This window comes from Papaver somniferum, chromosome 1 (genome assembly GCF_003573695.1).
Source record: "Papaver somniferum cultivar HN1 chromosome 1, ASM357369v1, whole genome shotgun sequence".
In the NCBI taxonomy this organism is placed as follows: Eukaryota; Viridiplantae; Streptophyta; class Magnoliopsida; order Ranunculales; family Papaveraceae; genus Papaver; species Papaver somniferum.
In genome coordinates, this window is record NC_039358.1 from 153,450,335 (window position 1) to 153,522,423 (window position 72,089).

At 36.1% G+C, this 72,089-nt stretch overlaps 3 protein-coding genes across 5 annotated transcripts; all 3 read left to right on the forward strand.

Annotated features, from left to right (window-relative positions):
- The first annotated feature begins 24,081 nt into the window (after positions 1 to 24,081).
- On the forward strand, positions 24,082 to 32,873 carry LOC113304967 (AUGMIN subunit 4-like). Of its 3 annotated transcripts, none has more exons than XM_026554092.1 (14): positions 24,082 to 24,241; positions 28,667 to 29,009; positions 29,163 to 29,210; positions 29,367 to 29,492; positions 29,597 to 29,932; positions 30,019 to 30,118; positions 30,227 to 30,272; positions 30,818 to 30,911; positions 31,059 to 31,130; positions 31,226 to 31,284; positions 31,932 to 32,000; positions 32,097 to 32,148; positions 32,309 to 32,386; positions 32,460 to 32,873. In XM_026554092.1, exons 2-14 carry the CDS (start codon positions 28,881 to 28,883, stop codon positions 32,529 to 32,531), a joined length of 1,281 nt encoding a protein of 426 aa, XP_026409877.1. In that variant the 5' UTR covers positions 24,082 to 24,241; positions 28,667 to 28,880; the 3' UTR covers positions 32,532 to 32,873. The 3 variants fall into 3 exon arrangements, with proteins under 3 accessions (XP_026409877.1, XP_026409871.1, XP_026409883.1); XM_026554086.1 differs by lacking the exon at positions 24,082 to 24,241 and adding an exon at positions 27,022 to 28,427; XM_026554098.1 differs by lacking the exon at positions 24,082 to 24,241 and having other exon boundaries at positions 28,479 to 29,009.
- Positions 32,874 to 33,375: 502 nt separating this feature from the next.
- LOC113304981 (protein translation factor SUI1 homolog) lies at positions 33,376 to 34,592 on the forward strand. Its single transcript, XM_026554104.1, has 3 exons — positions 33,376 to 33,468; positions 33,681 to 33,745; positions 34,125 to 34,592. The coding sequence occupies exons 2-3, from the start codon at positions 33,709 to 33,711 to the stop codon at positions 34,424 to 34,426; spliced, it is 339 nt and encodes a 112-aa protein (XP_026409889.1). The 5' UTR covers positions 33,376 to 33,468; positions 33,681 to 33,708; the 3' UTR covers positions 34,427 to 34,592.
- A 29,565-nt stretch (positions 34,593 to 64,157) lies between these two features.
- On the forward strand, positions 64,158 to 69,650 carry LOC113304991 (tRNA wybutosine-synthesizing protein 2/3/4-like). Its single transcript, XM_026554110.1, has 9 exons — positions 64,158 to 65,024; positions 65,650 to 66,049; positions 66,285 to 67,460; positions 67,636 to 67,765; positions 68,145 to 68,380; positions 68,484 to 68,619; positions 68,753 to 68,829; positions 68,908 to 69,014; positions 69,191 to 69,650. Exons 1-9 carry the CDS (start codon positions 64,175 to 64,177, stop codon positions 69,295 to 69,297), a joined length of 3,219 nt encoding a protein of 1,072 aa, XP_026409895.1. The 5' UTR covers positions 64,158 to 64,174; the 3' UTR covers positions 69,298 to 69,650.
- The last annotated feature ends 2,439 nt before the right edge of the window (positions 69,651 to 72,089 follow it).

A 72,089-nucleotide genomic window follows, 5' to 3' on the forward strand; every position in this document is an offset into this window, starting at 1 on the left:
CCGAATATAGAGTGGCTCAAAAATCCAAACCTGCCAAAATCCTTAGGTTTTGGAATTTTGGAACGACCATAAGCCTTGGAATTTCGAAATGCTAAACTACTATATTCGGTAGTCATTTAAATTTTACGTCTTCTGAATATAGAGTGGCTCAAAAATCAGATGTTTTAAAAAACTGAAAATCTTCAAATTTTGAACTTGTAACAATCGGATGAAAAACTAGTTAACCAAACCTCCGAATATAGAGTGGCTCAAAAATCAGATTTTTGAAAAAACTGAAAATCTTCAAATTTTGAACTTGAAACAATCGGTCGAAAAACTTGTTGACCAAACCTCCGAATATAGAGTGGCTCAAAAATCAGATTTTTGGAAAAACTGAAAATCTTCAAATTTTGAACTTGTAACAATCGGACGAAAAAATAGTTACCTAAACCTCCGAATATAGAGTGGATCAAACATCCAAACCTGCCAAAATCCTTAGGTTTTGGCATTTTGGAACGACCATAAGCTTTGGAATTTCGAAATGCTTGACTACTATATTCGGTAGTCATTCAAATTTTATGTTTTCCGAATATAGAGTGGCCCAAAAACTAATTTTTGAACTTGTAATAATCGGAAGATATATTAGTTGACATGACCTACGATTGTTACCAGGGACTGACAAAACTTTATACTTTTCTACATTCGGAAGATATATATATATTAACAAATCTCCCGATTGTGCATCAAAATTCAACAGTTTCATGATGTTATATTTGAGTCCCTTGCAAATCATTGTTAAACTCATACACCATTCATAATCCATAAAACTAACCATTCACAAACCATAACGTGATTTAAGAACTTAAATCCGATCCAAACCTTAAAAACGACATAATCCAACACAAAGCTTAAAAACGACACAATCCAACACAAACTATAAATACTATGAAACAGAAATTTGTCATCTATTCTCCCTTGTCTTCTTGACTTTATGACCGTGATTACCTCCAAGTCATGCACGACCACGAGTTTGAGCACCTTCAGTTGGAGCACCTTCAACCCTCGATGAAGCTCGAGTTCTTTTACCCGTCTTTGATACTGCCATCTTGGGCGGATGCTTCTTCGTGCCTTTCTCCCCAAACTGAGCTGCGTAATCTTCATTATCCATATTATCAACTAGGTCTCTAGCCTCTTTTATCCTCTCAGCTGGCACGGGATCTCTGCTCTTCATGTATGCAGTTAACATGTTGGAAACTTTCTTAAACCTATTCACCTGTTTTTATACATAATGATATAACATCAAACGAATATTACTTAAGATTTATAGCCATAATATAAAACGAAAAATGTTATAAGAATACACACCAGTCTATCATAATCATTTGGTTTGTCTTTGATGATACAATTATAACTGGACCCCGCCGAAGTAGTCTTTGATTTAACTTCACGGATAACCAAAGGATGGGATACCTTCCTATACCAACTCATATAGCTTGGAGAATTTTCATCACCTCGGGTGACAGGTTTACCAGTGTTGATAATGTAACTTGTCCTCTTATCCCAGTTCTCAAGAACACTAGGTGGGCCTGAGTGAACTATTGTGAGATTGACACCACTAAAAGAGCAGTTTTTCAACTCCAATTTGTAGAAATCCCCGAACTGATCCATTGGTTGATGTTGTACATACTCGTTTTGTCGCATCATCCTAGAGGAGTTGTACATCACATATCATGTGGGGTGCCACAATGGTCCAAAATAAAGGGACAAGTCCGACCGAACATTAATATACCCACTAGCTCGGTCTTCCTTGTATGGATCAAACCATACATCTGAGGCCTTCATTTGGTCCAAAATATCCCTCATGCAAATCAACTGCTACTCTTTTAACCTAGAACAGTTGTCTTCGAAGATATACTTTGTTCCTCTAATAGTACCTTTGCGCCACTCCGGGTTCTCTCCGGCCAACTTCAGAATAGAAAAGTGGTCATAGATCCATGCTTATATAGATAAGCAACCAAGTATTAGGAAATGGATTCTAAACAATCGGAAGTAATAGTACATAAATTGAAACCAAATATACATATTCGTAAGTTGGAGATTACCGAATACTTTTTTTTTTGCTCACTCATATAAATTTTATTAATCAAAAATGCTCAACAAATACAACAAAAGCCCATTAGGCTTAATGGGCCTTTATAGCTAGGCTGATTACATTACTTCACTACAGAAAAACTAAATTGGACTAATATTGAATATTCTTTAGCAAAATCTATAATAAGGCTGATATTCAACTTTCATACTGTGTAAGAATGGTGGTCTTCCTGTGAAGAGTAAGCTTTCTCCTTTTTTAGCCATAAAATCTGCAGAGAAGTTTACTTCTCTGTAGCTGTGAATAAAACTCCAGGACAACAAACATTCAATAATTTTATACCATCTTGTGATTGCAAACCATGGAATATGCCCTGATGTAAATGCTGTAACAACTTCTTTTGAGTATATTCTGAATATAACCTCCAATTTACCATTCGTGATAGCCCCTTCTCCAGCACACAGTGATGCCATAACTTCTGGAAAGTAGTTTGTAGCCACTCCCAAGCCTCCTGCCATAACAACTATACATTCATCATTTGAAGTTCTCCCAACAAAACCATACCCCGACATTCGCGGGTTACCTTTTGATGCACCATCACAACAAAGTAAAATCTGATTGTTCACTGGAAGAGAAAAATAGATTTCTTGGATTCTTGCAGAAACAGTTCTTCTACAGCTCATATTAAAAAGTTTCAGAATCTGCAAGTCATATGCTGAGTTCCACATTTTTCCCTTCATTCTTACTTCATCTCTGTAGTAAGTTTAAGAATTCTAGTCTTGATAGTCTGTTCATTGAATCTTTCATTTTCAAATACATAAATATTCCTCAAAAACCAGAGTTCTCTCAATGTAATGAGTGCAGCAGTCATCCATATTTCTTTACTGCAGAGCTCTTATACTTTGCAAAAGTAAAAATCTCCTCAAATGATCTTGGATTTTTAAAACAGAACATGTCACCTAGCCATTTCCACACAATGTCACTGTGATTACAGTTCCACAGTATATGTTCTAAAATTTCTTCATCATTTCTACAAAAGGGGAATCTAGAAGAAAGGCTGGAGTTTCTTTTTTTCATTTTTTCATCAGTGGAGCATATATTTCTCTTCAATTTCCACACATTACTAAAGATGGATGGATGGATTGAGTGATTCCATACCTTTTTTGTCCACTGAAGTTTTGGATATTTCCTTTTGATAGCCTCCACTGCTGAAGAAACTGTGAAATCACCAGTTATAGTAGGGCTCCAAATTCTTCTATCTTCATTATTATCAGCAACAGGGAGTTCATTTGTATCAAACATCTCCAGCATTTCTGTTGGAATAACCCATTCACCCTCTAGTAAAATGTCAGAGACTTTCATATCTGGAAATTAAATCAAAAAATAATTTTCAGGGAAGATTTCTAGTAAAGATTTCTCTTTTATACATTTTTCTTTCCAAATTGAATTTTTTTCTCCATTCCCCACTATGCATATTGAATGATTGTGCACATATGCTGCTACCCATTGCATACCTGGCCATATCGAGGATTTTTTATAGTAATGAATCCAATCTCCATTCTTGTCTTGATACTTAGCTTGAAAATATATGGACAACTCATCTTCACCATTTAAGATTTTCCAATATAACTTCATCAAAAGGGCTTTATTTAGAATTTCCAATCTTCTTAAACAAAGACCACCTTCCTCCATTAGAGATTAAACTAAATCCCATTTTAATGTAACCACTTTTCTTGTAGCAGGATCCCCTGACCAAAGAAAGTTTCTGATAATTCTTTCACATGCCTTGGTTATTGTTTTAGGCCACTTATATACTAATATTGAGTATATGGGATAACTACATAAGACAAATTTTACTAAAATCAATCTTTCTTGGAATGAAAGCAGTCTACCTTTCCATCCAGCTAAACTTTATTGCATCATTTCAACTATGCCCCATAAATGAGAGGATTTTACTCTTCCTGGTTCAAGCATTACTCCCAAATATTTGTCAGGGAATTGTTAGAGAGGCATATTACACACTTCTGCAATTTCATGCTTTCTTGCTTCACTTATACCACCAATAAAACATTTTCTTTTTTCTAAGCTAATCATTTGACTAGAAGCAGCTTGATAGTCTTGTAATAACTTCAAAAGTTTTCTCACATTCCTATTGTCAGCATTACAAATAATAAAAATATCAACTGCAAAAAATATATGAGAAGGATGGACATTGTTTCTTGTAATCATTGGAAGAATTTGATTATTCTGCACCATTCTAGTTAAAATTATGCTCAAGAAATCTTCAGCTATAACAAAAAGGAGTGGAGACAGTGGATCACCTTGTCTCAGCCCTCTACTAACTTGAAAATACCGCACTGGCCCTCCATTTAACAAAACAGGTATCTTTGCTGACTTTAAAAGAGTATGAAGCCATTTAGTAACATTACTTGAGAAACCAAATTTTAGCATTACTTGAAACAAGAATTCCCAGCTTAGAGAATCATAGGCTTGAGTGATATCTAGTTTCAATCCCATGTTACCACCTCTTCTCTTGTAATCCATGTCATTTACTAATTCAGAGGCCATAACAATCTTTTCTTGAATATTTCTCCCCTTTATGAAAGCACCCTGTTGAGGAGAAACCACTTTCTTGATAATTTCAGTTAACCTTTTTGTAATGATTTTTGTAGTAACTTTAAAACTGAAATTCATCAATCCAATTGGTCTAAATTGGTTTGCTCTTTTAGCATTTTTAACTTTTGGAAGAACTAATAAGAAATTAGCATTTAAGCCATTAGGAATGAATCCTATGCTCCACCAAAACTGGATTGCTCTAATAAAGTCATTACCAATGATCTCCCATACTTCTCTATAAAACCATCCAGCAAAGCCATCTGGTCCAGGTGCACTATCTGGATTTAGATCAAAAACAACTTCTCTGATTTTTTATGTTGTTGGAGTAGCTTCAAGGAGAGAATTATCATCTTCATTTACCACAACAGGAATATCATTAAAAATATTATTTGCAAAAGTTACTTCTTGATATGAAAATTTGTCTTCAAAATGCTTGATTAAAATTTCTGCAATTTTCTCTTGGTTAGAAGTAATGCCACCTTCCATTTTTTCTAATTCCACTATTGCATTTTGAGATTTCCTTATTTTGGGGTTAACATGAAAAAATCTTGTATTAGCTGCTCCCTCTTTTAACCATTGCACTCTTGATTTTTGTTAAATTATTTCCTTCTGTTGATCTAATAGTACCTCTTCTCTTCCTCTTGATGTAACAAGATTATTGAGAAGGTGTAAATCCAAAGGATTTCGGTCAGATAAAATGGTTGCTTCCAAAACATCTTCCTATGCTTGTTTTAATTTTTTTTTGTAACATCGTCGAAGAAATTCCAGTTCCATAATTGAATATATTTTTTGAGTCTTTTTAGTTTACTCATATATATAAAACCTGGATTTCCCATAATATCTGAGTTCCAAGAATCATTTCTTACTTGTTTAAAGGAAGGATGAGATTTCCATACCTTTGATGCTCTGAAAGGTACATTCTTTGGCTTTGGTATATCAGCACCAGCACCATACAAAATCTCATGATCAAAAATGCCCCTTGCACCAACTTTGTAACCCCAACTTGGAAATACTTCCAACCATTTGTCATTAAATACAACACTGTCAAGGTTGCAAACAATTCTTTTCCTTCCAGCCCTGTTATTGCACCAAGAGAATTCTAATCCAGTTTTTGGTGATTGAATCAGACCACATTTATTTAAGAAATTATTGAACTCTAACATAGAGATTCTTAATGGTTTTAACCCACCTATCTTTTCATCTTGGCGAGTAACCACATTAAAATCTCCTAGTACCAACCATGGTTTATTTAAAGAATTTATTTCTTCCATATCATTCCACAGTTAAAGATGCAGCATGAACTCCAGTTATTAATAGAGCTGCACATGGACCGGTTCGGACCGGTTTTTTGGTGGAACCGGTACCTGTACACGGAGTTGACCGGTTCCTCAATTTGTGTACCTGTACCTGTACTGGTAAGACCGGTCCGGTTCCAGACCGGTACCGGGTTTTTTACCCAAATTTTGAAACACAAAGGCTAACAACAAACTAACTTAACATATAAAGTTCAACATTACAACTTAAGTTCAAAATAACGAAGGTACCTGTACCTGTATCTGTACCTGTACCAAGACCAGGACCAATACCAGTACCTGTACCTGGAGTTGAAGATGAGACTAAACCTAAAAGGGACGGCTAGGATGTAATATCTTAAAAGATATCAATGACTCTAATTTACCGGGTTTTTCGGTTCGGTACAGACCGGGAATAGCCCAGAACCGGTACCTGTACCGGTCTATACCGGGTATCAACATTCAGAACCGGTACATGTACCGGTAACCCCGGGTCCGGGTCGGTTCGAGTCCGGGTCTTTCGGGTCCGGGTCGGTACAGGTAAATCGGACCGGGTCTTGTGCAGCCTTAGTTATTAAAGTATCTCCCACTGCAATTGTTATTTCTTGTCTTGTGCATGAAATTATAGATGGAGGTTTTATTGAAGCACTCCAAAGAATCCAAATATTACCTTTATTTTCTTCAGTAAAATTATGCATAATTTCATAATGCATACCAGATAACTTCAGTTTTTTTATGAAATCAGAAGAAACTCTTATTTTTGGCTCTGCAAGAATTAAAATTGAAGGACTAAAAGAATGAACTAAACTTTGAAGCTTATCTTTGGCCTTTACTCTTCTAAGGCCTCTGATATTCCGGTATATGATCTTCATTTAGAAGGTTGAGAGTGAGAAGAGTTACCTATGAGATTACCGAATACAACATATTCGGAAGTTAATATATGAACTTCCTATCGAATATGCATCATTTAGAGTTCAATGAACTCTAATTTGTTGGCCTATATAATCGGAAAAACTAAGTTACGATTCTAAATAATCGGAAAGAAAAGTAAGTACTGTGTTCTCGAATAAAATACATTCGGAAGTAAAAAAGGGGTGATTCCTACCGAATATGCATCATTTGGAGTTCAATAAACTCTTATTTTTTAGCCTATATAATCTGTAGTAAGTTCTCAACACTAAGTTTTGTTTGTTAATAATCGGAAGCAAAAGGAAGTATTGTGTATCCGAATAAACTATATTCAGAAGTTAAAAATATGTAGTTCCTACCGAATATGCATCATTTGGAGTTAAGAATATGCATCATATGTGTTATCTACCGAACAACTATAGATGGACTTATAGAGTTAAAAAAAACCTGCAATAGAGCCACTTTCCCGCCAACTTGGCTAGTTCCTCGCCTCGACGCCTTTCTCAACTCTTCCATCAATAATTCTAGGCATGGCGTGCCCCAACAGTAGTCACCTGTTTCGTATATATCTTTGGACCAGGAGTCTTTGTATCCAAATAACAATTTTCCTCCACCCGCCGGTAGTTCAAGGATTTTTCCTGGTGGAATATCCTGCAAGATATCAGGGACAAGATGTGATGCTTTCTTAGCAATATCCTTCTTTCCACCTTCTCATCCTTTGTTGGATTTTTTGGTACCACTTGGTTTTCCTTCTTCTTGGGTACCACTTGGTTGTGCTTCTTCTTGTACTGTTGGCACTGGATCAATTGGTTCAGTTTCATGTTGGGATGTAACTTGTGGAGCACTTTGTTCTATGCCACGTTGTTCACTGCCTTGTGGAGCAGTTTGTTCTACACCTTGTTGAGTGGCTTGTTGAGGAATTGGTTGCACACCTTGTTGACTGCCTTGTGGAGCAATTGTCTCTACACTTTGTTGAGTACTTGAATTTCCCTTGGCACTCCTTTGTCTCCTAGCACTAGCTGACAATTTCTTACTCCCTTCTCGACGAGGCCCTAAGTCGCATGTTTTTGGGGCTTGCTTAGCTCGACTTTGTATAAACAACAAAAAAAGGAACAATGTTTACAAACTATACAATCGGAAAAAAAAAGTACACAAACAAAACCCGAATGTATACATTGGGAAGTAAAAGGAAACGTTTTGTTTCCGAATACACCACAATCGGAAGATAATCAAATACATGTGCTACCGAATATTCATCAATTGGAGTTCAGAAACTCTGAATTTTTCATCTTATATAATCGGAAGTCATTATTGATGATTTATATCGAATGAAATATGGCTCTAAACTATTGCAGTTTCAACATTTTACAATCAGACGTATATAACATTATATTCTCTTCCGAATATATGCTGGCCCCAAAATGGAATTTCGCCTAAATCACAATTTTGAGAATATATGTATTCGGTAGTAAGTGTACTTCCGATTACCGTGTCTCTACATCAAGATATTCAGAAGTCAAAAAATTCATTAAGCTACCGATTATACTCATTTTGTACACATGAAGATATGACCAGCAATATTCGGAAGTTAACCTGTAAATCTATCTCCCGCATACTGTCGATGCTCTTGAGAAATGAAGAACATGACTATATTCGGGAGTTATAAAGCATGCATATCTCCCGAATCTGGGAAAAAACAGAAAACCCCTAGAAAAAAATTCTCGATTCGTCGAATTAAAGCGACATAAACCCAAAAGATTATAGAATCTTACCTAATTGGGGCCATTTGAAGTTTCCGAAGTGCGTGACTATCAGATCGCCACCACCAACTACATCCGCGGCTTCGCGTTTTTCGTGTTCTTCCTCATTTTCAACAACAATTTCTTTATTTCTTGTTGCAATTCCAATACCTGGATCGACACCGCGAATAACGTTTTTTGTTCGAGCTCTTTTGGGTTTGTCATTTGTAGACATCGCTGAAGAGAAGAATCGACGATGTTTTGATTTGGCGATTCACGACGACGACGATGAATCGAAGAATGAGGGAAAAGAAAATTTTCCTCCACAATCGAGAGTCAAGAGGAAGAGCAGAAGAAGAAGAGTTGAAATGGGTTGGAATGATTTTGATTTGGTTTTTATTTTGTTTTTACTGGAAGGGCATTTAGGTAACTTCAATGTCCTATAAGGTATCCCTTAACTAGTGCCCTTGGCTGGGTATAAATTTTTGTCCCCTAATTCCTTTTGAGTGGCCCCTAAAAATGCTAGGAAAAAAAGGACACAAAAATCGGGGAGTTTGCAGCAGGTAATGTTACTGCGAGTACCTATTTAAAAGAAAGCTGCTGAAACTTGCGTCTGTAACTATCCAGAGAAAGAATTTCCGGACTTGGTGATTTGAAAATTTACTTACACGCATAAGTATAACTGAACACAAGAATATAAATAAATAAAAATCAATGCAGTCTCATTCACATGAGATCTTATGATAAGATGACCAAATGCTGGTGGATGACCCCCTTTTTTTTTGTTTCTTTTTGTTTTTTTTTGGGGAAAAGAAGATGGTTTGAAGAACCGCACTAGCCTGATCCGTGGAAAGATGGTTTTGGTATTGATTTTATACATTTTTCTATCTCTAGCTGTATGATATATGTTATTCTTAAAGCTGGAAGCACTAACAATGAAGCTCTAGTTGTATGATATATGTTATTTTTATAGCGTGTTTGAATGCACATTCAAAAGTTATTTTCGACTTCTGAAAGTCAAAAAGTCAGAAATCAGTTTGACAATAATATTTCAGAACGATTTCTAGAAGCAGAAAAGTCAGCTTTTTGTGAAGCAAAATAGTTTTGCTTTTGTTTTTGACTTCTACTTCTGGAGAAGCAAAAGTCAGAAGCAGATTTGTATCTAAACGCGCTATTATAGGCTGTTTGGATAGCACATCAGAAGTAGCTTTTCAACTTCTAGAAGTCGAAAAGTTAGAAGCTAGTTTGCCTGTCATATTTCAAAACGACTTCTAGAAATCAAAAAGTTAACTTTTTATGAGGCAAAATTGTTTTGCTTCTGACTTTTGCTTCCTACTTCGACTTCTGGAGAAGCAGAAGTCAAAAGCAGATTTGTATCCAAAGGAGTTAGGCTTCCCTTAAATGGTCCATGCTTTTATTAATCATATAACCCATTTAAAAGAAGTGCTTTATCTAGCCAAACATACCTTTAAAATCATTATGCATAGCCCATAAAATTATACATAATCAAGAGTATAAAACACAGTTTGGCTAAGTTTGCATGTGTTAATGGTGGTCCAGATTTGTCCTCACAAAGATGAATCAATGATTGTAGTTCTCCACGCCACACCCTACTATTGGCACGTTTGAGGAAGATTCTAATTTTATGAATGAAAGTCCAAGAATACACCCCAATTGTTCTCTCTCACTATCTCAAATTCAAAATGTCTCGCCGCTGTGAAAAAAACAACAGATAATCGATTAGTTAGTTTTTTTCCTTCCGTTGTTAGACATGGAACACGCATGTTTCTTTTCCGGACTTATTTTGTTCATCAGGTTAATCTTGGGATGTTCTCCATCATTTTGATATTTTATTTCGTACCAATGGAAGATGAATCACCAATTTTTGGGAACAAAAGATGTTCTCCATGATTTTGATATTTGATTTCGTTCCTAGAGGAGATGAATCACCAATTTTATTTTTGGGAGCAACAATCAGATTACAGGTATGACTTTGTGAGTCCCTGAACAATCAAATTTTCGTTCAAATTTTTGTTCGTTATCTGTATCCAAATTTTTTTTTTTTTTTTTTTTAACTTGCTTTTCTGATTCCCTCAAGATAATAATTTTAATTCCTTATGTGGGTGAACTTTTGGTTGTTTTTTTTTCCCAATAGACAAATCTACGGCTGTGGTGAATCCTATAACACTAAACTCATTGAACTGTCATTAATTCATCTGTCCATATTTCATTTAACTCATATTGATCTTCCTGATTCTCTCTCGCTTCCTCAGTTTTAGAACCCAGTTAGTAAACTGATTTGAAGGCTGGTTTTAGATACCAAACCCATAGTTTTAAGGTTAGAAGGTGAAGATGAAGAAGAGTGTTCTGATGGGTAAGTTTGATTTTGTTATACAAACTCATTTATTTAAAGTTATCTTCAATTTTTGATTTTACTTAGGGTTTCTGGAACCGATGGTTATTTTTGAATTTTTTGATTTTACATGTGAATGGTAATTCCTTTTTTTTTTAATCCTAACGTTTTTAGTTGTCGTCACCCTCTTCCCATTAAGTTCGATAAAACCATATTTATCATAGATTTGGCTTCAGATCGACTCAGGAATCATCGCAGGAAGGAATTGATTATGTCAATGGATTGTTGAAATATCGTTTGGCTATTTAGAAAGATATGTGTTGTAGAGACGTGTTTCCTGGAGAACCCAAATTGTCAGGCCTTGAAGATTTCTATGGTAATTACTAATTAATTTACAGATTTATTGATTTATGGAGTGTGGGATACATTGTATATTATGCTAAAATGTGGGCTATATTTATTGAGTTTGTAATTCTGATTTTCAGGTCTGTGGAATTTGTTGTGCTACAATGTGGGCTATATTTGTTTATGGATTCGATTTTTTTTGTTTAATCAGGTCTCATTTGCTTCAAACTCATTTTATTGAAGTTCCAATGGATGTTCTATTGCTCTTTCATTCAGCTTTCATGTGTAATAATTATTGTCTTGATGTTTACTTTTTCCATGTTTCATGTTGTAGTTCAGGATTAAACTCTCATTCAATGAGAGGAATTTGGTCTACTGTTAACTGGAATTCCCATTCGTTGTATTCCATTTCCAATCGAATTCCTAGCACGATAGAGCACATAGCAAACGGCGGATAAGAGGTAGCATATTACATGATCTTAATACAGTTGATGGTCCTAGACCGTGTGAGATTGATGGTATTGGTGGTGATGATGTTATAGCTTGGATAACGAAGATGGTTATGATTCGTCTTTTTATCCTAGCGAGTCTTCTAGGAAACGGCTGATATATTGAGTATTGATGGAAATTTGGATTCAAAGTGAGTATATGACTTCTTTATTTTATTTCTTTTCCATCTTAGATTCACTAATGACTAATATTAGTTGTTTGCAAATATACGTATTACCAGTTGAAACCACAAGGGCACGGTTTTTACAGTTATAAGGATAACTTAATTACCGAGTCAGAGCATGCAATTAAATTACTAGAATGTTATCATGGCTACAGCGTGCAATGTTAGGAAGATAAAAAATTTAAGAGGAAATCAAGAGAAGCTCAAGGTGATTCAAGGTTTGTATTGCCACTGAGTTCACAACAACGCCAAATATTTGAATAAACTGGACATCAAAAACGTTTTTTACATAGCTTATTCAGTATTCTGTTAAAGATCATATTTTGGTTACCCTAAACCTGCAATTCACCTAAGCTATTCCAGATCATTGGCTTATGCTTTATTTCTAAGCAGTGTTGTAAATAACTCTTTGACACAGATGGTTTCGAAAGGCTTATGAATGCAAAACATATAGTGATTATTTTCTTTGAACACAGATTTATTAGCTTACGACATCTTCGAATTTTGGTTTTATCTTACTGTTTATGTTTTCAGTATAAGGGTTTCTTTTAATTTCCCATCTCATTTGTTGTTGGATTTCAGGTATTCTATTGTTTTTCATTTTCAATCAACGCTCTCTCTAAGATTGTAAAGCTCATGTCAAATGATTCAGCATCTTTGGAGCTGCAAATTTCTATCTGCTGCCCTATTCTTGTCTCTAATTTCTAGCTCAAATTCTTGCAACAGAAGGATCCACTGGATTAGTCTTGGTTTGGCTTCTTTCTTCTTTAGTAGGTATATAAGTGTTGCGTGATCCGAATATACAATCACTTGTGTACCCACCAAATAAGATATGAATTTTTATAGTGCGAACACTATAGCCATCAACTCTTTTTCGGTAGTAGAGTAGTTGATTTGTGCCTCCCTAAAGGGTTCGAGAAGCGTAGTAAATCACATGTGATAACTTGCCTACTTTTTGACCCAATAAGGCACCTACTGCATAGTCACTTGCATCACACATCAACTCGAATGGCAAGTTCCAATCCGGTGACTTAATAATCGGTGCAGTAGTCAACAATTCCTTCAATATGTCAAAGGCATCCTTACACTCCTGATCAAAGTTAAAAGGAACCTCTTTTTGAAATAATTTGCACAGCGGCATTGAGATTTTGGAGAAATCTTTGATAAAACTTCTGTAAAAACCTGCATGACCAAGAAACAAGTGAATCTCCCTCACCGAAGTGGGGTATTGTAAGTTTCTAATCAAGTCTATCTTTGCTTTATACACCTCTAATCCCTGAGAGGATACAATATGGCCTAGCACTATACCATGGTTTACCATAAAGTGACATTTCTCCCAATTAAGAACAAGATTAGTGTCTACGCATCTTTTTAAAACAAGTTCAAGATTTGCTAAGAAAATATCAAAATAATCACCATAAAAACTAAAATCATCCATAAATACCTCAATGATGCGTTCCACATAGTCAGAAAATATACTAACCATACACCTCTGAAAAGTGGGAGGCGCATTGCAAAGACCAAACGACATTTGTCTGTAGGCAAATATACCGAAAGGACAAGTGAAAGTGGTTTTCTCCCGGTCCTCTGGTGCGATCACAATCTGATTGTAGCCTGAATAACCTTCCAGAAAGCAATAATGTGAATGTCTAGCCAATCTCTCTAACATATGATCAATGAAAGGCAAAGGAAAATGATCCTTGCGGGTAGCAGAATTAAGCTTTTTGTAGTCAATGCACACTCTCCATCCTGTTTGAACTTGTGTAGGAACAAGTTCATCATCCTGATTTCTGACAACAGTAACACCTGATTTCTTCGGCACCACTTGCACTGGACTAACGCATTTGCTGTCTGAAATTGGGTAAATCACCCCCACACTTAGCAGTTTGAGTATTTTTCTTTCACAACCTCCATCATGGGAGGATTAAGCCTACGCTGAGCATCACGTATTGGCTTGGCATTATCTTCCATTAGGATCTGATGCATACACATTGATGGACTAATACCTTTAATATCAGCATTAGTCCAACCGATGGTTGTTTTGTACTCTCTCAGAACCCTAATTATCCTTTCTTCCTGCAATGCTGTGAGGTTCTTTGCAATAATGACTGGTAACTCTTCCTTATCACCCAAGTAATCATATTTTAAGTAATCCGGAAGAGGTTTCAGTTTAAGTTTAGGTGCCTGCACAAAAGAAGGCAAAGGAATTTCATCAGTAACGGGTAAAGATATATAAGAAATATTTCCCGAATGGGCATTTTGCAGTGCTGTTAAAGCACCACAGGTTTCTAAAACCTCATCAGATACATTAACGTCCAGGTCCGAAACACCGTAAACATTTGCATCGATATTGTGTAATAACACAACATCAAGTTCATCTTCTCTACTCAATTCAAGCAATTGATGGGATAACGAATCAATAACATCAATAGAAAATACAACATGGATATCACTAGGGTAACACATAGCTTCAAAAATATTAAAGCTTATGATCTCTTTATCAAACTCCATAGTGAGTGTCCCACTATCGACATCAATTTTCGTTTTTGCAGTTTTCATAAATGGTCTCCCTAAAAGTAAAGATGTAGATGAACAAGATTCTCCATTCTGCATATCCACAACAAAGAAATTAACTGGAAATATTAATTCATTCACTTGGACTAACATGTCGTCTACAAGTCCCTTAGGATAAGTATTAGACTTGTTTGCCAATTGAATGACTATCCATGTTTCCTGTAAAGGTCCTAGATTCAAATAATCATAAATATCAGTTGACATAACACTTATGGATGCACCTAAATCAAGTAAAGCACGCTCAAACCTCTTAGTACCAATAGTAATTGGACCTTGAAACCCCTAGGGTCTTTGCACTTTGCAGGCATCTTCTTTAGTACATAGCAGAAGCACTTTCGCCTACCTGAGCAACCTCATTAGCAATCAACCTATCCTTTTTTGTACACAAATACTTTAGAAATTTAGCCCACCTAGGTATAGTTATGATGTCCTCAATAAATGGAATTTTGATTTGCAACTTGCTGAAGATCTTCATTATTTCTTTATCTTGAGCTTGCTTTTTAGACTTAGCAAAACGACTGGGAAAAGGAGGTGGTGTAACATGTGTAGAAACCGAAACCTTAGGTTGGTCAGTTGAAGATGTCTTTTACTTAGGTTCGGCTTGCACCTCTTCTTCTCTGTCTAAACTCGAATTTGTAATCGGTTTTGGGACCGATTCTAGTTGCGAATTCTTGTCCAAATCATCACTTACCCGATTCCGCTGATTAGGCTCTAACTACTTTCCACTTCTCAACATCACTGCATTAACTTGATCTTTATGATTAACAAAAAATTGAGATGGAAGTTTAGTAGATACCTGAGACTTCATATTATTCATATCGGTTGCCAACTGCCCTATTTGAGTCTGCAAATCTTTAATAGCAGAATCGGTTTTTTGCTGATTTTGTTGAAACAAGGATGTGATTCCTTGCATCATATCATTAAATTTCTCATCAGTATTAAGGCTTTGACTCTGTGGTTGAGCTTGAGATTGTGGTTGTTGAAAACCACTTGGCCTCGCATAAGGGTTAGGAACTGCAGCTTGCTTATTTGCATAACTGAAATTTGGATAATCTTTCCAACCAATGTTATAAGCATTGGATTAGGGATCATACCTTGGCCTTTGATTAGGGCACACAACATTCACCTGTTCAGCCTCTTCCTCATTAGAAGGAATAATAATAGCCGCCATTCGTTGTACTACCCTCTCTAAATTGTTCAACCGCTGCTGTGATTGTGAAGACCCTCCTATCTCACTAACTTTTCTGATATTTGAGTCGTTTATGGTATAAAATTGTTGTGCATTTGAAGCCATACTCTCAATCAGACTGGTTGCATGTGAGAACGTCTTTTCACTAAGTGCACCACCTGATGCTGCATCAATCAAACACCTCTGTTTTGGAAGTAACCCTTTATAGAAGTATTGAATGTTGAGTGCTGGAGTGATGTTGTGGTGCGGGCAGCTTTCCAACAACCTTTTGTACCTTTCCCAATATTCATAAAGAATTTCTCCTGTAATCTGCATAATACCATTGATCTCCTTTCGGATTGATGCAGCTTTGGAAGCAGGAAGATACTTCTCTAAGAATAGTTTCTTCATGTCAGACCAAGTTGTAATACTTCCAGAATGAAAGTAATACAACCATGCATCATCTTGGTCTATGAATGAGCATGGGAAAGCTTGCAACATAGTCATTTCCTTGTCTTCGGTACCCGCCGTAGACTGGTCACTACATTCTGAAATACCGAAAGATGTCGCTTCGAATCTTCGCCTGGAAGTCCTTTGAACTTCGGTAAATGGTAAAGAAAATTCGACTTTAGTTCCACTGTGTCAGTGAGGGTAATACACAATGGTTGTGAATCTAAGCATGGAAATGTCAATTCTCTCAACTTCTTCTCCGGAGACGGAGTAGGTGGAGAATTTTCGTTCACCATTTCTTCTAACTGCGGATCTTGTTGCGACTGCTGATGTGTTTGTAGCATAGTTCCCCTACGAGTTTGAATGCCGCACCTAGGATAATCCCACTATTTTGGTGCCAGAGATTAAGGTACCTAAAATCAAACAATCTAGAAAACAATATCAAAAACTAACAATAATATTTAAAAACAAGAATAAAAACGAAAAATATAAATCAAAATAAATAATAACAAAAATAAAACTAAAACTAAACAAAAATCAAGTAATGACTAAAAAAACAAAATAAAATAAAAATAAAAACAAATAAATAACAACTAAAAGCTACCAACTGCTCCCCGGCAGCGGCGTCAAAATTTGGTGCATGTCGTGAATGAACAAAATTAAATCACTTATTTCCACACAATTAACTGGTTACATAATGGAAGAAAGGATTTTTCCCACGAAGAGTAGGGATTTTTCAGTTGTCAAGTGTCACAAATGGGGTTTTTGTTTGTAGGTTGCAAATAAAGCAAAGTAAATAATAAAGCAAATAAATTAAGATATAATCAATGATGAGGAGTATGATCGAGGAATCCTTCTTCGTTACTAAGCATTCATCAAAGTAATATAATTATCTATTCGTCATTAATTATAGATTATCACCAACCGTAGGGTAACATGTGCGCTTAGCTACCCCCAAGACTCCTAATAATACTGAATAATAGGTACACTTAGCTATCACATTTTATTCGTATGGGCCACCTTGAGGTACGCTTACAAGATGTAACTCAATCAAATGCTTTAGGGTTTATGAATCTAGGTTCGGTCCTAGCGGTTAAACTCGGTACGATCGGTTCACTTACTAGTATTGTTTCTACACGTGATTTCTCCACAGAATCCCTCTGCAAGGTCTCACTTTTTCTACTTGTGTAAGGGTTATTCAACAATTACGGATATCTTAACCCTCTACTAGCAATAGATCAATTAAGGGATCAATTTAGTAGGCCTCCTAAATCAATCAATCATAAATATTAATCATAGTAGAAACAAATGATAATATTATGAAGAAATCAAAATAGATTCATATATTAAATCAAATCATGTTTAGAACTTAGAATTCATCCTCAATCAAATAGGAGTTTAGATACTCGTGGCTTTGGTGAAACCCATGATATACATATGATAAAATCAAAGATAAATAGTTTTGGTAATGGAAGAACCCAAAACCCAAGCTTTAGCTCCTTGTCTTCCTGTCTCCACTTCCGTATCTCTTGATAAAATCTCTGGTCGGTACTTGGAACTCTCTTGAAAGGTATTTGGAAATATCTTTAAATATCCCTAAGAATATTTGGGTTTGGAAATACTTCGTAACTAAGAAAACCAATTTTGGAAAGTATTTTCGTCACTTCCTGGAGGGTGTAACCGATCCTGGTAATTGGTTGGTATGATCGGTCACACACGTAGGTAAGAATTGGGCTTTTTATCCATACGGTTTTGCCCACAACTTTTGCATACGAACTCGGAATGACCTCATTCTTTTTGCGTTCTTTTCGTCTCATCATTCTCTACAAAATAGACCTAAATACTCCTGAATTTAGTCGAGTTCCTCCGGGTCCTTAGTCCAAGCTCACGTTTATGTCCGCTTTAGCATTCTTTTCGCTCCTTTTGGATGATTCTACCTAAATAAGACAAACAAAAGAAAACAAGAGTAATACAAGGCAATATGGAAGAAACATAGAAAATACAAGCATGGAATTGATAACAAAAGTATAGTGAATTATGCACTTATCACTAGCCTACTCCAATTTAACTCCGGGATGGAATGTAGTTGAGACCTAACCAATCTCACACTGATCAAGGTACAGTCGGGTTCCTTACGCCTCTAGAACCACGTGGATTCTGCGTACTTGATTCCCTTAGCTGATCTCACCCACAACTAAGAGTTGCTACGACCCAAAGTCAAAGACTTGATAAACCAATCTGTCTCACACGGAAAAGTCTATTGAATAGATAAATCTTTCTCCCACAGATATACCTATGAGTTTTGTTTCGTCTTTTGATAAATCAAGGTGAACATCAACCAATTGATATACCAGACTTATATTCCCAAAGAACAACCTATAAATATCAATCACCTCACAATAATCTTAATCATCTGGTAGCGAAACAAGATATTGTGGAATCACAAACGATGAGACGAAGATGTTTGTGACTACTTTTTATCTGGCCTATCGGAGATTAAATCTCGAGCAAATTTTAGAGAAGAAAGTACTCAATCAAGATAAAAAAACTGCAAGATCAGAACACGCCACTATAGAGAAAATAGTTGGGTCTGGCTTCACAATCCCAATAAAGTCTTCAAACCGTTAACCTACAAGATTTTAGAAAAACCTAAGGTTAAAGGAGAATCGACTCTAGTCGCAACTAATATCACACAAGAGGTGTGGGGATTAGGTTTCCCAGTTGCTAGAGTTTTCCCTTATATAATATTCAAATTAGGGTTTGCAATGAATGCTACCTTGGTAACAAAGCATTCAATATTAACCATTAGATGAAAACCTAATTAGACTCAAGCTAATATCTTTCAACCGTTAGATCGAACTTAGCTTGTTACACACAAATGAAAAGTGACTTCGTTTAAATATGAGTAACCGTACCTAAATGTGTACACCTTTGTTGGCTCAACAATATTTAACCGAAGTTAGCCATATGAACACTTTCATATCAACCTTATTCATCTTAACCATAACTAGTTCAAATGACTCAAATGAAACTAGTTTTAGAGTTGTTCAATTGTTTATATTCTCATAGAAGTATACAAGATACAATTGGAGCAAAATCGATTTTGATTCACTCGAGTCAATTCATGAACATTATATCCAAGGTTTGCAAAAGATTGCAATCGTTATTATATAAATGTATTAGTTCATGAACAAACCGAATTTAGCACATAACCTACTCAAGTATGCATACTGGTACGCATACTTAAATGGCCGGACTAAGTTTGGGTTCGCCAGTATGCTAACGGGTATGCATACCACCAAACTCAGTTGAATTTCCGGAACTTGAAACTCACACCAGTACGCATACCGATATGCATACTAAGTTTCCGGACTTTCATTAACCATCAAGTACGCATACAGGTATGCATACTATGGTTCCCGGACTTGGATCGACACATATGCAAGTACGCATACTGTGATTATAATCCAATCATGGTTAAGTGTTCTAAACTCTCATTTCAATCATTGAAACATTATTGGAAGACGACAATAGCTGTCTCATACAAATTTACAAACTATTAGCTTCAAAGCAATTTTCAAGTGATCGAATGATCCATACGAAACATTCTGAGTCTACATCAAATGACTGTTTCACACAAATCATGTAAGATGTTACAAGGAGATTTTCACATGATCATCTTTTGACTTTCGTCAAGTATATAAGATGAACTTGGTTAAAGCGAAAGCTTACTAACACATATTTTGAGAAATATGTAAGCGGGTTAAACTCAGCTCGAAATATCAAATGTGTATAATTGAAGTCTATATAGCTATACGACTTTTGTCTCAAATAGGAGATAGAGTAGATAGACTTTTGAGTGATAGATGAGTTCAAGTCTCCACATACCTTTTGTTGATGAAGTTCCACAAGCTCCCCTTAATAGTTCTTCGTCTTCAATCGATGAACGCCGTGAAGTCTAATGCTCAACTACACTTTCTATCCTAATCTGAGACTTAGCTACAAGTAAACTAGAAATCAAGACTTACAGTTTTGGCAACTAAACTTGACAAACAAGCTTGAGATATCAACGCTTGCGATTTCGACCGAGCAGTGCTCTAACACATTCGGCCAACTACTGCCGAATATCGAGGTATTACAATGGCAAGGTAAACTTATCAGTCAAGTAGTAATGAGTACTCAAATCACGCATATCTTGGTACGATGGCTCAATTCTAAATGAGTTGTTTCAAAAGGCCTCCACAAACTATTAATAAGTTTGAAAGTCTTCAACGAAATTACAGGCGGAATAAAAATTTAAGTAAAGGTCATTATTTCATAGTTTGAAATCTACATGTTTACCAAAGAGATATTGAGGCTTGGTATTAAAAAACAATAAATTTCTTAATGAATCTCTTTTAACCAAGATTGCATGGAGAATGATCAATGACAAGGAAGCAATTTGGGCTCCAGTTCTAAAAAGCAAGGCATTACAAAAACAATAATCTTGTGTGAAATGACGAGGGTACCAAGTACACCACAATATTTTCGATATCACTTATATAGACATAGTTTATATAATCTTACAAAAACAATTGTTAGAGCATTGCTCGGTTGAACCCACCAAGCGTTGGTATTGGAAAGGAGAGGTTACCAAGTACACCACCAACTTTTTCGTTCGACAACTGTATGGACAAAACTCAATATAATTTTAATCAGACCAACTTAATGATCCTTGAATATATGTATATGGAGTTTATATCTCCATCTCTTCTCAATCAGTATGTATAATAAAGGAGTTTGTGTACCTAATTTTTAAGAAGAGTATTTGGACGATCCCAAAAATCAATATCCAAGATCAATCTAGGCGCATCCAAATAATCCAGTCGGAATTATGCCAAGTAATAAACTTGTTATTTATCTTTTAAGATACGAATTCTACAAGAAACAAGTATCGTAATTGACCACAATTATATGGACGCATCTACTAAGTTTGAATACGTACTACTTGCGTAAATCGTATTATAAAGATAAACTGCAGCTGCGGAAAACCCCCTGGATCTTGTCCAGATTTGAACACCAAACTGTATTAAGCCACCACATACACTGCCTACTATCATACTTCGGATTGGAATGTAGTTGACACTGAATCCATCCTCTAAGAGAGTCAGTTACAGTCGCTTTCCTTACATCTCTTGAACCTCACAAGGCTCTATACGCAATTGATTCCTTAAATGACATCCTTTACAACCTAAGAGTTGCTTCAACCTGAGTGAAGACTTTTGATACCAATATGCCTATAATAGATAAGCCTATTTGATTTCCCTAGAACCAAGATCAAGGCTTGAAAATATGTTTGCAATAGACAAAGCTAGCAAATCTCATAATCCGAAACACTTACACTTACTTAGATGAGAAACCTGGATCTTTTACCGCCTTTCAAGAACAATATTTAACTTATCAATTAAGAATAGTTTTGAAATATCTATCTTGAGGAATCCCAAAGTCTGAGACTAAGAGAACTTTGTGATATATTTATCTTGCCTGAAAGAGATTACGAGAACATCGATAATCAGAAACGTAAGATAAGGATACACGAACTGTCAAGGTAAAGATAGTCGGACCTGGCTTCAGGAATCCCCAAAGCGAAGTCTTTCAGTTGTAGACCTAATTATGTTTCTTAGAGAGAACCTAAGTCAATAGAGGACGACTTTAGTTATCAACTAGGACACAAAGTGTCATGGATTGAATTTCCCAGTTGAATGAGCATCTTTATTTATAGTTTTTCAAGTACCTCACCGATAAAATAAATAAAATAACCCATTACACAGAATATACCCTATGAGTCGCAGATTGTCACCTGAGTACATGAAACAAGTATGATCTGAGTGACCCAAAAAATATAGGGTGACCTGAAATCAGTCTCGTAGTATATTGTTTCCCTTCAATCCAAAAATTGTTTAGCTCACCGATGTCACTGTAGTACTATGGTATAACCATTGTCATCGTGACATGAGTTTGAAACTTTATCAACACCAATTTTTTTGATCAAAAAGGATAAAAAAAACAGTCGGCTCAAAATGTGAATTGTGATTGATTCATGAGTTTTGGACCCAAACAAAAAAGTTAGTTAACAGTATGACTACATATGTCCATGCGTACCTAAGGGTGCACACGGTACGGTTCGGCTCGGTTCTCGCCGAGGCCGAGTACCTGTACCTCTGAGAGGTCGGTTCCCAGATTTTGGACCGGTACCGTGTACCTCGGTCCCGGTACCATTCGGTACATGTACGATTTCGGTACGGGACCGGTACCGGTCGGTACTTTTCCAGCAGCAACATCATTGTCATTAAAAATCTGGATTTAATCAAACCTGCACCACCTAAAACTCCATTACTCAAACATGTAACACTTCATCAGTTCATCACCATTTCACTCCAAAGATACACAAGCCATCACCTTCATCAACTTACAACTCCACCTGTAGCTTCAGCTTAACTATTTTATCCCACTATCTCCATTTCTGCATCACTAACAACATCATCCCACTATCTCCATTCACATAATCTGCACCACCATCCCTGGAACTAAAGTTCAGCTGCATACTCAACTCCTCTTCTTCCCGAACTACAACTCAGCTCAACAATTTCATTACCTCCAGCAATCCAATAAATCACTAAACCTAATACAATTCAACTTCTCAAACACTTAACCAATTCAATCATCTCCAACTCTGACAACTAGAGCCAGTTATACCAAACAACTATCTTAACTATAACTCACAGATTCACATACATTCATATACACTCAAGATAATCAATAATCTACCAATTGAAACGAAAATACTAAACTTAATCGAAAAAGGAATCTTACCCAAGCGTTAAAATCCTCTGAAAAGCTGAATTTCCAATTCAAGTTTATAACATGCATTCAAACTCTTCAATTCGACCAAACCCAGTCTCTAATAATCCATGTAGAACCTTAAATTCAACTTCTAAATCTCATTTGAGTTCCTCTTGTGAAACCCTAACTCTTCAACCTAACATCAACAGCTTCTGAACATCAATTTAAACAACAACCCATTGATTATGCGTGCAACAGATACTCCATATCGTTAACAATTCTTCTCAAACCCTTATCTCAAGTTGGGGAAGAACACATGAACCCTAACCCTTCAATTTCTCAAATCAAACTCCCGAATCAGAAACCCTAATCTTCATCCTCAAATATGCCTTGATCTCTGCTCAACCCTCACGATCTCATAATTTAATTTCATCTGTCAAAACTTTCAGAATCGCCAGAGGCGAAGAACAGAAGAAGAAAGAAAGGGAAGTAGGAAACTGAAACCCTAACCGGCTAACTCTTAGTTTATATATCCCCTTTAATCTAACGGCTAATACTGATCCTTATCCCCCAAATCTAACGGTTTATATAATTCGGGACTTTCGGTCCGGTACGGCACGGTACTTGTATTGGACCGTGTACCTCCCAGACCTCGGTTCCTATTTTTGGGACCGGTACTTGTACCTTGTACCTCGGTTCGGTCCAAAACCAGGTACGGTTCCACCGGTTCCGGTTCGGTCCGTCGGTCCGGTTCGGTTCCTGTGCACCCTTATCCGTACCCGCAATTTCCACCCTACCACCAGTATTTTACCTGTATCTTATCCTACCTGCCATTTGATGGGTAGAGTGACGGTTAAATATTTCTTGACCCGCCGTCGAATGGGTAGGATGACGGGTAAAACTCAAACATTATCCTACCCTACCCGCCTAATATATTGAAAGACCAAGTAACCCCTCCATTCCTTTTTTTCTCCTTCCCATTGTTTTCGGTGTTTTTAAACATATCAGGGGTAAACTGTAAACTTCAATTATCTCTCTCTTCTTTATTCCTCTCCCCGAATCAAACACAGAAAATCCCAGCCCCTTTATTCCCAGTTCTAAGTCCCTTACTCTTCTCAGTTATTTTTTTTTCATCTTTCATTTTTAGGGTCTCTGTTAAAACCCTTTACTCAGTTGGTTCGTCGACATCCTAATTCCTGCCCTCCTTCACCAAGACATTGTTCCAGTCTTAGGTAATCCCATAATCACGTAATTATCATTTGTTTTTAAATAATTTGAATGGGTTTTTCTTTTTATATCTGAAATGTGTTGTATTGCTTGGTGATTTCATTTGTATTTGAAGAAATACTTTGAAATTGAATGAATTAATGGTACTGAATGAAGAAACTAATGGTACTGAATTTTATGGTAGATGAAGAAATTAACATGCACTTTAACTGATTGATGAAATTTCTCATAGGAATTTAATTTGTTCCACATGGAGGACGATTTGTATACCGGAATGAATTAGTATGGTGAGACTTGTTCCGGTATATTTGAATATTATATCATAGATAGGTTAGGGTAGTTCTATTATTGGTATTGTTTTGGTTCTGCGATTGGTGCCCTTTATTTTTTCTTATGATCAACCCGGTAGGAATTACTTAGGAACAGATGAGTTTTAAACTTTTTACCACTTCACTATAGAGGCGTTTGCATTAGACCCAATATTGACTGTTATAGAGAGACGATACACAAGTTTTGAGTACAAACTTTATTGTGTCGGCAGGTCACCAATATATCATTAGTCTGAGAGCACAATTTTCTTTTTTTTTCTTCTTCTTATAACCAACTACACATTGAGCACCACATTAGCATTCTCAGATATGGGAATAGCTTGTGGCGTGTTTATTTCTAGTGGATTTTCGTTAGTACAATTGGTCTAGCCCGATCTTGTTGATCGTTGTCTTCTGTTTCAGAACAAACAATCTGGGTTTATTAACTCTGTAGAAGGAGTTTATAGCGTATACCTAAAACCAATTTGGATTTTGATAGAGGAAACCTGGCTTGGCAAGAGATAGAACTGTAGATAACAATTAAATAGGTCGAGGTTCCCATTGTCAATATCGGAGAAGAGTATTGGTATTGATATTCTTTTGAGACCTTACGCATACTCGGTTTTTTCAAGCCATAACGAGTTGATACCAGGAATCGGGTTAGCATAGCATAACACCATTAGGAAGTGTGGTGGTTCTGAATTTCCTATTTGTTGTAGAATCCTTTGAGGTCTCTTGGTCTGCAACAACAAAGGGACATGTAGAGTAAACTTTTATTTCTTACCGCAAGTGTAAAAGAGAAAATCTTTGATAGAAAAGCCCGGATAAGATTTTAAATATAAGGGTTGAGCTAGTGTACTTCCTCTATCAGGTATTGACCTGAATAATGAGATGAGCTGTAGTGTATAATCTGAAACAAAAGAGAACACTTGATTATGTAGCTGATCATGGATTAGTTTCTATCTCGTCGATAACGGTACTTATTTCTTGTTTCCTTATGCAGAAATATTTAACTTCTAGTTCCCCCCTTAACGGGAATACATATTGGCCATATTAAAAATCTCAGCGGCTAATTTCGGTTATATGCTTGTGTTATGTACCGGAATGAGAAAGCAATTCTAAATGCTGCTCTTCAGTTGTCTATTATTTTTCTGTTTCACATTTTGTTATGAATTTTAGGTGTTGTAAGTGAGCGCAAGTCGACAAAGAACAGGGGTAAGTGAAGCTTTTCCTTTTCCTGCATCCGAATCTTTGTAAATACTACTTTTGGTTCCAAGACTTGATTCTAGTGTTGGCACATGTCTAGTTCCCGCCAACCATCAGATATTTCAAAAGTTTATTTTTCATGTGTAGGAGTTACTAGTTAGTAAAAGATAAGATTGCGTGGTGGTTTGCACAAAGAATCCCATCTAGCAACAGTTCTTGTATAGCGGTCTTTGGGTTTCAGTTTACGAAAAATATGACTGGGTCTTTCATATTCCATCTCTTCATTAGATATCTCCAGTAAGTAAGTGAAAGTTAAGAGTTGCTTGTCAGCAACACTTTATAATGCTTGTCATCAAGCCTATTTGGTTTGTTGAATGCTAGAATATCCTTACGAAAATAACCATAGGAACATACATAAGGATACTAAAATCAGAGCTTGTGAGTGATTGGCGTTGACATGTAGTGTACCGCATAATACATAAGAATACCCTTACATGGATCAGCTCATCAGCATCATTAGTAGGCCATTTTTGTAATTCTGGATTGTGCAAGCCTTTTTGAAAATCGAGTAGTATTTGCAAGTCACTAGAATCTGTCTACACAGCTCCTTTGGACCTCTACTAATGCTGTCCTTTCCTGAATAACAGTTTGGACTTTCGAGGAACTAAGAGCTAGTTGCTGCTAAGAGTGATCTAAAAGAGTGGAATTCGACTACCTACTACTGTTGCCACTAGACTGTTTGCTTAAGTTTTATCTACTGTTGGCTCCAATTATAGTTGAATCAAGTTATACAAGAAAATGTCTATCCAAAAACAAACAAAAAAACAGAACTTGGTCAAACTTTTCGACTTGAATTTAGGTGATCAAACTTTCAACTAAATTCCGACAGGTGACTTTCTGAGAGAAAAAAACCCCGCTTATACCCGCCACCCACCTACCCGACCCGCCATTTAATGGGTCGGATAAAATCCTACCCTCTGTAGCAGCGGGTAGGGTAGCGAAATAGGCCATATCCTACCCACCCTGTCCAATGTGCAGCCCTAGTTAAAAGAAGAGGAACGCTGTAATAGGTTCATTTAAAAGAAGAGGAACGCTGTAATAGGTTCATTTAAAAGTCGTTTGGATACTCATTTAAAAGTAGCTTTTTGACTTTTTTAAGTCAAAAAGTCGAAAGTTGGTTTGGAGAGTAGAAAACGACTTTTATAAGTAGAAAAGTTGCTTCTTTTTGGAGCAAAAATTCTTTGCTTCCGACTACTGAGAGAAGTAACATTTCTTTTTCTTTCCTCTTTTTCTCTCTTTCTCTTTCTCACTCATCTCACACACAACAAATTACAGAAGCTTGATTTTTTATTTCTCTTTTTAGATTATTTATTTGGGAATGCAATGTTCTGGGAGTCTTTGACTACTTATGTTTCCATTACGTGAAATTCAGTCCAATTAAGATAGGATGCAGCTTTCAAATGGTTGTTAAATGAATTGAATTGCATGTAAATTCAAATGTTTAAGAATGATTTATGAAGATTATGAATGGTTTCTAATTCATTCAAGTTCTGATTTTCATCAAAAATCAAGTCTTCAATTGAGTTTCAAAGATAGCCCATTGCATGTTTGTGAAAAGAACCTGAAATTTCTGTCCTGTTTGGCATAGACTTTTCGACACAGATATAAAACTCATTATTGTTGCTTATCATTTTTGTGTTAAGGAGGGTTTCTTAAGCTTTCTAAAGAGACCAAATATGCTGAATCCCATCCCCTAATGAATTTTCTACGAATTTTCTATTGGAGACTCTCAAAACTGAAAATTTCTGAACATGTGCTGCTGTCCTGTATGTGTAGAGACTCTTTGACACAGCTGTAAACCCCTATACTTTCTCCTATCATTTTTGTGTTAAAGAGGGATTTCTTAGCTTTCCAACAAGACCAAATTTGACAAATTTCATCGCCTAATGAATTTTGTACAATTTTTTGATTATGGACTGCCGAGACTGCAACTTTCTGAAAAACGTTATTTGTGTTCTATTTTTTCAAGGCCTTTCAACACATATGCGAACCTTGTTACTTCTGTTCATTATTTTTATGTTAAAGAAGGCTATCTTTAGTTTCAAACGAGACCAAATTCTATGAATTCCATCGTATAATGAATTTTGTACACATTTTTGATTCAAGATACCCAAAACTGATATTTACATGGATACTCATTTCAGACTGTATGTTTCACCGTTTTCAGACTGTATGTTTCACCGTTTCTTGTTGTTTTAGATTATTGTCGTACTTGCAGTTAATGTATACTTTTCCTTTTTGCGTACATGGTGGTAAACTTGGTCACTTATTATTTCCTGTACTTGAGTATTTATAAATTGAACATGGCAGTACAAAATCATCACTCTCAAAGCTTAGATTGGTACTAATATTTACAGATTTTAGAAAATATGTTTCTGTTGTGTGTTGTTGGAATAATAATCAGTTGAATTGTAAAACAACTTGGTGACTGTTGTCTACCTTTTACAAGTAGCAGTGGTCTATGTAGTCGTATAACAAGTTAATGGTAGAGAAAACTTGATTAAGGTCGGAAGATGTATGTTTTTCTCCGCCTCAAGTACGACTCCTGATCAAGTGATATGCAAATCTGATGTTCGAGTTTATGCCGCAACACTTTGTCTTGACAATTTCCTGTTTTGTAAGCAATCACATAATCCCGCTCTTTAGGTCTTGATCCATGTACATATATATGACATCCTAAAATGCTATGCAGTAATGATGTAAATCCTATCTTAAATGAAGTTGATCACTGTTGCCCTTGAATAATTATTATATTTTGATTTTTGAACTTCTAACGTTGCCAAGCTTGCTTATTGACTTTTTTGCTTATTCGCTAGGCAGTTGCCAAACTAACTTTTCTACTTTTCAACTTCTCAGAAGTAACTTCTGGAAGCAGAAGCAGATTGGCTTTCCTTTATCTCCTCCAAATTAATTCTCCTTACTGAGGAACAGTTTCGTATCAAAATTTGCCGCCAAAAGATGCTGTCTCTAGAACCTTACATGATCACCACAATCATCTCCAGTCGATTGGAGAAAATATTCTAGATTTATTAATCTTTGAGCTCTCTCATATTGTATATCTACATCAAAAATGTCGAAATTTGGAGGAGGGCAAAATTTAGCAAGTGACGCGACACAGTTAATCGAACAATTAGATCGGCATTGCTTAGCTCCTGATGGTTCTATGGTTTCCAAATCCGCTTACCACGATTTCCAACTAGTAATCATCTGCACACACACACCACCCCCCCCCCCCCCCCCCCCCCCCCCCCCCCCCCCCCTCTCTCTCTCTGTTTCGCGCAGATACATTCTCTATTTTCACAGACATCGTCTCTTAAGTGTTTCATTCGATTCTGTTTTGATGTGATTGCAGGCTAGAGAAGAAATGTCAAGAGAAAGATTGCGTTATTTAGAAGCCATGGTAAGCTAGAAAATAAGGGTTTCTTCTGATTTTGCCGGTAAAAAGAAAGGTTTTTTATGAAATTACCCAAAACTGACAAACTAGGTTTTAGAGTTTTCATTTCTGTAGTGAATTATTATTATTATTATTATTTTTTACTATCTTTAACATATGCAGGCAATTTACTGTGAGGCAAACGCGTTGATTGAAGAGTACCAACAAGCAATTTCGGTAGGGAATATTGGAGGAATTCGAGATGTTCAAGGTTTATACCCTCAGCCTGGGTTAAAATGCTCTCCTCAGGTTCGGCCAAGACCCTGATTTATAATTGAGAATGTATAAACTTTCGTTATGTAAATCTTACATTTTGCGATGGGAGTAGAATTATTTTTGTTCTGTAATTTCAGGTATATGAATCTTTGGAGCATAGGTTAGTAGTTGCAGAGGCAGCTCAAAGATTGAGACTTCCTCTTATCTCAAAAGATGGGGAAGTTCATGAGGAAGAGATTGAAAAATTGAGTATAATGTCAAGGAGTTCTCTAGATAGTACGAGTACTAGTGTAACGATTAGTTCTAGCTCCAATTCAACTAACCATGCAAATAGTGTGGCTAATAGTAATACTCTTGTTGTAAGTTCTGCGGATGCAGGGGAACCCGAAATAGGCGGGGTTCCAAATCGTTTTCTGGGGATTACACCTAGTTATTTAAGGCAAATGCAGCTTCAGCAAAGTCCCTCTATCATGGTAAGTTGAATTGAAATATACAGAAAGCAAACAAATTTTCTGGCTCTTAAAAAATATGTTTCCGACAACGGTTGATGTCATTGTAGGAAATGACAGAATATCAAATCCCACTTGGTCGTGTGGTTGAAGCTCGATTAAAGGCTAAATGTGACAAGTTAGTTGATGCTTTTTCAATGGACGGTATTGGTAAGTCTTACAATCCGTGGATGTATAAAGTCCAATTTTCATAAGTTATTTAGCTATGTGAAAGCTTCCATGTTTAAGCCTGTTGATATCGCCTTTTTCATTGTGCAGATTCATCATCCAGTGGTCAAATATCGATTTCTCGGCTTCCGGAACGGTGAATCTATTCTTATCCTTTTTTACATTTATAAGTTTCACCATTAAAATCCAAATGGTGCACTATGGCATAAGCCATTTGCCTCCTATTGTGTTATACTCCATAATGGAGGCCAAATTTTGTTGCACGCCTTTCGATCTTGCAACTATTTTGGCTGTTGTGGTAGGCGAAACAACTGATGGAAGTAACTAGTATTTGACTATTATTCTTATCCTGGTTTAACTTGATTATGTGTAGCATTATTTTACTTTGTACTGCTTTAATTTTGTTAACCAGTATTTGTACCAGGTTCTTGAGAATAACAAAGTGATTTCATGTTTGTTATTCTTCTTAGTACACTTTTATTCACTTTTTTATCCACCGCTATTTTGTACCATCACCTGTTTGGTACTTTAAGTACATTTGCTAATAGGAAGCATACAAGAATGTTGATTTGGTTAGCACGATGTATCTTTTTAAGTTATAACTATGTCTAACTGTATGTTTTATTCTGATTTTGATGTGTAGCTTATGTCAATATATTTCTCCATTTTTCATGTCCTCAGGGTAAAATTGATCACTGAGGAAATCGAAAGGGAAGAGGCTGCTTTGCGGGAGGATCTTTATGCTGCAGATAGGAAGTTTGCGGAATACTACAGTGTACGTGAATACTCTCTTGCTCTTTTCAATCACCACCGTCTTTAACTTCTGTCTAGTTGAACTGGTGCCTTGATTTCATCTTCCTTGATTACGCTGTTAGTTATTACCTATGTATAACCTGCACGTATTATCATTTTCTTGATAAAGGTCCTAGAGCAGATACTTGGGGTGCTTATTAAGCTTGTCAAGGATTTAAAGCTACAACACCAACATCAATATGTAAGCTCTTTTAGTATCTATAACGTTGCCATTTCTATTTTATTTTAAGTTATTTGCGTAGAATTGTTTCTAATTTGTATTGTTTATTTTAATAGGATGAATTACGAAAAACGTGGTTGTGCAAAAGGTGTGAGACAATGAATGCCAAACTGAGGTTATGCTCCAACAATTAATCTTCTTCTCAGTAAACTTTCGATTTTCTTTTGTATATCCGGCATGGATCCTTTATAGAGTTTAGCAAATAGTAACAAGATTCTTAGTTGTATAGATGTGTGGAAGTCGCTCTGGCACTTTTAGTTTTGTATAGGATTCTTAAATTTGGAATATCTGTAATTTAGTGTCCATGTTGAAGTTTAATTTCATTTCTCTGTTATAGTTTACTTCCCAGTCTAATAGATCTAAAGTTCGCGTCTTGAAATCTGAACAAGACTGCGATCTATCGTGATCATCTTGTAACAATTTCTAGACCTCACTGTTCAATTATCTATTGCCCTAAACTCATACCAAGGTTCTTGAACCACATTAGAAGTGATAAATCTCGGCCCAACTTGAAAACATTGAGAAAGTCATCTATGATCTACCTGCTGTTTATACTTCATGCCCCTGAGTTAGTCTGGTGATTGTGTAGTTTCTTGTTCGAACAATCTTGTAGGTTCTCGTAACTTTTTTTTTTCTCTGGAAAATAAAATTGTTACACCCTATATGTGATGGTTATATTGCAGAATTCATGTGTCATAGATTTCCATGCTTTTTAGTTAGTCTGATGTTTGCATGTCCCTTTGTGTCTGATCTTGGTCCTAGAGTTCTGGAACATCTTCTCCTGCGTGACATGTACACTCCAGATTCCATACCAGCTCTTCATAAGATCAGGTGTGTGCTCTATGATGCAAAATATTGTACTGTCGGATGTTCTTTTTCCAGTTAACAAGGTAGTTTGACTAGTGAACATACAACTCTTATTCGCAGGAAATATCTTGTAGAGGCAACAGAAGAAGCTTCTATTGCTTACAATAAGGCGGTATGATTTGTATTCTACAATTAGCTTATTTTTATGCATTTTAAAGCCCAAGCTGCTATAAGTTAATCTCTGAAAAGCGATGGACCTGTCAATGTGATTTCTGCTCGTCCTTTCATCTGTACAACTTCAATCCAAGCTCAGTATGCTTCTTGCACTGTAGGTAACTCGGCTCCGTGAATACCAAGGCGTTGATCTTCACTTTGATAACATTGCGAGACAATATCATGAAATTGTCAAGGTACTCTAGATTCTCTTCTGTGGTTCCTTTAATCTTGATAATAGTTAGTAATATGTCGACATACTCTTTACAGAAATTAGAAGGTATGCAGTGGACGATTCACCAAGTTGAAATGGATCTCAAACGCAGCACAGGAAGTGGTTAAATTGATCTTGTTTTAGATGTTAACTTCTGTCTCGGAAATGCTTGTTGATGTATGATTGCTGTCACACAAATCGTGTACTGGAAACTCTTCGGTGACTCTTTAGTCTTTACTAAAGTACGGAAAGTTACTGTGTATATCTTCGAGGATTAGTTGGTTTCCTTGATTTGTATCTAAATTCTGATGGCTGGAGGGAAAGGCCAAAAATCGATTTGCCTGGGTGTTGTGTTTAAAAACGTACAGGAATGTTTTCTGATTCAGCGCAATCAATTGTCGTCACTGTAAGTATAAAGCGTAGATGAAAGTTTAAAATATCAGCAAATTAAGCGCGAGGTGTTTTATGAATTCCGAAGTTCAATTGAATCCATTTCTCTAAAAAATTCCATTCAAATTGGAATACAAGGCAACAGCTCCTTGCTTCTTTATCCTCGCTTGGAATGATTTCATATGCAAGTTCATTTTTAATTCTACTAGTACCTGCCGTGAGAGAACACTTATAGCGGGTTGCTGATGATCTATAGTTTTTTTTTTTCCCCTGAAGATTGATAGTTGCTGATGCAAAGTTTTGGCTATGGAAATATGGGATAAGATTGCCAACTCGTAACGCGTATTCTAAAAGCATAAAAATAACAAACAGATTCGGGACGTCTCTTACACGGAACGTAACTCTTTTGTTCTCGATTCTTCGAGGAAGGTTTGCGGGACCCGCATAGAATCTGTACCCACACACTTCCACCATCCAAGGTGCGTGAACTGTACGCCATGAGTAGATTACGGACGTCATGTGCCACGTGAATTATCATGATCGTTAGATGTAGTTTTTGAAAACCGGCATTATAAAGATTCTAAAGAAACCTTATGAATAGGGGTCTCTCGTCTTGGAAATTGTCATAAAACATTCACGCTTCTTTCTTTTGCAATCTCATCGCTCTCCTTACAGGTAATTGATCTGATCTCTTTCAATTCTTTTTGAATTAGAATTAGGGTTTTGTTTTTGTAAGGTTTTGTTTTTGTAAATTTGGTATTCCGCTTCTTTGAATTGTTAGTTATCGATTTTAGTTAATGGAAAAATGTCCTTGGCCTCTGTTTAATTTTGTTGTATATATTGAATTCGAATCTTACGAGATGATTTTCTTCTTTTGTTTGTTTCAGTTTTTGATTGAATTAGTCAGCTACTTTCATGGTTGAACTCGACATCCAGATCCCTTCCTCTTTTGGTAAGTAATTTCCTTAACAATTTTGATGATTAGATCAATTCAATTGTTAAGAAAATCATGTCAGATTTTAATATAACACCATAAACTTGCTTTCAATTCACTGATTATCCCTGAATTAGCTGTTGGTTCTCTTGTCACTTGGTTTGAAGAGCTAAGGTTGTCCTGTTTTACGCCTATGCAAGACTCAAAAAGGAATTTTAGCCCTGTTGTCTACCTCTATTTTGTGTTAGTCCATTGTTTCATGTTTTTGAGTAGCAGTTGTGTGCTTGAGGCTATTGATTTTGATTTCTATTGTTTTCTTAATGTCTGTGCTGTAACTTCGTCACTTAAATTATGATTGTGGGACGGGAACTTATTGAATTTTGGTTGTTGGTTGCAGATCCATTTGCTGAAGATATCAACTCAGGTGCCGCTGGGGCGAAAGAGTATGTGCATATCCGTATACAGCAAAGGAACGGAAAAAAGAGCCTTACAACAGTACAAGGACTGAATAAGGAATTCAGCTACGACAGGATTCTCAAGGACCTGAAGAAGGAATTTTGCTGCAATGGTACCGTCGTGCAGGACAAAGTCTTGGGGAAAGTTATTCAACTTCAAGGTGATCAGCGCAAAAATGTCTCTGATTTCCTTGTGAAGGCTGGTATTGCACAGAAGGACAATATCAAAGTACATGGTTTTTAAGCACTTGAATGTGTCGGACTTAGTATCTTTGTGGTTAGCTAGTTGGTTTGTTTCATTTTAATTTGTCTGCAGTTCTTTTCTTTTACGGTTTGGTGGTAGTATGTGATTGAGACGATGGATTGTTGGAACCATATCTTTATTAATAAGAATTTAATTTTCGGAACCATATGCTCTTTTTGTTTTTCGTTTTTCGTTTTTCCTTCTTTTAAAGATCTGCTCATGGGCTACATGGCACTACAGAAGTACTAAGTCGTAGAAAGTGTTGCTGCAATCTTATTCAAAGATTTCCCGAGTTAAGTCAAATAGCAGTCAAATAGCCATCCTTACGTTCTCATCTTGGCCCCTTAATGACTCAGACTCGGATTCCTCCCTCAATGACTCAGACTCGGATTCCTCCCCACCAATAGATAGAGACAAATGGGAATAACCAAACCACATCTCCAAAATGCCAATACGATGCAGCTGCTTCAAAGCCAACACACAGACGATCGAGAAGAGAGTCCCTATAATCACATGAAAACCGTGGAAGCCGGTTGCAAGTCTTGGTTGGTAGTAGATTGGCTCCAAAACAGGTGGTGGGCAGGTGATTAAATGTAACAACTAAATTAGGCTTCGCTGATCTTTACCGCCGTTAAGAATGCGAAGCATTTTGCGTGAGAGATGGTGTCTGGCGCTACTTTATTATAGTGTGGGATTGATTTTCCATGCGAAAATACTAGGTTTACGGATTTTATATCCCGATAAAAATCCACCTCTAACAACTAGCTGGGCCCCACTTTTACCCATAATAATCCCATCAAACCGATTTTCTATCCAGATAAAAATCCATCCGATCCCCTGGAATTTCCGCGGTAGCAATTGCCGTTGGTGTAGCACTCCTCTTTGCGATGATGGTTTTGTTTCATCTTCCTTATAAGATGATCATGTTAAATCAAGTTTGTTGGAGAGAGGAGGCCACTAAGCAGGAGAGATGAGCTTCGTATTCAGACCCAAAGGACGTTTATCATCCCGGCGTCATTAGTGACGATCCCGAAAGAATTAGGGGCGACCTCGAAAGACAAAAAAGGTCACCCAAAATTAAAATAAAGCCACCCTTAGCTCCGTTTTTTTGAAATGGCAAATATACCCTCCACAATCGGTAAATAAAACAACAATCGGTAGTTTAATCTATTAACGGTAGATGTTAGGATAATCGAAGGGTAATATGTACATATATAGTTCTAAAGTTTTGTTATTTTGAAATAACCTACAATCGGAGGGTATTTATTTACCATATCTCCCAATTATGAAGTTGCCCCAAAATTGAAATTTGAAAAAATCTCAAATTTTTGGAATTTGGGAACTACCATAATCGGTAGACAATACTACAACCGGTAGTTTATATCGATATATGTTGGTTTGTGTTACGAAAATTATAATCAATAGTTAAAATAGTAATTTTGTGATGTTAAATTTCTACCAATTATGGTAGTTGCCCCAAATTCAAATTTTTCAAAAACCAATGGAATTTTGAATTTTTCTATTTGCACAATCGGTAGTTTCGTGATGTTTATTATCTACCGATTGTACAATCGGTAGTCTCGTGATGTTCATTATCTACCCATTGTGATAATAGTCCCAAATTCAAAATTTTCAAAAACCAATGGAATTTTGAGTTTCTCTATTTTCACAATCGGTTGTTTCGTGATGTTTATTATCTACCGATTGTACAATCGGTAGTCTGGTGATGTTCTTTTATCTACCGAATGTGGTAGTTGCCCCAAATTCAAAATTTTCAAAAACAAATGGAATTTTGAATTTCTCTATTTGCATAATCGGTTGTTTCGTGATGTTTATTAACTACCGATTGTACAATCGGTAATCTGGTGATGTTTTTTTATCTACCGATTGTGGTAGTTTCCCCAAATTCGAAATTTTCAAAAACCAATGGAATTTTGAATTTCTCTATTTGCACAATCGGTTGTTTCGTGATGTTTATTATCTATCGTGATGTTATTTATCTACCGATTGTGGTAGTATCCCCAAATTCAAATCATAGCCGCCCGAGACCCTCCGATTTCTCGGTTACCAACCATCGTCATCATAGGAGGGGCTTTCACCCATGATGATATGGCTTAAATAGACAATGCCACTTAAACAACTAGTTTACGATTTATTGATAGATCGATAAATAGTTCAACAGAGTTGCACTTAAACTCTTACAGAAGCAAAGATCCTTGATCTCCGTGAGTTCGGTAACAAGAATTAATATTAAAAAAGATGATATGCTTTCAGAGTTTGAAAGCACACCTGATAGAACCTAAAGCTACTTCACTAAAGCTCCTCAAATTTTATGTATAAGCGTAACAAAATGAAGCTACTCAGCAGTTGATGAAGATGATCTACACCTTGTGCAAGCAACTATAACACAAACCAAAACAATCACAATCGGTAGATAAAGAAAAATACTAAACTACCGATTATGAAGGGACATATAAGTATTTTCAACCTATTTTGTCTTAGTAACAAAGCATTCAATATTCACCGTTAGATGAAAACCTGATTAGATTCAAGATAATATATTTCAACCGTTAGATCGAATCTTAGCTTGTCATACACAAATGAAATGTATTTCATTTAGGTTTGGGTATCCATACCTAAACGTGTACACTTAGTTGGTTCAACAATAGTTAACCAAATGGTTAGCCATCTGAGCACTTCCATATCAACCATATTCATCTTTATCATAACTAGTTCAAATGACTTCATGGAACTAGTTAAAAAGTTGTTTAATTGCTTAGATCTTTATAATAGACACAATTGAAACAAAATCGGTTTGATTCACTTGGATCAATTCATGAACATTATAGCCACGGTTTGCAAAGATTGCATTCCTTATAATTTAAATGTTTAAGTTCATGAACGACCGATTTGATAAAGATACCAGCTTAAGTATGCGTACGGGTATGCGTACTTAAGCAACCGGATTTGAGTTGGTTTGGTTTCCAAACTCAACAGAAATTCTCGGATGGAAAACTTCCGCCAGTATGCGTACGGGTACGCATACTTAAGGTGACTGGTTAAGAGTTTGTCAATTCCCATACTTGATGTCTTGCTTTACGTTAACTGAATCATTCATTAGGTTCAATTCTTATAGGTTGGATCGCACCAAACACAGATTGTTAGATCTTTTCGTGTTTTCTTACTCTGATACCAATTGAAAAGGCGAGGGTACCCAAATATCCCTCAAGCTAAAACTTTTCCTTCCTATAAGTCCTTTCTCCTAAAGTGATTGTCTATGGACTGAGTCTAAACAATACAACTAATCGTTTCACACTTCAAGTGATCGTCTATGGATACGAGATCAAGACAATACAACAACGAAGTATGTTTACTTGATACAAAGGTTCGGACTTAACCAAACACAATAGGATTGCTTATCAAGTAAATAGGAATTAACTGTTGTGTAATATACTTTAATTATAATAAAACAATTATAATGCGGAAAATAAAAGTAAATGACAAGCAAGATTTTGTTAACGAGGAAATCGCAAATGCAGAAAAACCCCGGGACCTTGTCCAGAATTGAATACTCTCAGGATTAATCCGCTATACAAAATAAACCAACTTCATATAGTTGAGACCAAGCAACTAAACCTATAGTTCACCTAGTTTCGTCTGTATTCCCATGCCTCCAACTTATGGATAACTCACCTACTTGGAACAATTCCTTTAGTTTGTATTCCAAACAGTAAAGGAACAACAAATCTGTTTGGTATCAACTCTCTTCGACCAAGTGATATGAGTCGGACAAAGGCTCTTCTGTTTATCTTAATAAGATCCTTCATCGGGTACTTAGATTTATCCTATGTTCAATCACCCAAGGTAATCATAAGATTTTGCAATCAATATTTTTAATCACAAAGAACCGTATTGATGCCGATATACTCAACTAATCAATCCAATCTACCACAAGGATAAATCGATTATAGTTGGATCCTCTTTTTACCGAAACAAGTATTGTTCACACCAAAGATTTATATAACCCAAGTCAGAAATCTTCAATCTCTTCTTCGTCTTCAAATCTTCTTAGATCTTCAATAAACACCTGCACACAACTACTTGAATCTCATGTGATCAATCACACACAGAACGGAGTCTGTTAACAATGGATTATCACAAGATCGTCTTTAGAACTAACAACAGTCTAAAGATCCCTGTCGAAACTTCGATCTAGTTTGAGTGAATCTTATATCAGAAGAGAATATTCTCAAGCATAAACAAACTAGGTGCAATCAAAGTTCAACCACCGTTAGTCAATCAAATCAATCAAAAACAAAAGATAAACCGCAATTATCTAATTTCCCACCAACGGTACTAATAAAGCTTCTCAATCCCAAAGAAGACTTTAAACTGAGCGGTCGTAAGAGATTTCGCCTAATTAGGTTACTCTCCTCTCTGAATAGGCGGCTTCACCAGTAACAGTACAACAGAGGAAGTTTACTGTCACGAAGGATTAGTTTGCTAGAAATGCAAACTTCAAGTATTTATAGACAAGGAAGTTTGGACACCAAGGAATTTCCAAAACCGAAAATATTCTCAAGATATTCAATAATAATTTTCAAATTCGGTTTTCATAATTCCTGAGAATGCCCTGTCCAAAATATTGATCGAACATCTCCTTGGAAAATCTTTAACTAGCAAATGCACATTACTAATTCTTATTTTCCATATATATAATTAAAAACCTTAATTAAAAGATTCTTAACTTATTTAATTTCGATCCTGGGATTTTCTTCCTTTTAGCTGTTAAGGAATATCTTTGAACAACAAAAGATACGCATAAATGCACGTGTTCAAAGTGTGTCGACATCCTTACTTTGTAAGTCCTCTTTCATACTTACACACTTGAAGCCGATTTACCATGCTTCCAAACAAGTTTAGAATTGATTCATTTGACTTTCAAGAGCTATGTGATTGATCAAGAACACTCAATCACAAATCATGGGTTTAACGGTTCTACCTCCATGTGAGTAATGTGCATAGTCACACTAGCTTCCCAAAATTCGGTTGACTAGGTACTAGGATCGGTTCCCCATATATATATGGTATCTAACTTATATGTGTTGCACATGTCCATAGGATCGGTTCCCCTTTATGCTATAAACCTTGTTGCACCTCATACAAGTATCGATTCCCTTTTGTGATGTGTTGCACCTCTTACTAGGATCGGTTCCCCTTTACCCAGAGTTAGGTCTTACGAACTACACAAACTCGATCATACCATCATGTGATTACTTAAGATAGGTTTCACTAATAAAAGTCATACCAATACATAAGTCAGGCCTTATGTGAATAGTTTTACCAAGAACACAAACAATTCATTAGCGGTTGTACTAATCACACATATTGGTCGTTCATAAGATATGCAATGAATAACAATCCCAATAATGCCTGGCGATTTCCTTTTCGATTCACAAACCAAGTTCATGAACTTACTTCCTTAAAACACATGTAAAACATTGTTTCCTATGATGAAATCCTCACCTCATACCCGTACATAATCACAATAGCATTCAAACGATTATGTCGATGTCTTATCTACAAAGTTTAATGGTTAAGCAATAAACCTCATATTGTATTCCTTAATACTATGTCTATCTAGAGTGTTCATGCTTCGCCAGTTTTGTTTTCAATACTCACGACTTGAAAGATACATTAGGGAATGAAACAGTTCAAGTCAAATATCACTAACCTCAAGTGGAAGGATGATGTTGTGGTTGTAGCTCCTTACTTCTTCACTTCTTCAAATCTTCGCAATACTTGTAGTGTCTCATATCCTAATACTTTCAAGCTAACCTATACGAAGTTGACTCTAGTAGATTTAATCAAGCGACTATTAAATGAGTTTTGGTTCACTAAAATATGACAACCAAAATTGACATACCAACGCTTGGTGGGTTCAACCGAGCTATCCTCTAACAATCTCCCCCTTTGTCAATTTTAGTGACAAAACTCTTACATCATATGGATAAACAAATTACAAGAATTCATTACACATACGCTTTATTCCCGAATTCAACAACACATAACATGTATACATTCAATCCTTAAAAATGTCGTTGTTGACATTATAATAACAAATCTCATAATCCCCATAGTCTTTGTTATACCAAATCATATGATATGTTACTCCCCCTTAGTCTATGCTTTTCCTCTTTCGTTAGATAAACGTTCAAGCACCAATGTCTTTCTTCCCTAATGACACCAATCAATATAAAATTGACACCAGCATCACTTGTATACTCCATATATTTCTCCCCATTTTTGTCACAAAATGACAAAGAAACGAAAAAATAAAGGACAAAACGAAAAGGATCTTACAAATCTCAAAATAGACTTGCAACCTGTTGAGTCAAGCACGAGGGTTCCACACACCATTTTGGATAACCAATATCAAAACCGAAACTACAAAGTAATTATGTTTTGATATGTTATCATGGAAATAATTCCCCAAAGCAATTTTCCCAAATAGTTTAGCAAACCAAAAAACAACTAATCACATTAGTTCCTTTGCTAAACCGATTGTATAAATACAATCGCTTCATCCGATAAGACCAAAATAAACATAACTCTATTTTTCTCATCAGGTTCTAATTATCCATATAACTTAGACCTTTAAGTTTTAACCAAGCCAAATACTAGGTTAGTTAACTAGCATTTCTTGTTAAGGCATTCGATTAGACCTGAATAACCGAAACCTCCACTTTGATAAGTCTAACTAAAATCAGAATTAACTTAGTTTGTCTTATCCGGAATTGAATTGGACTAAAAATTTCATCCCGTAATCATATTCTTTTGTTAAGCCATAAATAATTCATACAAACCAAAACAAATCAACTTGCATAATTATTCACCTCAACAGGAAGCAATTGAAACAACATAAACATTAAAGCACTACAATTGCACCGAAAATTTTGTAAGCCTAAACTATTGATACCATACAACAAAGCGAGATAACAATAGTTTTTCTTAACCGGGACCAATTGGATCACACACACATCCATACACACATAATGGAATAAAATATCAATTGTATCGAAATTTTGTTAAGCAAAAGCAAAAAGATATAAGCAATAAAATTAGGCTTTTCTTAAACAGGAAAACAATTAACTAACAAGATTGTTACCTCAATTTCGCATCCACTTCTCCAATATGATCACATCTTCTTTTTACAGGGAGAATTGATATCGAAACACCATTATGTTGTCATCCTTATGCAAAAGAAAAGAATAACAACAACCAGCCTTTACCAGAGAAAGGTTTAAAACCGGTTTTTAACTATTGCAAGAAAAAGTTGAAAACCCATGAAACACATATGCTTTTATGCTAAACCAAACCGATTCAACATATTGTGACTTTTTGATATATTGTTTCTATCAGAACCCCTCATGATCCTTTGATAAAGCCTACCAACATGGGCTAGAACTTAATCCTGCTAAATCAAAAAGTCACACAAACCATAAGGGTTCACAACATTATGAGATCGAACATTCAGGTCATGAAAATCGAAATCAAACATCTCATAAACTCAAATGCAATACATCATAAAAATTAAACAAAGAATCAAGTATTTCAATTACCTCTATCTTGTAGGGAATTGAATTGCGAAACCAACGCAAAACGAATGAGGTCATTCCGAGTTTGGACGAAGAAGTTATGGGCAAAACAGTTTTGCAATTCTCTTTATGGGGACCTCTCACTAGGTTCCCCCCATTGCACCTATCACTAGGATCGTTATCCCAAGTATTACTTGTAACGGATTACAACACTAAACTTTTTTTGACATAACTTTTGCATACGATGTCCGAATTCAGTGATTTTTGGCTCGTTTTAACCATAAAAACAAGATATACACATATATGATCAGTAGATATCAACATCATAAACTCACAATTACCCTTTCTATCAAAACCTCAAAAATAGATAGAGAAAGTATGGGTAAAGAAGAAAAGAAATCTCCTAAAGATATTAATTAGTCATATAATAACCGAGAGATCATGTGCTCAGTTTCATGTGCTTCCTCACCTTTCAAAACATTGAGCACCAAGGTGAGTATGCACATTCTAACACAACTAGGTTGTGTTGAGTTGATCCTTGTCTTGTTCGTCACGAGTGACTAAGACAGAATCATCATTCTTGACCTCTTGCTTGGTTTGTTTCTCTTGTTCCATCTCTTGTTTTTCTTCTTTGACTTGTGATGAAGAGTGTCATTATCACAACCTTTACTAGTAAAAGAGATTTCAGACAAAATGTCTTTCTTTAGCATTTCAAGAAGACTCTTGTAATTATTGTCACCAACAATTAACAGCTGAGAGTCATTCTTGTGACTAACTTTTGGTCCCTTCTTGGCTATGGAGGACTTTGGGACCCATTTAGAGTTGGGTTTCGCATGAGCAACTTTCTCCTTCATACCATTAGAATCATTGTCCTTTTGAATATTTTGCGAAACACCCTTTCTCCAATTTGGAACATCAGATCTTGTCTTTGCATTTATAAAGTTATCTCTCTTTCTATATTCGGGTCTTTTATGAGATGACCTTGTCGAGCGATATGCAAAATTTGAACTATCATTATAATAATTATTTTTCCTAAACTTAGGACAATAACGATCTGAGTTCTTATGAGGAGAAAACTTATCCAATCCGTTTGATACAAAAGAAAGTGCATCTTGCATCTTACGAACTTTGCATCCCCATTGCAAGTTTCCTTTATTACCACAATAATAACAATGCTTAGTATAAATATACGAAGTATGAGTTTTGATGTTACCTTTTTGTGGATACTCTTGCATTGGAAATCGACGAGTTTTCTTCTTCTTCTTCTTGTCTTTGTTCAATGTTGTTGCTTTCTTGACATTAGCAGAAATGCCTTCTTTGATTACTGCTGGTTGAACACTATTCTTAGGCTTGACAGACTTTTCTTCTTTACAAGAAATATGAGCATCTTTGTCATCAGTGGAAGACTCTGGTTTAGAAGAATTAGTAGCTTTAACAAATTTTACCTCTTTGTTAATATTTGAAGCATCTATTCCCTTATAGCCCAATCCTCGTGTATCACGATGATTTCTACTTGCTTCTAACATTGAGGTTAAATTGTTTGAGCTAACATTGAACTTTTTAACCTGGCATATTTAGGGGCCACTCAAAAGGATTTAGGGGCCAACAATAAAACAAAAAAAGGTCACCCAAACGTAAAATGTAGACAACCATTATCCCGCGTAATTCATAATGGCAAAATTGCCCTTAGATAATCGATAGATAATATATTATTTTTATCCTCCGAATGCATTCGGTAGACAAAATAAGAAACATGCGTCCGAATGTAGTGGGTGCAGTATTTGAATGAATTTTGTTTCATTTTTCATTTCTTTTCATTTTTGAGTTATAGCCATGGCATGGTAGGATCAACCACAGTCATATTCGGAAGATATGTCATTTGAATAAACTCCTGAATATACAATGGCCCAAAAATCAGAATTTTAAAAAAACAGAGATTTTTCAAAATTTGAACTTGTAATAATCGGAGGGAATATAATTTACAGAAACCCCCGAATGTATGTTGCCTAACCTTCTAAAATGGCCCTTGGAACCACCTAGAGCCATGGCATGGTAGGATCTGCCACAATCATATTCGGAAGATATGTCATTTGAATAAACTCCCGAATATACGATGGCCCAAAAATCAGAATTTTTGAGAAACCAAATTTTTTATGGTTTTGAACTTGTAATAATCGGAAGATATTGCATTTTCATAAACTTCCGAATGTATGTTGGCTAACCTTCAAAAATCCTTAGGTTTGCGCCTCTTGGAACCACCTAGAGCCATGGCATGGTTTGTTATACAACAAGAATATTCGGAAGATATTGAATTTGCATAAACTTCCGAATGTACAATGGCCCAAAAATCAGAATTTTTGAAAAAACAAAATTTTGCTGGTTTTGAACTTGTAATAATCGGAAGATAATGCATTTGCATAAACTTCCGAATGTATGTTGGCTAACCTTCAAAAATCCTTAGGTTTGCGCCTCTTGGAACCACCTAGAGCCATGGCATGGTTTGTTATGCAACAAGCATATTTGAAAGATATTGCATTTGCATAAACTTCCGAATGTACAATGGCCCAAAAATCAGAATTTTTGAAAAACCAAAATTTTGCTGGCTTTGAACTTGTAATAATCGGAAGATATTGCATTTGCATAAACTTCCGAATGTATGTTGACTAATCGGAAGACATTAATAATATTTGCTACCGAATGATATATGGCCCAAAAACTATTTCAATTTCAATATTTTACAATCGGAAGATTAGAATATTATATTATCTTCCAAATATATATTGTCCCCAAAATGGGATTTTGCCTAAATCACAATTTTGAGAACTTTTCAAAAAATATATATTCGGTAGTTAGTGTATCACCGATTATTGTGTCTCTACATCAATATATTCTGAAGTTAAAAAATTCTTAATCTTCCGATTATATCCATTTTGTTCACAGGAAGATATGACCAACAATATTCGGAAGTTAATCTATAACTCTATCTCCCGAATACTGTCGATGTTCTTGAGAAATGAAGAACACGACTATATTCAGGAGTTAAAAATCATGCATATCTCCCGAATCTGGGAAAAAACAGAAAATTCTATAATATTTTTTTTTCGATTCGTCGAATTAAAGCGACATAAACCCCCAAAATGATAGAATCTTACCTAATTGGGGTCATTTGAATTTTCCAGATTCTTTGGCTATCAGATTCGCCACCGCCAACTACATCCGCGGCTTCGCGTTCGTCGCGTTCTTCGTGTTCTTCGTCACTTTCAACAACAATCTATTTATTTTCTTGCTAAAATTCTAATATTTGAATCGATACCGCGAGCAACGTTTTTAGTTTTAGCTCTTTGGGGTTATTATCCTTACTCATGGTTTTATAAATGGATCGACAATGTTTTTATTTGACGATTCACGACGATGACGATGAATCGAAGAAGAAGAGTTGAAATCAGATTTTGGTTTGTTTGTTTTTTTTGAAGGGCATAAAGGTAACTTCAAATTCCTATAAGGTGTCCCTTAGATTGTGTCCTTGTATGGGTATAAATCAATGTCCCATAAATCCTTTTGAGTGGCCCCTAAAAATCTCAGGCTTTTTAAGGTCCAAAATTTCTTCTTCCAATGTCTTGATTTTATCAACAGCACCAGCTAGATCAGCCTTAAGATGTTTTTCTCGTGAGAGATATACACCTTCTTTCTCTTCAAAACTCTTTGGTCGAGAATTAACCCTTACTTCAGATTCAGCAAGTTTCTTTTTCTACAAAAAGAGATCTCTTCGAAGATTTTCACATTCTAATTTCTTAGAATTCAACTCGTCTATACGATCTTTAAGAAGAGAATCACTGATTTGATAACCAATGTAATATCCTTGAAAAACCCTCCCCAGTTTCTTGTTCTCGCGACAAAGAGGAGTCATAAAACCAATAAAAATCGAAGTTCTCAGTTTTTCATTTTTCAAAGGATCCAGCAGTTTAGAGTATTATGAGATATCCTCTTATACTTCTTGTTCAAAATCCGAGTCATCATCATCGGAAATTTCATCTAACCCTTTTTGTAGACGTATTTTCCCGTCGTCATCGGTTTATATATTATTAACAAGATTAACTTGTCTAGTAGAATCTCTAGAGATAATTTATTTAGATATTGAATCGTAGATTCCATCATCAAGTGTTAATTCAAAACTCTTGCTGTCTTGCTTTACGTTAACTGAATCATTCATTAGATTCAATTCTTATAGGTTGGATCACACTAAACACAGATTGTTAGATTTTTTCGTGTTTGCCTACTCTGATACCAATTGAAAAGGCGAGGGTACCCAAATATACCTCAAGCTAAAACTTTTCCTTCCTATAAGTCCTTTCTCTGAAAGTGATTGTCTATGGACTGAGTCGAGACAATACAACTAATCGGTTCACACTTCGTGTGATCGTCTATGGATACAAGATCGAGACAATACAACAACGAAGTATGTTACTTGATAGAAAGGTTCGGACTTAACCGAACACAATAAGATTGCTTATCAAGTAAATAGGAATTAACGTTTGTGTAATTTACTTTAATTATAATAAAGCAATTATAATGCGGAAAATAAAAGTAAATGACACAGCAAGATTTTGTTAACGAGGAAATCGCAAATGCAGAAAAACCTCGGGACCTTGTCCAGAATTGAATACTCTCAGGATTAAGCCGTTATACAAAATAAACTAACTTCGTATAGTTGAGACCAAGCAACTAAACCTATAGTTCACCTAGTTCTTTCTGTATTCCCACGCCTCCAACTTATGAATAAGTCACGTACTTGGAACAATTCCTTTGGTTCGTATTCCAAACAGTAAAGGAGCAACAAATCTGTTTGGTATCAACTCTCTTCAACCAAGTGATATGAGTCGATCAAAGGCTCTTCTATTTATCTTAATAAACTCATTCGTCAGGTCCTTAGATCTATCTTATATTCAATCACCCAAGGTAATCATAAGATTTTGCAATCAATAATTTTAATCACAAAGAACCATATTGATGCCGATCTACTCAACTAATCAATCAAATCTACCACAAGGATAAATCTATTATAGTTGGATCCTCTTTTTACCGAAACAAGTATTGTGCACACCAAAGATTTATATAACCCAAGTCAGAAATCTTCAATCTCTTCTTCGTCTTCAAATCTTCTTAGATCTTCAATAAACACTTGCACACAATTACTTGAATCTCTTGTGATCAATCACACACAGAACGGAGTTTGTTAACAATGGATTATCACAAGATCGTCTTTAGAACTAACAACAGTCTAAAGATCCCTGTTGAAACTTCGATCTAGTTTGAGTGAATCTTATATCAGAAGAGAATATTCTCAAGCATAAACAAACTAGGTGCAATCAAATTTGAACCACCATCAGTCAATCAAATCAATTGAAAACAAAAGATAAACCGCAATTATCTAGTTTCCCACCAACGGTACTAATAGAGCTTCTTAATCCCAAATAAGACTTTAAACTGAGCGGCCGTAAGAGATTTCGCCTAATTAGGTTACTCTCCTCTCCGAATAGGCGGCTTCACCAGTAACAGTACAACAGAGGAAGTTTACTGTCACGAAGGATTAGTTTGCTAGAAATGCAAACTTCAAGTATTTATAGACAAGGAAGTTTGGACACCAAGGAATTTCCAAAATCGAAAATATTCTCAAGATATTCAATAATAATTTCCAAATTCGGTTTTCATAATTCCTGAGAATGCTCTGTCCAAAATATTGATCGAAAATATCCTTGGAAAATATTTAACTAGCAAATGCACATTACTACTAATTCTTATTTTCCATATATATAATTAAAAACCTTAATTAAAAGATTCTTAACTTATTTAATTTCGATCCTGGGATTTTCTTCCTTTTAGCTGTTAAGGAATATCTTTGAACAACAAAAGATACGCATAAATGCACGTGTTCAAAGTGTGTCGACATCGTTATTTTGTAAGTCCTCTTTCATACTTACACACTTGAGACCGATTTACCACGCTTCCAAACAAGTTTAAAATTGGTTCGTCTGACTTTCAAGAGCTATGTGATTGATCAAGAACAGTCAATCATAAATCATGGGTTTAACGGTTCTACCAAAATAAGTTTCGGTTCTACCATCATGTGAGTATTGTGCATAGTCACACTAGCTTCCCAAAATTCGGTTGACTAGGTACTAGGATCGGTTCCCCACATATATATGGTGTCTAACTTATATGTGTTGCACATGTCCATAGGATCGGTTCCCCTTTGCCTAAAAACGTGTTGCACATGTCCATAGGATCGGTTCCCCTTTCTGCTATAAACCTTGATGCACCTCATACAAGGATCGATTCCCCTTTGTGATGTGTTGCACCTCTTACTAGGATCGGTTCCCCTTTACCCAGAGTTAGGTCTTACAAACTACACAAACTCGATAATACCATCATGTGATTACTTAAGATAGGTTTCACTAATAAAAGTCATACCAATACATAAGTCAGGCCTTATGTGAATATTTTTACCAAGAACACAAACAAGTCATGAGCGGTTATACTAATCACACATATTGGTCGTTCATAAGATATGCAATGAATAACAATCCCAATAACGCCTGGTGATTTCCTTTTCGATTCACAAACCAAGTTCATGAACTTACTTCCTTAAAACACATGTAAAACATTGTTTCCTAGGATGAAATCCTCACCTCATACCCATACATAATCACAATAGCATTCAAACGATTATGTCGATGTATTATCTACAAAGTTTAATGGTTAAGAAATAAACCTCGTATTGTATTCCTTAATACCATGTCTATCTAGAGTATTCATGGTTCGCAGTTTTGTTTTCAATATTCACGACTTGAAAGATACGTTAGGGAATGAAACAGTTCAAGTCAAATATCACTAACCTCAAGTGGAAGGATGATTTTGTGGTTGTAGCTCCTTACTTCTTCACTTCTTCAAGTCTTCGCAATACTTGTAATGTCTCATATCCTAATACTTTCAAGCTAACCTATACGAAGTTGACTCTAGTACATTTAATCAAGCGATTCTTATATGAGTTTTGGTTCACTAAAATATGACAACCAAACTTGACATACCAACGCTTGGTGGGTTCAACCAAGCTATGCTCTAACAGTGTGAACTACACATTAATTCTCCCCCTTTTTGTCAATAAAATTGGCATAGGTACGAAAACTACTGGGATCCTAATGAAATTTCCACGGAGATGCTTCAAAACCAAAGAAAAACACATATCAACTTTGTTTAGATGCAATCATATAGCCGAAGCTAAATGTATTCATCAAGGAGTTTGTAAATATACAAGATAACCCCTATAATATTTCACAGCCGCACTCCCCACAAAGATATGGAAATTAAGCACAAGTTCAAAAAGAACTCTCCCCCATAAAATGTTATTCCCGAGAGAACAACACGAGCGACCTTACTTTCACAAGAAAATAAGGATTTTAAAGGACACCAAAATCACAAAAAGAAATGATTTTGTATCGAAAAATCTCAATTAAACTAACCACAAGAGAACCCGTGATTAATTTAATCGGAATACTCGACCAAATTAACCACAAAGGAATTCATGATTAACCTAGTTGGAAATGCTCACATAAGAAGACTTATGGAGCCGCACAGTATACACATAAAGATATGGATCAGAGAAGATCAATACTGCGGAATAGACAAAGATTCATTCTATTTTCATCACTATTTACATAACGACATATAATGGACATAATCTTTGTAGAATAAATTCATCCTATCTTCCATCAATTATTTGCAAAATGACATAATATGTTCAATTTTTGTTTGTCAAAAGTTCATCGACTTTTATCAATACATGCATATCGACATATGAAAGAGATAACTTTTGACCAAGTATGGGAAAATCATAGTTCACGGACGCAAACAAACATATCCCGTAACACATTGCAATATATGAAATCATAAAGATTAATACTGCAAAATCATCTTCAAAATCAACTTTAGAATTTAAATAAATAAATCTAAATACATTGCAAGATGAAAACATTGAACATAGCTATGTGTACTCACAATAATGGATATTCCAAACCCTAGTTATCCTTCTTAACAAAAACAAGAATAAAATTCTCATAAGAAGTTTCCTAGACAAATAGAAACATCTAATAAAAACCACTATTGATAAGTGAGAGTTACACATCATCTTCATCATCAGAGACCATAAAGGTGGAACGCACCTTGTCCATGTCCTCATTGATTTCAGGAAACTTTGTAGCAATCACAAGTAATTGTTCTTGCACACAACTTACTTTGGTATTCATCTTACAAACACTCTTGTGAATTTGGCGAAGAAGCTTCAAAGAAGAATCACTCGAGCCATCAATTGTGTCACACCTTTGTCTCTTGCAAGAATTCTTCTTCATCCGATTGAAGGTACACGGCCGAACAAGCTTGGGAGTTCCAATGGAGTTTCCAATAGGCTCAATGGATAAATTGCGACAAATTCGCTCAATCGAGCAAGGGTAGACTAACTTCCTGTTGGAAGATGTCATAACTTAAATTTGATAAATAATGAATCCACAAATGTCAAGACATTTAGTTTCCATCACAAGGAAATAGACCAATTCCGCAAACTCACGACTCCAACGAGAATTTTCAATCATGGAGGGACAAAGGTTAGATACACCAAGTTTACCAAAGGACATCAAGGCAAAGCTAAGGTGACTAGTAAGAAATTTTCCTTCAATCCAATCAACACTTCTACCCCAAAGACCATAAGAGATGGTTTCATAAGATGGTCTTTCATTACTTGGTCTAGGGAGGAGAAAATTACCCAACGGAGTTTTGGTAATCTTTGAAATTAATTCTCTATTAACAAGAATCCTTTTTCTATTGACCATGGTCTTGAATTCCATGTCTTCAAGATCAACATCATGAATGTTGGCATAGAAAATTCTAGTAATAGAATCAAATCCTTCACCAAGACCATCAAAGATGTTTCCAAGCTTAAACTTTTCAAAACAAATCAAATCCTCCTTATGCCCACTCACAAAATCCAATCTCTTTTCTAGAACAAACCCATTAGGGTAAATCCTTTCAAAAAACTTTCCACAAGACTCATTAACAAATCTAATCCTAATAGAATTTTGATTTATTGGAAGGTTCATAGAGGAGGATGAAGAACCCAAGTTTGAAAACCCTTGTAAATCCTTGAAATTCTTCATGAAATCTAGAGAAGAGGGAGGATAGAGAATAAGAGGACTTACTTGATTTTTCTCTTGAAAAGTCTCTTCACTTTTTGTTCTCCAAGAAAGCTTTAATGGAGAAGATACATGAACCCTAGAAAGTTCACGTACGCGGACTGATGAGGGGAGACGAAAGGTATGCGTACCGTACTTCTTTTATACCCACTAATGGGCTTGGACCCGTACACAAACTGCGACAAAAAAGGGGGTTTTCCAATCATCCAAAGCATACACAATGGAAACAAATGATCCAAGAAGAAAAGGAGTAGTAGATGAAAACTACAACACTTTTACAGAAAGAGATTATAGATTACCCCGGATACAGACCATATCAATATGTTACTTGCCCCATTTCAAGTTATATACACATGGGGTGGAGCCAATCTTGTTTATCAAGTGGCAGGATATGCAGAGAGATTCTCATGCATTTTTCCGGGTTGATATTTGTGCCATATACCAGAAATATAATCATAGTAATGATGATACTCAGGATTACTATAATTATTTCGAATCCTTTTCTTTTGATCAAGGAATGACTTTTTCTGACACTTAGAGTCTACGCAAAACTCACTAGAAGTCTTTTCATCAACTTCGAAAGAGTTGGTAGAGAAAGGAGTTCGTACATCATGTGTACATGATTTGACGTGTACATAAATTTTGTCAGAATAATTCTTTTCCTCAATAGAATAAAGTTTTTCTAAGAATTTGAAAACACCTTCAAACGCTCTAAATAGATCTTTGTCAATTAATCCATTATGATAATATTCCTCAAAAAGATTGAGAGTAGATCTAGTGGGATTCCATACCTTTGAGCGTTGACATTGTTTTCTTAACCACCCTTTCTTAGAAGAACTTTTAATTTTTCCTTTAGAATGTTTTTCACCATCTAGAATTATAGATGGGATATGATTATCATGAGACACTTAATGCCTAAGGAATAATAATCTCTGAACAGTCTTTAAGGGACTCTGGTGTGCATTACAGACGCCAAGAGCAAGTTTCCCAACGAAATTTCCTATAGGGACAGATTTTCAGGATCAGTTAAACACAAACTTATCAGGTTTAAGGTGTTTGCCTGCTCTGATACCAATTGAAAATGCGGGGGTCTAACAACCTCACCCAATATTTCGCTTAGCAATCTGTATGGACTAACTCCAGTATACTTTTAAGAGAATCAACTAGACAGTTAGACTCAATCTTAATAAAAAGTATATCAAAGAGTTATATCTCAATTTCTCTATTCAGTCCTTACTCAAGCAAACAAAAATCTACGAGTCTAATTGAATATAAGAGAAATTAACTTGAACGGTACCAAAGACCAATGTTCAAGGATCAATCAATTTCAATCGACAACCAGAGGTTGGATTTACCAATTGATCGATTCAACGCACAACCTGTGATATTTCTATTATATAACAAAATATAATGCGGAAAAGAAATAACACAGACACCAGAAGTTTTGTTAACGAGGAAACCGCAACTGCAAAAAAATCCCGGGACCTAGTCCAGTTTAAACACAACACTGTATTAAGCCGCTACAGAAACTAGCCTACTACAAACTAACTTTGGTCTGGACTGTAGTTGAACCCCAATCAATCTCACACTGATTCAAGGTTTGCGCTCCTTACGCCTCTGATCCCAGCAGGATATTGCGCACTTGATTCCCTTAGCTGATCTCACCCACAACCAAGAGTTGCTACGACCCAAAGTCGAAGACTTTAATAAACAAAGCTGTCTCACACAGAAACGTCTACGGTAAGATAAATCTGTCTCCCACAGAAATACCTACGAGTTTTGTTTCATCTTTTGATAAAATCAAGGTGAACATGAACCAATCGATAAACCAGACTTATATTCCCGAAGAACAGCCTAGAATTATCTATCACCTCACAATAATCTTAATCGACTAGCGAAACAAGATATTGCGGAATCATAAACGATGAGACGAAGATGTTTGTGAATTCTTTTATCTTGCCTATCGGAGATATCAATCTCAAGCCAATCTTACGATTGTACTCGTACGATAGAAACAGCAAGATCAGATCACGCAACTACAAAGAAAATAGTTGGGTCTAGCTTCACAATCCCAATGAAGTCTTTAAGTCATTAACCTACAGGGTCTCGAGAAGAAACCTAAGGTTAAAGGAGATCCGACTTTAGCTTAACACAAATAGTATCACACAAGAGGTGTGGGGATTATAGGTTTCCCAGTTGCTAGAGTTCTCCCTTATATAGTTTTCAAATCAGGGTTTGCAATTAATGTTAGCTTAGTAACAAAGCATTCGATATTCACTGTTTGAGTAAGCTAGTGTTTGGCAAGAAGACTAAGTTCTTTGTCATCAAAACATTTTTGTTGAGATTCATATCTTGCTTCAGATTCTGCAAGTTTCTCTTCGAACAAGAAGTATTTTTGATAAAGATTATCACATTCAAGTGACTTCATACGTAGGTTTTCCTCAGAATCCTTAAGGATCGATTCTTTAGAACGATTCGAGAAATAAACACCTGCGTAACATCTTCTCAACTTCTTGTTTTCTCATCAGAGAGGAGTCAGCAGAGGTGAGACATGAGAAGTTGTAATTTTCTTCATATTCCACGAATCCATAAACTTAACATACTCTGAGACATCCTCATCAACATCTCTATCAATATCTGAATCACCTTCATCAGAAAGTTCATCTAATTGTTCTTCTAGGAGAGTTTCCCAATCAACAGTTTTTACATCAAGAGAATGTTTAGATATTAACTTAGATGTGACAGTTCTCTCAGGTGAATCCAAGCTTTTAGAAACATTTGGTAATTTCTGAACTGGTACGTTATTAGAGATAGATTCGTCCATAATCAGATCGCTACAAACACAGACTTGTAAGGTCTTGAACGTGTTTGCCTGCTCTGATACCAATTGAAAAGCGGGGGTCTAACAACACCACCCAATATTTCACTTAGCAATCTGTATGGACAAACTCGAATATACCTTTAAGAGAATCAACAAGACTCAATCAATTAAAAGTATATCAACGAGTTTATATCTCTCTCTTGATTTGATTTACTCAAGCAGGAACTGCAAGTTCTAATCAAATACAAGGAATAACTCGGATGGTACCAAAGACCAATATGTGAGGATCAATCAATGACAATCAACAACCAAAGGTTGGATTACTCTAATCGATGATCTAACGCACAACCTGTATTATTTCAATTATAAAGATAAAACAATATAATGCATAAACTGAAATAACACAGACACCAGAAATTTTGTTAACGAGGAAACCGCAAATGCAGAAAAATCCCGGGACCTAGTCCAGATTGAACACACACTGTATTAAGCCGCTACAGACACTAGCCTACTCCAAACTAACATCAGTATGGATTGTAGTTGATTCTCAATCAATCTCACACTGATCCAAGGTACAGTTATGCTCCTACGCCTATGATCCCAGCAGGATACTGCGCACTTGATTCCCTTAGCTGATCTCACCCACAACTAAGAGTTGCTACGACCCAAAGTCGAACACTTTAATAAACAAATCTGTATCACACAGAAAAGTCTACGGTAATAGATAAATCCGTCTCCCAGGAATATACCTACGAGTTTTGTTCCGTGTTTTGATAAATCAAGGTGAACATGAACCAATCAATAATACCAGACTTATATTTCCGAAGAACAACTTAGTATTATCAATCACCTCATAATAATCTTAATCGACGCAGCGAAAAAAGATATTGCGGAATCACAAACGATGAGACGAAGATGTTTGTGACTTCTTTTCTATCTTGCCTATCGGAGATATAAAATCTCAAGCCAATTATTACAATCGTACTCGTAACGATAAACACAACAAGATCAGATCACACAACTACAAGAAAAGTAGTATCGGTCTGGCTTCACCATCCCAATGAAGTCTTTAAGTCGTTAACCTGGTTTAGAAGAAGAAACCAAAGGTTAAAAGGGAATCGACTCTAGATATGCAACTAGTATCACACATAAGGTGTGGGGATTAGGTTTCCCAGTTTCTAGAGTTCTCCATTATATAGTCTTTCAAATCAGGGTTTGCAATCAATGTTAGCTTGGTAACAAAGCATTCGATATTCACCGTTAGATGAAAACCTGATTAGATTCAAGCTAATATTTCTCAACCGTTGGATCGAAAACTTAGCTTGTTACACACAAATGAAATGTCCAATTTTGGGTTTACGAACCGTTCCCAAACATTAACATTTGTTGGTTCAACAATAGTTAACCAAATGGTTAGCCATATGATCACTTTCATATCAACCATATTCTTCTTCACCATAACTAGTTCAAATGAATCAAATGAACTAGTTAGAGAGTTTTTCAATTTCTTAGATCTTATGTAACTACACAAGACATAATCGAAGCAAAAACGGTTTGATTCACTCGAATCAGTTCATGAACTTTATAGCCACGGTTTTGCAAAAGCATTCCTTAGTTTATATAAACATGAGTTCAAGAACAACCGATTTTAGATATAACCTGCTCAAGTTCGCAGACTGGGTTCACGGACTTGAGCTCACAGAAGGGGTTCACAAACTCCAGCAGAAATTCTCGGGTCGAGAACTTCCGCCAGTTCGCGGACATGGCTCACGCCACATTCCGTTTCTCTTGATCAACAAAGTTCGCAAACTTTGGTTCAAGGAATAAGGACTTATACATATATGTGTTTCCACAATAATACTTATATCCTACCAATGGTTATGTAATCTAAGCTTTCATTTCAATCATTGAAACATTCTCAGAGGACGTTATATAGCCGTTATTCACAAACCATTTTTCGTCAGAGCAATTTCCAAAGTGATTGAAACATAACATGACATTCGTCACTAGGTAAAGATGAATTTGGCTAAAGCGAAAGCTTACCAACACATATTTCGAGAAAAATATAGGCGAGTTAAACTCGGCTCAAAACAGGAAATGTGTATAATATACATCAGCACGACTTTTTTCTCAAGAGTAGGAGATAGAGTAGATAGACTTTTGAGTGACAGATAAGTTCAAGTCTCCACATACCTTTTAGTCGACGAAGATCCACCAGTTCCTTGAGTAGTCCTTCGTGTTGTATGATGATTGCCATGGAGTCTTGAGCTCAACTACACTTTTTATCCTAGTCCGAGACCTTTAACTATGTAGGCTAGAAATCAAGACTTATAGTTTTGATCACTAAAATTGACAAACATGCTTGAGATAGCAACGCATGCGATTTTGACCGAGCAATTCTCTAACATCTTGGTAATTAGTTTTCGAAATATATGACCAATCTTAATGAACATATGTTCATACTTGATGAATTTCGGTTAATAAAAATTTATTGTTCGGAATCTAAATTATGATTCAAGATTATCATTTGAAAATAGCCTGGAACAGTGATATATGTCATTGATGTTATTTGGGAATGTTTCAAATTGATTTAGAGAGAAATATATAAATACTATTATTTGTTGGATACAAGATAGTACGCATACCAGTATTACAAACTGGGAGAAGTGTTATAGGTCCAGAACCGTAGTACCTGTACCTAGTACACGTACCGGAGTAGCTATATGTCGACATCAACTTTTTGGTACGCACACCAGTATGCACACCTTAAAATGTCTGTGAACTCGGACGGTACGCAAACCAGTACGTACTGAAAAAGAACTGTCGATTTTTGAACCGGTGTGGTAACCATACCTGGTACACATACCGGAAAAGTTTAGTATGTTCCGGAACTCCAGTTTGTCTTTAGGGTACACATACTCGGTACACGTACCATGACAAATATATTCACGAACAAGGTTAGGTATACGTACTTTCCCTTGTTGATAAATTTCAGATGCACATAAAATTATTTTTGTGAGATAATTCGCATTTGAACAATCTCTAAAAATACTGTATACATATTTGATCACATGATTGTGACTCAAACTTGAAAGTCTTACGTGCTTTATGAAAATGCTCAAGCTTATAGTTCCGTTGTCTAGTTTCGGCTAACCATTCATGAACGTTGTCTTTATACACAGTTCGCTTATGGTTCATCCTAACCAGAGTGCATATCTTGATATGTTAATCATATTTCAAAGATTCATCTAATGGTGAATATTGTTTGCTTGGTTCCAAATCTATCTTAGCTTAAACCTAAAGCAATGTATGCTTTGAAAGTCTATAAAAGGGGAACCTCAAACAACTTGGATCTTTGAATCCTGACACTATCTTTGTGTGTCCTAGTTGTAAACTAGAGTCGTCCTCTTCCTAAAACCCTTCCATAGCTTAGTGACTAAAAATTCTTCGTAGGGATTCGTGAAGCCAAGTCCATCTATCTTTTATCTTGATAGCTCGAGTATCCCGGTCTTGTTCGATTGTTGAGCTGCTCACTTGAACAAGATAGATAGAAATCATCAAAGTTCTCTTCGTCTCAGACTTTGATTGATTCCATAAGTTTAATACTTGTGAGGTGAATAATAATCTAGGCTGCACTTCGGGTAGCATAAGTCCGGATTTTGAGGTTAGCTAGACTTTGTTTATTGCTATCGATTTCGAGTCTCACTTTGATCTACGATCAAAAAGGAAATCACACATATAGGCTTCTCTGTGGGAGGAAGATTGGTTTAAAGTATTCAATTGAGTTGAAGCAACTCTTAGGCTGTAAAGGACGTCAGCTAAGGGAATCATTTGCACGGAGTCCTGCTGGGATTCAAGAGGCGTAAGGAGCGCAACTGTAACTGAATTTTTGTGACGGTTTAACTCGGTCTCAAAAATATTCCAGCCCGAAGTTAATTGGTAGTAGCCTAGTGTCTGTAACGGCTTAATACAGTTTGGTGTTCAATCTGGACTAGGTCCCAGTATTTTTCTACATTTGTGGTTTCCTCGTTAACAAAATTTCTGATGTACATGAAACATTAAATTACTAAGGAATGCTTTATGCAAACCGTGGCTATAATGTTCATGAGCCGATTCAATCGAATCATCTTTGTTTCAATTGTGTCTTGTGTAGTTACATAAGATCTCATAGCAATTGAACAACTCTTTAACTAGTTCATTTGAGTCAATTGAACTAGTTATGGTGAAGAAGAACAAGGTTAATATGAAATACTCATATGGTTAACCTTTTGGGTTACTATGTTGAACCAACATACACGTACACGTTTGGGCATGGTTTTCACGAACCCAGTAAACGTCTACCCAAGTGTGTGTGACAAGCTAAGTTTTCTATCTAACGGTTGAGAAATATTAGCTTGAATCTAAATCAGGTTTTCATCTAACGGTGAATAAGGATTGCTTTGTAACTAAGGCAAAACCCTGATTTGAAGGCTATATAAAGGAGACATCTAGCATTGTGCAAAACTAATCCCCACACGTCTGTGTGCTACTAGTGCGCCCGCTAGAGTCGATCTCCATTAACCTTTGATTTTCTTCTCTAAAATCAGGTTAACGACTTAAAGACTTCATTGGGATTGTGAAGCCAGACCGATACTACATTATCGTAGTTGTGTGATCTGATCTTACATCTTCTATCGTACGAGTACAATCGATTGATTGTCTTGAGATCGTGAGAGTTCTCCGATAGGCAAGATAAAGAAGTCACAAACATCTTCGTCTCACTGTTTGTGATTCCTAGACAATCCGCTTGTGTAGTCAGGAAGGATTGTAGAGAGGTGATTGATTAATCTAGGCTGTTCTTCGGGAATATAAGACAGGATTATCAATTGGTTCCTGTTCACCTTGATTTTATATCAAAAGACGGAACAAAACCTAGGGTTTGTCTGTGGGAGACGGATTTATCCTTTTATAGACTTTTATGTGTGAGACATATCTGTTTATTATCAAGTATGTGATTTTGGGTTGCAGCAACTCTTGGTTGTGGGTGAGATCAGCTAAGGAAATCAAGTGCGCAGTATCCTGCTGAGATCAGAGGCGTAGGAGTACAACTATGCCTTGGATCGGCGGGAGACTGATTGGGGTTCAACTATAGTCCAGTCCGAAGTTAGTTTGCAGTAGGATAGTGTCTGCAGCGGCTTAATACAGTGTGTATTCAATCTGGAGTAGGTCCCGGGGTTTTTCTGCATTTGCGGTTTCCTCGTTAACAAAATTTCTGGTGTCTGTGTTATTTCTTTTGCGCATTATATTTTATATAATTGAAATAATACAGGTTGTGCGTTCGTGATCATCAATTGGAAATCCAACCTTTGGTTGTTGATTGATATTGATTGATCCTTGTACATTGGTCTTTGGTACCGTCCAAGTATTCTTTGTATTCTATAAAGACTTGCTATTGTTTTTAGCTTGAGTAAAAATCAAATCAAGAGAGAGATATTAACTCCTTGAGATATTTTTATCTAGATTGAGTCTGACTGTCTAGTTGATTCTCTAGCAAAGTATTTTGGAGTTAGTCCATACAGATTGCTAAGCGAAATATTGGGTGGTGTTGTTAGACCCCCGCTTTTTCACAACTGTTCAAAACTCAAGGATTTTTGAGAAATAACCATTGCGGCAGTGACTTCGCTTACCCATGATAATGGACTCCACAGGAACCCCAAGAACTTCAAAAACTTACTCTCCTGAAATTTGAAACAAATAAAATTTTCCATGGACGAACTAAATATTTGAAAACAATCCATCATTCAGCTAAAAGTAGCTTTCCCCTTGAAAACAATGCTTAAGCATACCTTTGATTCTGAGATCTTCAATATCTAACACGTCTCTTCGTTTACTTTCCAGCAATAGATATGAGATTCATCATATGTCGAAGTCCAGTCCTGATATGCCAACTGCTGATAAAATAGTTATACTATAGAATGATTTGAAGTAAAAAAACAGGGGGAAAAGTAAATGCAGAGCAACAGGACATATAATGGTGCCAAAAAATTAACGATAAAAGCACATGTATATGTTAAAGGAAAGCAATAGCAAACGGTACACAGTTGAAGAAGCATATGTATCTGGTCAAGGAGGAAAACGATATAGCCACATCCAACATAACCAATTCAACCATTACGACAACCAAGTTCAACAACAGTTCAAAATTGAAACATAGATGAAGCACGTCTGTTTCAATACTTCACAAAAACTAAAAATTATGAGACATGGTTTAATACAGGAAAAACATAACTGACTTTCAACACGCATCACCATAAATTATGAATGCAACTATGCTTAACTTTGTGCGACATAAAGCAATGTGCACACAATTTTTCAAATGCTGCAAAAGATAACTATGCAGAAAGGGATATACACCAAACTAACATCTATTGGAGGCCTTATTACATATAGATCCTAACACACCAAAACATTAATGAATTCAGGAATCTACATGATATTGGCGTTGTAGTGATTTAGGATTAGTTACAACAAAAACATGTAGGGGAATCTACATGATATTGGCGTTGTAGTGATTTAGGATTAGTTACAACAAAAACGTGTAGGGGAGTTACAAACTGCAGCATACAAACACATGGTGTAAATCTAAAGACCTTGATATGCCAACTACACTCCTCATTGAGAGTTTTTTTAATGACAAACCCAGAGAACAAAAAATAAGTTATTTTCTGTCGGGTATTTTGTCATACATGTGAAGTTCAACTGCAGTAACAAAAATTACTCATTAGAAGGCCAGAACCAAACAACAAAGAAAACATCAAGATTTTTGATGCAAAACCCAATATAAATGATCAAAAATTACCAATTTGAAATTTCGACCGAAGGTTTGATTTTTATAAAACCCGAATTTGTGAAGACTGCAAACCTATTTTGGGGACGAAGATCAGACAATTTTTTTTCAAACCAACGCAATGTACTAAAAATATAGGGATTTTCAATTTACAGGCAAACAGTTAGCTTAAAATTAACAAAAAATCATTTAACAAAAGTATTGAAGTTGTACCTTAACCCATACTTCAATCTTCTTATTGTTTAGCAGTAGAAAGTAATTTTGATGCTTTTCCTTCTACTTCTACATGACTCACCAACAAACAATCGCTGCAAATTTGAGCAAAACAACAAACCAATTAGGCATAGCTCACGGAACATAAACTCTGTTTAATGTCCCTCAAAAGGGAATGAAAAGATTCAACTAACAATAACGAAATGGAAAAATAAAAATTGGCGAAAAGAAATAATAATCCTAATCCCAAATGAGAGAAAGTCACACCCGGGGTTGATGAATTCTCTCATCGCATGCGTTGGTTTATAGCTGATTATTAATTCTATCGATTGTCAAGAAGAAGAAACGGCCAGTGCCTCGCTGCGTGCAAAAAACTAAGGTGGTTCAACTCCATTGATTGCGAAGAATAAGAAACGGATGTGACACTAAATTTGTTTGTTTTCAAAATGTAGATCCCCATCCAAGCCGAAAAGATACATATTAGTGCCTCCATCTAGACCGTTCTTTATAATAGCTAAATGTAAAGTGAAAAAACATATATATGGCTCAATCTTGTCCGTCCTTTATATGTCCAAACTATAGATGACCGTACAAGACGAAAAACACCATTGTCCTTTATAATATAGATCATAAAGATTATTAAGAATATCGGTTGATTCTTGTTAAATCTGGTATAGTAACATAGATGTTGTTTAATGTTTTTCACAATGAGATTTGCATTAAGGACAACATTCTTGAAGATATGATCGCATTTTACTTTTAAAATAAACCAACAAGCACAAGCCAGGCTTGAGTTTCCATGTCTTTTATTGGAAGTATTACTGAACCAGGAATTGAACCACTCCAGGAAAATAGTATAGTTCAGGAGTGGAGAGATAGGGGTGCAAAAAAAAAAAAAATCTCCCCTTGCTAGGGGGTACAAATCGGGCTTTGACAACCATTTTTATTCTTTGTACCAAAAACAAGCCTAACATAAATATAATTGGGCTTGGGAGCCAGCTAGGAAGGGTGTACAATCCTAAGCTGGCTCCACCACTGGTATGATTTCCAAATTCAATCTTATCTTTCCCAATAGTTTCTGTCATACATCAAAGGAAAACAGACAACTCATGAGAATCATCATTTCCTCCCCACATTTGGTAGACTTGCATAGAGGATCAACATTTATTTTTTTTGAAATAAACAAACTAGATTTTATTGAGGAAGAAGAGTTACAGTATGGATATAAGGTTCTAAACGTAAATCATCCCTAAAAAGGTAAGAAATTTTCTCATCACTCGACATTAGTTCTGTAGAGAAAAACTTAACCTGTTTTCTCCTAACTTCCTTAGCTACTTTATCTACTAGAAACATTAAAAGTATGTTTTTAAACTGGAAATGTAAAGGCTGACTACTATAACTATTAAGTAGACTTTTGCAAGCATTAACATTAACTTCTGCTCTCCATGGAATGTTGAGATCCATTTCTTTATCGTTCTTCAACATTAGGACCATATTTTTGCAATCATTTTGTATGCGGCAGTGAGAGATCTTGAAATCCTGAATCCACTTTAACGTCTCCATGAAAGCCTTTGCTTCAGCATCTAATGGGGATGCTACCCATCCTGAGCCTGTTCTGAGGTGTAATTTGTTGCATGTTTTATCAGAAATAAAGGATCAACATAGTGAAGGGTATTAACGATCCAAACATTTGTTAAAATACCATGCACATATTCCACAAGAAAAGATTAATAAAGGAATAAGTGCCCATTTTTCGATTTTTTTTAGATCATTTTCGAAATCAAGTTCCAGCAAAAACTTTGGATATCATTCCTATATTTGATATTCAATTTATCATGATATATCCAACAGAAAAAACAATGGACCTCAAAATTACTGCAGGCTTAAACCGAGAAGAGTGATTTTCACTATAAAATTCAGTTTGGTTTATTCAACTATGGTTATTGACCATCCCACGACCACATCAAATATCAATTGGCAAAATCGATTTAGGATCCTCCTTATTCACTCCCATTTCTCTCACTCTTCTTCTTATCCAACTAAAACACGATTAGCAACTCTTCCTCTGCTCAGATATATACTATTTTGGGCTAGATCTAAGCATATTTTTCACTATTTATTGCTTTCTAGGTTAGTTAATAGTTTTAGTATATACACCATTATGGTGGTTTTATCTACTCTTCAGAAGTTTATATTCACTTTAATGGCGGTTCTTGGTTATTGAGTTAGGTTTTATGATCAATAGTGATGCTCTCCGACGACGAAATCTTCAACTTTGTTGTCTCCGGCGACGAAATTCTCATAGGAATCTTCATTATCAACTTACCTGTCGACGTAATCTTCATCAATGATATTTTTGACGACGAAAACTTCATTATTAGTTACAAGAGATTTGAGCAAATCACTCCTAGGGGAGCACATCTTTCTAAAGAAGAAAAGCAAACTAAATGGTTGTGATTTAATTCGTGAAAAATCATTCTTCTTCCGATTTAATCGGATCTTATTCATGCTTGTATTTGTGGTTTGTGTATATTGCGTATATTGCGTGTACAGGATCTTGCACCGATAGAATACTTAGCATTTTCCTATTTATGAAACCAGTTGATCCAGACTCGGTTATTAACCTTCTCTTCCCAGAATTTGGAGACTCGGGAAAAATTTTTATCTCATAAATCTTGCAGTGCTTAGAGAATCCTTGACGGTGGTGGTGCAATCGGCTGTTGGGTGTGAGTTTTTAATATTAGTGGGCGTATTTATTAGAGTAAACTTGTCTGAGTCAGAAAAATACGATGAACCGGTCCTAGTTCAACTAGGATTTTTGCACCCCTCGAATCCTTTTCGCTCTCCCTCTAACAAAAGTCCAAATAAATTTTAAAAATAAAAATCAATGGGTAAACTTGATAAGTGTGCGCAAAATCGGACTCATCCATGCACCCTGGGCTTGGATGCACCTTTTGAGATGAATTCTCAACTTCCCAGCCCTGTTTGAATTTAAGAGGGAGAGGAGCCATGTAATCTTCCGCGAGCAAAACACTCAAATAAGCAGTCAAAATGTCAAATACCAAAGAGCCTAAACCCTCGCCCTCACTAGCTAAGCTGTATCTACTACTTTCCACGGAGAGACCGAGAGAGATGAAGTTCGAGAAGAGAAAAGCAGCCACACTTGCAGAAATGGCTTCGACAGAGATCGACAAATCACCCAAAGGAACAATAGACGAACCAATATTTCCACTTCTCAAAACCCTAAATTTGCACCCTTCTTACTTCAGTACCAGTTCTTGTTCTGGTCGTATTTCAATTCTCTCACAACCTCCTCCCAACATTACCAACACCAGTAAGAAGAAAGCTAAAGGGGGTTCATGGATTCTAATTTCCCATGAACCAGTTGATCCAGACTCAGTTATTAACCTTCTCTTCCCAGACTCAACAACCATTCGGACTACTCAAGAAGACGGTGAACTTGTTTTCAGGTTTGAGCCTTTTATACTTGCTGTTGAATGTAAAGATATATCATCAGCTCAATCACTCGTTTCAATGGCGATATCTTGTGGGTTTAGGGAATCAGGTATTACTAGTGTTCAAAAACGTGTTATTATTGCTATTAGATGTTCAATTAGGTTAGAAGTTCCTTTAGGTTCAACTGGAAAGATATTAGTTTCGCCTGATTACGTTAGGTTTCTTGTAAAGACTGCTAATGATAAAATGGAACTTAATAGAAAGAGAACTGATGGGTTTTTACTGGTTTTGGAGAGTAAGTTTTTGTGTAATCGAGATTGTGGGAATGAAGATGAAGAGATGATGGATAATTGCCCTGAAAGGAGTTCTGAGAATTTTGAGTCGGCTGAATCCATAGTTGATGGTGGTGCCAATTCTGGGGAAGCAGGACTTGATGATCATTCAGGTAATTATTTTAGTTCACCAAGGTGTTTTGCTTTATGTTGTTTGAATTGCTTGGATTGATTTATTACAAAAATAACTAGGTGGAATGGAGCTTCATATGAATTATAAATGAAAATGAAAATCTATTGGATGTTAGATTGTATTCCTAGAATAATCAAGCGACCACGGAAACTGTCCAACCTTTACGCAACTTTGCAGTTCCAGCATATTATGTACGATCTGGTGCAATTATTCTCCTCGATGAAAAAGAACCTTATGGTTTTGGTAGTCCTTTAAAAAAAAAAAGAAAAAATGTAAGCAATGTTTGTGGTTTGGATTGGTTACCATAATGCATGCTTATTTCATTGTTTCCAAATAAAATTTATGATCGTTAGCTAGATGCCTGAAATGCCTGTAACTTAGAGAAGAATCCAAGTCTGGGACATGCTGGTTGAGAAGATTAGGAACTTACTTCTATGGACCAGTAAAATTTCGTTTTCAGTGGTACACATTTTCCTGTAACTACAACGATGACTGCAAACACTAAAATGCAACTCATTTATCTGTATCATATCAGTTTTGCTCAACTAGTGTGTCTAAATAGATTATCTTTCCCGAAAAGACAATCAGACTTTTTTTTTTGGCAGGATTACCGAGAGATACTCCTTGCAGCATTTCTGTTTCCAAGATGACAATTACTGGAAAACCAGTTGACAAGCTTTTTGTATGGGGTCGCTCCATGTGTGCTCTAAATAACATACACCTGAATGAAGTTCTGGTATTCGGTGGTTTTGGTGGTGTAGGAAGACATGCTCGAAGAAACGATACTCTAATTCTGGATACCCAAACTGGTGATTTGAAGGCAATAAACATTGATGGATCTCCTTCTCCACGCTTGGGTCATACATCTTTGGTAGTTGGGGAATGTATTTTTGTTATTGGAGGAAGGGAAGATCCTACAAAAATTCTTAATGAGGTGTGGGTCTTAAATACAGCTAAGAGCGAATGGAGATTGCTGGAGTGTACAGGCAGTACGTTCCATCCTAGGTGACTTTTAGTACTTTCATTCTCATATAATTTAGTAGTAGCATAATTTCTTGCAACAAATTCTTCCCCAATAAGATATTAGACTGTCAGTTTTAATTTACTAACCAGTTTGCCATCTTTGAACTTTTACTAGTTACTGTACCATCTCATATATCCTTCCACCTTGCAGTTCAGTACTGTAGTTGTTCCTCACTCACTTTTATTAATTGAAAACTAATTAAATTATTTTACACAGGCATCGTCATGCAGCTGCGGTTGTAGGTTCAAATATATATGTATTTGGTGGTCTTAACAATGAAAAAATATATTCTTCCATGCATGTTTTGGATGTGGAAAAACTGCAGTGGAGTGAGGTAAGCATCCAGGGGGAACTACCATCTGCTCGTCATTCCCATTCAATGGTCTCGAATGGGTTTGATTTGTTAATGTTTGGTGGATATGATGGTGAAAAAGCATTAGGAGACCTTTACAGTTTTGACACTAAAACATGCATGTGGATGAAGAAGAAGACAGCAGGGAGAACCCCTTCACCAAGGTTCTCTCATTCTATGTTTGTCTATAAGCATTTTCTTGGCATTGTCGGGGGATGTCCTGTCAAGCAACATTTTGAAGAGGTGGCGCTACTTGATTTGCATCTTGGTTTATGGAAGCATGTGACACTGAATTCTGTCGGCAAGGACCTCCTTGTTCGTAGCACAGTCAATGTTGTCGGTGATGATCTTGTTATCGTCGGTGGTGGGGCATCATGTTATGCGTTTGGGGCAAAGTTTAGTGAGCCAATGAAAATGAGCTTGCTACCATTTACATCTTCACATGGTAGTATTATGTGTTCCGAGACAGAGCAATACCGTATGAAACAAGGGAATATTGCAGTAACAGAGAGTAATAATAGTAACCCACTAGACACAAGTAGTGATGTACAGATTTCGGACAGAGCTTCTAATTTAATTGACAATGCTGAAGCACACGCTAGTTCTAAACACTGGGTTCTTCAGCTCGAAAGAAAATATGCTAAGTTAGCGAAGGACATAGTAAAAAAGTTTGGGTGGTTAGATCTTGGAAGAAAGGTTTATTCTTGTGAAGATGGCCATCATATTTGTTTACCTGTTACTATAAAGTTCTATACTTTATTTGTTAACAAAAGAAAGCAGGCTTTGATAGATGGAATTGATTTTATTGATGGCGTTCATCCTATGGAATCAGCTAAGGATGAGAGGATATCTATAAATGATGTTTCTTGCCCAACTGCATTAAATCTTCTGTTGGTATATGGTGGCTCTATAGTTATAGATGAAGTAGCTAGTGTCCGAAAAACACCAAAATCTCCCCAAAAGATAATGGTCGAAGCTGTTGGTTCTTTGATAAATCACAAGGGGTTACCAGAGAACTTGCTGGAGCAGATACCTACAAGGTTGGTCGCTAATAACTTTCCATTTGTTTAGATTACGTTCCTCCAGGTGTAGTTGGTTAGCCAAAGGTGGATCGATGTCTATTTTATTTAAGTGTGTAGTTTTCGCGTATTATAGTTCTTTCACTCTGCTAGTTTTCATGTGTATTACAGATGCAAGTAACATCTTTCATTTCAGATGGGAACGACTGGGGGATATTGTGGTACTTCCAGTTACATCGTTCAAGGATCAACTGTGGGAGTCACTGGGGGAGGAGCTTTGGCTTACAATTGCTAAAGCAATTGGTACACGTCGCCTCGCTCGTCAAGTAAACCCCCTCAAAACTTAGATTGGTCGTTTATTGTTGCACGACATAATTTCCCTATTTGTGTTCTACTGCTTTTTATTGTGTTATCCTATCTTTAGGTTCAACTGGCTGTTTAAAGCCTTTAAAGCCCCAAATCCAACATATTCTTGTCGCGAAGAGCTAATAAATGGATTATGTAATTGCGAAATGGATTATGACATTATGTTGTTAATACTTTATTCAAACTATACAAAAAAAACATTGTGATTGAAACTTGATTCTGGCTGAAGGTTATTGAGAGTATGATTAGACTGTCTGGAGTGAGGTTGTGTATGCTATAATCAGTCAAAATTGATTCTGATGTTTCCTGATGACTCGTATGATTTTGTGCAACTTGTAGGGTCGAATTGCTCCAACTGGAACAAGGGATAGTACTTTGGAGATCCTTGTAGGAGACAGTGGTTGGGTAGATCATCGTGAAAATGGAATCCTGTATTCTTTTGATGTGACTAAGTGCATGTTTTCGTGGGGAAATCTTTCGGAGAAGCTTCGTGTGGCCCGTCTGGACTGCAAGGATGAAGTTATTGTGGACCTGTTTGCTGGAATTGGATACTTTGTGCTGCCATTTCTCGTTGGGTATGGTTCTTTGAAGCTCCTTTAAAATTTACAGTTCTGAATTTGACATGCAACCACAGTTGACAGAGATATTGAACCTTGGGAATGACTATTTGTGAATCAGAGCCAAGGCAGAACAGGTTTATGCCTGCGAGTGGAATCCCCATGCTATTGAAGCCCTTCGGCGCAATGTTCAATTAAATTCAGTGGCCGACCGGTGTATCATACTTGAGGGAGATAACCAAGTCACAGCACCTAAAGTATGCATCTCATGTTTGTCCTTTATTTCAGTTAGATTAAACTTTTTTTGTTGTAGTCTGGCCCAATGCCATTCATCTACTTCCTTTCCCCTTCACCTATTCGCGAATAGGTACTTACTGGTTGTTTTTGCAGAGGGTTGCTGATCGTGTCAGTCTTGGTTTACTGCCTACTAGTGAGGCGAGTTGGATTACTGCTGTTAGGGCATTAAGGTTAGTGTATCACCTTGATAATACTAAGACATCGAAATGACTGCATTTGGACATACTTGTAATTGTCTTAATCCGCAGGATTGAAGGAGGGATGTTGCATGTCCACGGGAATGTGAAGGATTCGGAGGAGACTTCTTGGTCAGAATACGTAGCGAAGTCAATTAGTGACATTGCTATTTCCGAAGGTATGAACAATCTTACTATTTATACTACCTGTGCAGAAAAATCCACTTCCAATTAGTCTAGATTTTATGTTTATTCTAGTGCATTCATTCTAAAGAAAGACCAGGATTACGCGATAATCTAGTTGCAAGTAACTGTTAAAAATACTAATTGCAAATCTATTTTCACCCCCTTTTAGGTAACCATTGGGAGGTTTCAGTGCAACACGTCCAGAGAGTGAAATGGTATGGACCTCACATCCGCCACCTTGTTGCAGATGTAAGATGTAAACAATTTCAGATGTAGGATGAAGCCTTGCCTCTTGTAATATCAGAATTTTGATCATTTTTGTTGTAACAACTTCTGAGTTTGCTTGTAGAAAATCCTTCATAACCAAGGATGCGACCCACCTTAAAGATAGTTGTTTGAGGGTCCAAGAAAATGAAAATGATTTTAGGAAACGGAAACGAGTTGTTTTGATGCTTGGAGATGACCAGTGCCGACTCTTAAATTTTGGCTTTGGCTTTGGCTTTGGATGGTTTATGACACACATTTGCAACCAGATCCATAGTGGTGGATTTGGGGCTTGTGAATGAGCTCCGAAATCAGATCTCAGTAATTATTTTCCGTTAAAATTCGATAATGTCTGGTGATTATTATAGAATCTGTATATGAAAGTCTGAAATCCAAGTGTTATGCCTTGCCTTGCAAAAATGAAGCAAGACTTCCTGTCTGTTATCATATGATAATGGACCTCTAACCCCGCAAAGCTACTTTCCTATAGTTTGTTTCAAATTTCCAATTTGGTCAACAATGAGAGGTTGCGATTAAGCGTGGTCCACCTTTGGATTTTAGCTTTCTCCGGGCTATGCTTTCAAACAATCCAGAGTCTAAACTGATTGAAGAGTTGTGAATTAATATCTGTACCTTTCATTCTTCTATTTGGTGGTAATAATTCTGATTTATATTTAATGGTGCTGCTGACCTCTTTGCATCGTTCATTTCCTTGGATGTCGCTGTCGACTTCAATATTATTCAACAAGTCTACTGTTCCCATCAAGAAAAGAAAAACAAGTCTACTGTTGCATATCCGATTAACATTTTCTTTTGCACTTGTGGCACACCTCTAAGAGCAACTGCAGTGGACGACCAAACCTATAATTATGGTCCAGGGACGAGACGCAGCGGGACGGAGTAAAGATCAAAAGCTGGATCATAACCAAATTCCGGACCATATTTGGTCTGGGACCAAGACCAAAACTATATATAGTGGAGCGGATGTATAATCACCGTTTGTCATCGGGCGTGCATATAAATTACGCCTGTTGTGAAACATGCCTAAAGACACCGCCCCACAAAGAGGCGTGTATATAATTTACGCCTGAATGAGGCGTTGCTGAAATGTTCGCCCGATGGGACGTTGGTAAAGTTTACGCCCCACGCCAGGCGTTCATAAACTTTACGCCCCAATGAGACGAAGACTATATCAACGCCCCAATGAGACGAAGACTATATCAATGCCCCAGCCCGGCGTATGTATAGTTAACGCCTGTTGTCGAACGGACTTAATAGCTCCGCCCCATTTAAAGCTTCAGAAAATTTCAAAACGTTAGACAAATTTGTTTTTGAAATTTTTTTATACCGTTGGTAATTCGAACGTTGAAGAAAATCGAACATTCAAGAAAATCGAACGTTGGAAATTTACTGAGGAAACACCTATATATACACATGAAAGGGTGTAACATTTTCCCACAACTAATACTTCAAACTATCTATCACACCAATAAGAAGAAATATTATTTCTGCTTTCAAATCATTTGGAAATTTTTCTGCATTTTGCTTACAATGGCACCAAGAACAGCACGAGGTCCAAATTTTACGACAATTGAAGATGTAACAATGTGTAAAATTCATTTATCTATATCTCAAGATCCTAGTGTTGGAGCTGATCAATCAGAGGCGACGTTGTGGACTCGTATCAAGGATGATATTGAACTTCATTTATCTAATAATCCAGAGCGGTCTTGGAGTTCCTGGCAAAAACGATATCAGGGAATAAGTAAAGATGTGGCGTTATTTTCGGCAAAAGAGGCAGAAGTGGAAGGTGAATATCATACTGGATGGGGTCCTGAAAAGAAGGTAAGCATTCTTGATTTTTTGAACAATTATTTTCTAATATTTAATAAGCGCCCATGTACTTAAGTGTTTTTGAAAACATTTACACCTTGAAGAAGTGAACAAGCGGTTCAAGGAATGCAACGATGGGAAAAAATTTAAGTACGAAGAGTGCTATCCAATTGTGTTAGAAAATATAAAATATAATCGGCGATCGACTTTTGTATTCGATACGACTCACGATTTGGACACTTATGAGAATAACGAGGAAGATGAGGAAGGACCGCAAACAACAACCCAAGGAGAGACTTGTAACGACACAGATGGGGGAGACATAGAGAACACATATCTCCGTAAGATGGGGAAAAAAGCAGCAAAAAGATTGAAGAAAACAGGGAGAGAGAGATCCAGTCACCAAGAGGAATTGATGGGAATAATTATTAAAGAACAACAAAATTTCAATACTCATTACCAAGCACAATCAAGATTCAAGATGGAACAAAGAGCAGCAGAGTTTGCAGCAAAACAAGCTGAACATGCGGCAAAAATAGCCAAGCAAGCTGAAGACGAAGAATTTCGCATCATTATGATGGATCTTGAAAAAATGGAACCTGTACAACAAGAGTACTTCCAACTTCGCAGGGCGGATATAGTTCGGAATAAAAGAAACCAATCTTAACACAAAGGCGGAATAGTTCAAACCTTACTTATTTCTCCTATTTAGTGATTTTAGTAGTATTATTAGTATTATTATGTTTTAATATTTTTTTTATCTGAACAATTAGCCGTATTATTATGTAATTTTTGGATTTTAAGTTTACTTCCGTTGATTTTAATTAAATTTCTATTTTTTTTGAAACATACGACCTTAATTAAAACTTGAGGATGGTTACATACAAAGAGATAATAGAACGTACAACAAAATCATTTGTCCAAAGTTAATTATTTTATTATTATCCAAAGTTAACATACAAAGGAAATGA

What these genes read in the sequence shown, in the direction of transcription:
- LOC113304967 (XM_026554092.1), top strand. Translation starts at nt 28,881, where the DNA reads ATGTCGAAATTTGGAGGAGGGCAAAATTTAGCAAGTGACGCGACACAG. An exon ending in GGTTAAAATGCTCTCCTCAG is followed by an intron (nt 29,493 to 29,596) that starts GTTCGGCCAAGA and finishes CTGTAATTTCAG; the next exon opens with GTATATGAATCTTTGGAGCA. An exon ending in CTATTGCTTACAATAAGGCG is followed by an intron (nt 32,149 to 32,308) that starts GTATGATTTGTA and finishes CTTGCACTGTAG; the next exon opens with GTAACTCGGCTCCGTGAATA.
- LOC113304981 (XM_026554104.1), top strand. Translation starts at nt 33,709, where the DNA reads ATGGTTGAACTCGACATCCAGATCCCTTCCTCTTTTG. An exon ending in CCAGATCCCTTCCTCTTTTG is followed by an intron (nt 33,746 to 34,124) that starts GTAAGTAATTTC and finishes TGTTGGTTGCAG; the next exon opens with ATCCATTTGCTGAAGATATC.
- LOC113304991 (XM_026554110.1), top strand. Translation starts at nt 64,175, where the DNA reads ATGTCAAATACCAAAGAGCCTAAACCCTCGCCCTCACTAGCTAAGCTG. An exon ending in CACGTCGCCTCGCTCGTCAA is followed by an intron (nt 67,766 to 68,144) that starts GTAAACCCCCTC and finishes TGCAACTTGTAG; the next exon opens with GGTCGAATTGCTCCAACTGG. An exon ending in ACTGCTGTTAGGGCATTAAG is followed by an intron (nt 68,830 to 68,907) that starts GTTAGTGTATCA and finishes CTTAATCCGCAG; the next exon opens with GATTGAAGGAGGGATGTTGC.